Source organism: Antechinus flavipes, chromosome 4, assembly GCF_016432865.1.
Source record: "Antechinus flavipes isolate AdamAnt ecotype Samford, QLD, Australia chromosome 4, AdamAnt_v2, whole genome shotgun sequence".
NCBI classification, from domain to species: Eukaryota; Metazoa; Chordata; class Mammalia; order Dasyuromorphia; family Dasyuridae; genus Antechinus; species Antechinus flavipes.
In genome coordinates this window covers 248,390,078-248,462,166 of record NC_067401.1, presented here as the reverse complement: position 1 = coordinate 248,462,166, position 72,089 = coordinate 248,390,078, and the positions used below count along the sequence as shown (strand labels likewise).

The 72,089-nt window shown below is 34.2% G+C and overlaps 2 protein-coding genes across 3 annotated transcripts; one reads left to right on the top strand and one right to left on the bottom strand.

Moving 5' to 3' along the window:
- Positions 1-15,968: 15,968 nt before the first annotated feature.
- LOC127561934 (F-box only protein 21-like) lies at positions 15,969-32,571 on the top strand. The gene is made up of 7 exons (XM_051997300.1): positions 15,969-16,172; positions 19,814-19,976; positions 23,812-23,901; positions 27,231-27,277; positions 30,178-30,341; positions 31,591-31,701; positions 32,359-32,571. The coding sequence occupies exons 2-7, from the start codon at positions 19,852-19,854 to the stop codon at positions 32,452-32,454; spliced, it is 633 nt and encodes a 210-aa protein (XP_051853260.1). The 5' UTR covers positions 15,969-16,172; positions 19,814-19,851; the 3' UTR covers positions 32,455-32,571.
- Positions 32,572-37,361: 4,790 nt separating this feature from the next.
- On the bottom strand, positions 37,362-64,935 carry IRAK1BP1 (interleukin 1 receptor associated kinase 1 binding protein 1). Of its 2 annotated transcripts, XM_051997298.1 has the most exons (4): positions 64,034-64,934; positions 46,554-46,619; positions 38,198-38,328; positions 37,362-38,114 (listed from the first exon to the last, which is right to left on the bottom strand). In XM_051997298.1, the coding sequence occupies exons 1-4, from the start codon at positions 64,550-64,552 to the stop codon at positions 37,850-37,852; spliced, it is 981 nt and encodes a 326-aa protein (XP_051853258.1). In that variant the 5' UTR covers positions 64,553-64,934; the 3' UTR covers positions 37,362-37,849. The 2 variants fall into 2 exon arrangements, with proteins under 2 accessions (XP_051853258.1, XP_051853259.1); XM_051997299.1 differs by lacking the exon at positions 46,554-46,619 and having other exon boundaries at positions 64,034-64,935.
- Positions 64,936-72,089: the final 7,154 nt, after the last annotated feature.

Sequence of the window (72,089 nt, the reverse complement as noted above, 5' to 3'; positions counted from 1 at the left end):
AAGAGAGCCTTGAATAAATTGAAAATACACTAATTGAGAAATTAAGGGACAGATAATTAAAGATCACAAAAAATGGAATATTAGACATTTTCACCAATTCTTACAAATGTTCAAAATTTCTCAGCATAAGAAGACTTTCTTCACAGGCCAAAATACCAAGAAATCTAATGTGGTAATTGATATGAGTTCAAATGTTGGAGTTCTTGTTCTTCTCAAGGCAAAGCCGGTTTAGAGGCTTGGAGCCCTTCGGATGTCTCCAAATCCAAAGGTTCTGTCCTTCAGCCTCTGCCTCTGCTTTCTTCTGCCTCCAACCAAGACAGAGATGGAAGGTCTCTCTTATCTCCTTCTGGGGAGCCCAGCCACCAACTTGCCGCGGAGAGAGGGCTTCTGGCGTAGCTCCACTGAAATCCGTCAAAGTGTTCTCTGCACCAGAGTCGCTCCTCTCGAGTCCAGTGCGATCAGCCAGCCAAGAGGAAAAAATGTATTCTGTCATAGATCCCTCATCGCTGGCCTTTTATCTGCCTCTTCTGAGAGAATGGGATTATGGGTTTTCTCCCATAGTGCTCTCTGGCCCAATGAGCTTTAAGGGAGGTGTGGACTCCCTTGAAGTTAGAAAGTATACTTTGTGAAGCTAGCATACTTGTGGACTCCAATGAGTAAAGGTGTGAACACAAGCCTTGTATTGATTAGTTCTACTTAGTACCTTGTTTCAGGTTCTGGCCAAAACATCTTCTTGTAAGATTAGATCAACTCTAATTAGTTAGCAGTTAGTAAGGATTCCAACATCTCCCCCTTTCTTTTGTTTTAAAACATAGGGGATTTCTGAGGGGGTACACATAAATCCATCAATATGGGCCAGAACTTTGTAACAGATATACATGGTATACATAAATCCATCAATATGGGAGGCATTATACATAATTTACAAAAGCACATAGCAATATAACACAGGCTAGTAGTAATGTAACAACATGAATCAACCTGAAAATTTACACATGTCCATAAGTTCTAGAAATAGTCCATAAGGAATCCATTGTCCATTAGTTCATGTGCCAGGAATCCAATAGTTTCTGTAAGCCCTGAAGTACTGCAAAAGTCTCATCAACAATTTTTCATCTTAAGGAATCCAATGATTCTCGCTGGTTTTTCAAGAACTAAAACAGTTTCATCTTGTGTTAGGAAATCCAATGATTCCTGAAGATTTTAAAAGTCTTTTTAACAGTCTCCTTGTCAGCTATGCTCTTTCAATGGTGAGCACAATCAGCAACAGAACCACCCGATATTTCTTGGGTCTTCTCCTTTGTTTCAAGGGTCTGCTCCATCTTTCTGCGATGGACAAGGCGAATGCGGCTCGTAGGCACCCATCTGATTCCTTCTCCACCTGTAGAGATACAAGCAAATCCTCTCCCCCAAGCAGTTAGCCTATCTGGTCCCTTCCATTCACCACTTTCTGGGTCTCTCCACATCACCTGGCGATTATCTAAAGATAGTAGAGCTGCTCGCACTGGACACTGCTCTTCTGGTGGGTTATAAAACCTGTCTGCTGGAGCCAGTGCATCTTTATCAAAGATTAAAAAATTAATGGTATACAGAACTAAATTTAGAAGTTCTCTAGGGTTACCCGTGGCTCCCCCTTTCTTTTGTTTTTGGAGGAGTGTCTTAATGTCTCTGTTTCTTCTTTCTACTATTGCTTGACCTTGAGGATTGAAGGGTATGCCAGTAGTGTGTAAAATCTTATACTGTGCACAAAAGTGTTCAAAATGTTTGGAGGTATATGCCGGTCCATTATCTGTTTTTATTTCTTGTGGCACACCCATAATTGCGAATGCTTGAATGAGGAATTCAGTGACCACTCGGGCTGTCTCTTTTGCTGCTGGTATGGCAAAAGTGAATCCTGAAAAGGTGTCTACCACAACGTGGATAAAAGACAGACGACCAAAAAATTTATAATGGGTCATATCCATTTGCCAGATTTCATTGGATCTCAAACCACGAGGGTTCTTCCCTGGAGGCAGTGTAGGAGCGTGGAAGGGAAGGCAAGCTGTACAGCTTTTCACTATGCTCCTAGCTTCTTCTTTTGTAATCCCAAACTGTAAGCGCAAAGCTCGAGCAGCCTGATGGTATTTAGAATGGGATTCCTGGGCCTCCTGAAATAGAGGCGTACTGGCCAACATAGTTAAAAGGCTATCTGCCTTTGAATTTCCATCAAAAATAGGACCTGGAAGTCCACTATGTGAGTGGACATGCAGGATATAAATCTTTCCTGGATGCTTTCTCACTTGCTCTTGAAGTTCCTTAAAGAGCTGATATATATTAGAAGCTGCAAATTTTATTTGGGCTGTGGCAATTCTTTGTACCACACCTACTGAATAGGCTGAATCAGATATTATATTTATGTTGCCTGGGTAATAAGTGAGAGCTAGCATGATCGCATATAATTCATTCTGCTGAGTGAACTGAAAAGGAGTTCTGACTACTCTTTTTACGGTTAGATCATGAGAGTATACAGCACAAATATTTTGTTTGGCTGCGTCTGTAAAAATGGTTGGTCCTTCAAGAGGAACCTTAGAAACCTTCTCCTCAAAAATCCATTGCCAATTATGCAGTAGTCTGGTTATCTTTAATGGAGATCCATGTGCAAAATTTGGAGCCATGGCTAATAAAATTTGCCACTCTGGGATGGTTTCACAGCATACATTAATTTGTGCATTTATATAGAAGGTGTATATCTTGTCAGGTCTTGTCCCAGATAATTGTACTGCTCGCTTAATGGCCTTTAAGAGAATCCTAGCCACAAGCACTGGGTAAGGCGTAAGGCTTTGTTCTGGTTGTGCTGGGAGGTTCACCCACTCTATCACACTGTCTCCTTTATGAAGGACTGCTGTGGGTGCTTCTTTTGTAGCAAAAACTGATATTTCCAAGGGTTTTTGAATTACTCTCTCAACTACATTAGATAAAGCCAGTTCAACTTCTCTCAAGGTCTCTTGAGCTTCTTTTGTAAGCCGGCGTGGTGAATTTAAAGCAGTGTCTCCCCTTAAAATGTCATATAGGGGTTGCAATAGATTGGTAGTTAAACCTAATACTGGACGCATCCATTGGATATCTCCTATTAATTTTTGGAAATCATTTAAGGTGTTCAACCTCTCTGTTCTTAAAGACAGTTTTTGTAGTGTAAGTGCCTTAGGATATATTTCATATCCTAAATATTGAAAAGGAGCATGCCTTTGAATTTTTTCTGTAGTGATATGAAGTTTGTAGTATCTTAGTGTTTCTATGGTTTTTTGTAGACATGCTTCTAGAATTTGTTCCTCAGGTGCACATCCCAATATATCATCCATATAATGTAATAGCATAACTTTTGGATATGGTTTTCTTATTGGAGCAAGAGCAGCAGCAACATACATTTGACACATAGTGGGGCTGTTCTTCATTCCCTGTGGCAAAACTGTCCATTCATATCTTTTATAAGGCTCAGCTAAGTTAACACTGGGCACTGAAAAGGCAAATCTCTTCATATCCTCCTTATCCAGAGGAATGGAATAGAAACAATCCTTGATGTCTATAACCCAAAGAGGCCATTCTCTAGGAAGCTGAATAGGAGATGGAAGTCCAGGCTGAAGAGTTCCCATAGTTTCCATCTGTTTGTTCACTTTTCTTAAATCAGTGAGCATCCTCCATTTTCCCGATTTCTTTTGTACAACGAACACTGGTGAATTCCAAGAACTTAGAGAAGGTTGTAAATGCCCTTGTTCAAGCTGCTCCTGTACTATATCTAATAAGGCCTGAATTTTATCGCTACTTAAGGGCCACTGTTCTATCCACACTGGTGTATCAGTTTTCCATTGGATAGGAACAGGTGAAAGTGTTGGCAGGCCTTCAACAGCAGCCCTGCTTAAAAAACCGAAGTACTCATTTTTAAACCCAATTGTTGTAAAACATCTCTTCCCCACAGATTGATGGGGATTTTTTCAACTATAAAAGGAGTAAAAACTCCTGTTTTGCCTTCAAAAGTCCATCTCATAGGGGCAGCACTAACTTCAGCTGCTATTGATCCTCCTACTCCAGACATATAGGTATCTGCTTTAATCTTTGGCCAGTGACTGGGCCAACTGGCACCTCTAATAACTGTACGATCCGCACCTGTGTCTACCAATCCTTCCAATGGTAGGCCATTTATATAGATAGTGAGCATAGGTCGGTCGGCCGTTATTGCTGCTGTCCAGTATATTCCTGGATTTTGTGGTCTGGAGTCAGAACCTGGGTGACTAACACGAGGCTGCTTATTAGGATTCTGTATGAGTAAACCTGATGCTACTATGTCTCCTGGGTGATAAGTCACACATTGTCTACCTGTATTAGTGACTGGGATATTATCTACACATTCCCCAGTTTCTCACATCAGTGTGTGGATGGACACTGTTTTGTACATACAAGGAGGTGAAATGGTCAAGCCTACTGTGCCTGGAGGTAAGGGATCCATAGGCTGGAGAGGAACAGATTTCACCTCTCCAGGGGGTATCTCAGTTGTCCCAGCTGCATACAGCTCTATTCTCCCCAATTGTAATTCCCTTCTGCCATCAGGTTGCTTCCTGGCTGGTTGACTGTGTAATCCCCTTCTCCCATCATATGGCTTTCTGGCTGATTGGTCATGTCTGGGTACTGGACTTCTAGGCACTCTCTGGGTGCACCATTGGCTGCCATCATGCCCCAAGTGTTTTTTGCCTTGGGCCCTGGGGCTGGGCCCCTCATCCCGTTTCCCTGAATCTGTCTGCATTCTGAGGCCCAATGGAAGCCTCTGTTGCATTTTGGACATGGGGTTTGGGGTCTTGTTCTCCCACCTTGTTTTCCCATTCTATCTCTATACCAACATTGAGCTTTCAGATGTCCTACTTTTCCACACTGAAAGCATCTACGAGTCTCTCTGGAAGTCCCTTGCCAAGAGGGACTCTGTCTTCTCATGTTTGGATTTTGGGAAGTCTGCATCATAGCCTGGCTATAAAAGGCACCTGTGCCCACTGTGGCACAGCGTCTTATGAGCTCCTCTAAAGGAGCATCCTTGTGCAGTCCTAGTATAATTCTTCTGCAAACCTCATTAGCATTTTCCTTAGCAAGTTGCCTTATCAAAATGTGTTATTGCATTTTCTCCATTTGTTCTTGTGATAGCTGTCTGCAAGCGTCCCACAAAGTCAGCAAAGGGTTCATTTGGCCCTTGTGTTATTTTTGTGAAGGCCCCCCCCCTTGTCGTCTTAATTGTGAAGAGAAGCCCACGCTTTGATAGCATTAGCAGCAATTTGCTGATATGCTGCTACAGAATAACTAATTTGTGCTGCGACATCTGCATAAGGACCTGTACCTGTTAGTAGGTCACAGGTGATTGCAGTATGAACTCCACTTTGAATATTTTGTTGGGCTTGTATCCTACAGAGCTCACTATATTCAGAAAGCCACAAGTAGTTCTGTCCAGGTTCTAGGCATATTCTTGCTATAGATTTCCAGTCATTAGGGGTCAAGATTTCAAGACAAATTTTGTAATAGCATCTTAACATAAACTGATGTAGCCCCATAAAGAGTGCAAGCTTTTTTCAGGTCTTTGAGGATTTCTATATCAAAAGGTGAGTATCTTCTACTTTCTTGACCTGAAGAATTAAATCAGTTCCTGGTCACTGGAGACTTCTTCAGTGAAAGTAGGGTCCTTGGTTCCCACGCTTGGGCGCCAAATGATATGAGTTCAAATGTTGGAGTTCTTGTTCTTCTCAAGGCAAAGCCGGTTTAGAGGCTTGGAGCCCTTCGGATGTTTCCAAATCCAAAGGTTCTGTCCTTCAGCCTCTGCCTCTGCTTTCTTCTGCCTCCAACCAAGACAGAGATGGAAGGTCTCTCTTATCTCCTTCTGGGGAGCCCAGCCACCAACTTGCCGCGGAGAGAGGGCTTCTGGCGTAGCTCCACTGAAATCCGTCAAAGTGTTCTCTGCACCAGAGTCGCTCCTCTCGAGTCCAGTGCGATCAGCCAGCCAAGAGGAAAAAATGTATTCTGCCATAGATCCCTCATTGCTGGCCTTTTATCTGCCTCTTCTGAGAGAATGGGATTATGGGTTTTCTCCCATAGTGCTCTCTGGCCCAATGAGCTTTAAGGGAGGTGTGGACTCCCTTGAAGTTAGAAAGTGTACTTTGTGAAGCTAGCATACTTGTGAACTCCAATGAGTAAAGGTGTGAACACAAGCCTTGTATTGATTAGTTCTACTTAGTACCTTGTTTCAGGTTCTGGCCAAAACATCTTCTTGTAAGATTAGATCAACTCTAATTAGTTAGCAGTTAGTAAGGATTCCAACAGGTAATAATCTGATGAATTAATAACAAAAAGGTCTAGGCCCTAAATTGCTTACTCAATACTCCTTCCTCTACCAGATTACATGATCTGGTAGGATGGTAAAATGACTACTAAGCAATATTCTTGTTGCTCCTACAGTCTTATCCAGGACTCTCGACTGCCCTCACCTCACCTCACCTCATCAATGTGTGGCCACAAGCAGCAGACCTCAAACTACTCTCATCAACAAACTACTTCTCTCTTGTAGAGAAGGTATTAGTATAGGAAAGCAGAGGTATGCTAGCGGTGACAGCTGCTACCCTGTAACATCATTCTGATAAGAACTAAAGAGCAAAGAAAAAGGGGGCAGGGTACCAGCATGTGTTGGGGTGGAAGGAGGTACATTGGATCTATAGAATCCTTCCCCATAAGAAGTTACTTGATACAGTGATTAAAGTTAGTGGGAGTAAATTCTTTAGGAGGATGGAGGCTGAGAGGAATTCATCTTCCATTGAAGGAAGAAGAGTTGGGAAGTGAATAACAAAGAAATGTAAGGGAAAAAAGCCTAAAATTACTAAAACTCTCAAGGTAAAAAGAACTTAGTTAAAAACCTTGAGCATAAACAAATAAATCAATAGAAAGACACTGAAACAGAAGGGGAAATAATCTCCAGATTATCTAAATTAAAGCAAATATCTCTGAATAAATATTGCAAATGAAAAAAAAAAACAATCTGACAGCACTTGGTGAGGCAAAAGAGTTGTTAGAATCCACGATAACATAAAAAGATACTAGTTAGGGATGATTATTAACTTCAAAGTTGCAGCCTACACAATAAATCCATATTTTCTCCTTTTCTTTAAGTATTTTTGTTTATATACCCAAAGGGCTATAAAACTGTGAATACTTTTTGATATAGTGGGTCTGTATCCCCAAGAAATTATAAGAAAGGGGTAAGGACTCACATGTACAAAAATGTTTGTAGCAACTTTTTTTTGTGTGGTGGTAAAACATCGGAAATTGAGAGGATACCTATCAACTGGGGAACAGCTGAATATGCTGAGACATATGAATGTAATGAAATACTATTGTCCTATAAGAAATGATGAGCATGCAGGATTCAGAAAAACTTGGAAGGACTTATATGAACTGATGCTGAGTGAAGTGACCAGAACATCGCATACAATATCAACAACATTGTGTGATGATCAACTATGATATACTTAGTTCTTCTTAGCAATACAACGATCCAAGACAATTCCAATGGATATGTGATGAAAAATGCCAGAGAAAGAACTATGGAGACTGAATGCAGATCAAAGTACTATTTTTACTCCTGGTTTTTCTTTTTGTTCTGATTTTTCTTTCAAAATATGACTTATATGGAATTAGGTTTAAAACGATTATACATGTATAAGCTATATCAGATTGCTTGCTCTTTTGGGAGGCTGGAATGAAGGGAGGGAAGGAGAAAAATTTGGATCTCAAAATCTTACAAAAATGAACGTTAAAAACTATCTTTACCTGTAATTGTAAAAAATAAAATCCTAATAGGATAGGGGGGGAAAAAAAGGAAGAGAAGAGATATTACAAAGTCCAACAAATCTGTTAAAGGATGTGAAAACTTAAAATAAGTTTATAAATAACTGAAAAAGAATAAGAAAATTTAATGTTTTATCCCCTCTAAAGTAAAAGATACAAATATAGACATATCAGAGAAAATTGTGGGTTCAGTTTTAGACCACTGCAATATAGCAAATATCACAACAAAAATTAAAAATAATTTTTTTGTTTTAAGGGATGACTCTCTGGGAAAGGGAGGGATACAAAGGGAAATCTATATGATATATAAAATAAATGATATCAACAAAAATCTATTTTCTAAAAGTTGCAATTTTACAAAGGCAATTCAGCCTGTTGTCTTCCTTCCCATTCTATTCTGGCTCTAGTTCATTATATACTTATAATGTTTCTACAAATATATGGAGAGTTAATAGTTTTGTCATATACAGACCTAATTTTTAATAGCTTAAAATTAGACTAAGACTTTTAGAATACCTCTTTTACTAATGGATGAGTTTTACAACTTGTCCATTTAACTTCATATCAGAGTCTAGACAGTAGACATCTTTGATGTGTGTGTGTGTGTGTGTGTGTGTGTGTGTGTGGACAGGCTAAATGCTTTTGTCAGACTATAGATTTCATTTAGTTTTGAAACTTAATGCAACAAGTACAATGTCACCAAGAGATAGGAACATTTAGGGATCTTACCCTTTAGAAGAGATCATTAATATTCTTGAATGGTTCTGCTTGCTGTCTTCCTTGCCAAGTTTTATTTTTTTCCTGCACTGCTTTTTGCTATATTGTGATATAATGCTGCAAGGAAAGAAATTTCTGTCTTTGCAGCCAGAGGTTCTGGGTTTATATCCCACTTGTCACTTGCTACTTATATGATCTTGGGCAAATCATTTAAATTCATTAGCCTTAATTTTGTGATCTGTAAAATAAAGGATTTGGATAAGATGAAATCTAAAGCTCTCCAGAACCAGAAAGAACATTGTAAACAGTAGCAACAAGATTATATGATAGTCAACTGTGATGGTCTTTACTCTTCTTAGCAATGCCATGATTCAAGGCAATTCTAATACACAAGGGATAGAAAATGCCAGTCACATTCAGAGAGAGAACTATGGAAACTGAATGTGGATCAAAGTAGTATTTTCACCTTTTTTTTTCTTCTTTGTGGTTTTTTTTTTCTTTTGGTTTGATTATTCTTATATAACATGATTATTCTTATATAAGATATTCTTATGAAAATATGTTTTTAAAAGGATCGCACATATTTAACCTATACTAGATTGCTTGCTATCTTGGGGAAAAGGACATTGAGGGAGGGAAGGAAAAAAATCTGGAACAAAAAATTTAATAAAACTGGATGTTGAAAATTATCTTTACATATATTTAGGAAAATAAAATACCATTGAGAAAAAATATGAAACAAAAAAATTAAATTAAAAAAAGAAATCTAAGTCTTAAAATCTATGATCTGATGCTCCTAAATTGGTGTTTCTGACTTATCTCTTTGCTTAGCAAAGAAACTATGCATTTGTCTCTAAAATAATTAAGCACTAAACTCTTCAGGTCTCTGTTATGACACTTGATTTACATCATGTAAACTCCTATATGAAATCATTATAATTGACATTCATGACCTTTCTTCCATCCAGTTCCAATTTTTCAGCATTCATCACGTTTAAATAAGTCAATCTGTAGTTCCTTTAATTCTCTTCCATCTATATTTTCAATATATTCTTTTAATAGCTTTGTATTAATGTTGATCATTGCTTGAACAAGTTTGATTGTAGATGGTTCAGGAATGACCTCCAAATCATTAATGTCAAGTCATTATTTTCTGTATTTTAAAATAAGAGCAGAGAACCAAGTGAGCAGAAAGAATACAGATAAAAGAGAAATTGTAGAGATAGAAATGACAAGATTTGACAACTAATTCAATAGGAAGATGATGAGAATGAGTCAAGATGATGCTGTGGGTCAAACATGGAGGACTGAAAGAATGGGTAGATCTTCAAGATACTAGGGACGTTTTAAAATGGTATGATTTAGAGGCAAATATAATGAGTTATGTTTTATGTATATTGACTCAAGATTCATAGAGGATATCCCTTTAGAAAAATATCTAATCATTATTTGGTGATTTTTTAACAGGAGCTCAGGAGATTTATTCAAATGAGATGTATGGATTTCAGTATCATCTATTGATGATACTGAATCCTATGGAGCTGATGAGCTTACCTTTGGAAAGAATGCCTGGAAAAAGGAGAAAATAGAGACTCAGAACTTTGGGGAGCCTTCACACTTAGTGAACTAGAAAAAGATACATCTAAGGAAATTGAGGCATTAGTAGACAAGTAGGAAGAAAAGTGTCATAAAAGCCAAAAGAGAAGAATATCCAGCAGGGGGTTCAGCATGTTAAAGCTTCCTAGAATTAGGATTGAGAAAATAATGACCACATTTAATGAGCTCTCTCCTCTTCCCTATTCCATACCTCAGTGGTCCCCTATATCATTTCCCTTTCTGCTTTTGTTCCAATTTGAATGGGAGAACCCTTTATTTGTGACTTGTCTCCTCCAAGATTACATTCTTTTGACCAATATTTTCAAAATTTCCTGATTGAGTCAATCCCTGCCTAAAAATATGGCCAATTCTTTCCTATCCATAAGAACCTTCCTCCTTGAAGCATACCCTCAAATCATTATATAATATCTCTTCCACATGTCAAAGCTGAACTTCTAGAAAAAATCATCTATCCCCAATCTTGTCTCTATTTCTTCCCATTCTATTAATTTTCCAACTCCTTGGAAACTGATTTCTGACTTCACCATTCTTCTGAGTCTACTCTAAGATTGTCATTGATCTTCAAATTGCTAAATTCCATGGCCTTTTGAAAATCTTCACTAGCTTTCTACTGTCTCTAATATAAAATGCCAACTTCTGAGCTAGGTATTTAATATTCTCTACATTCTGGCTCCAATATGTCTTTCCATATTTATTTCATATTATTTCTCTTTGTGAATTGTTTCCTAGGAAAAGCTGGCCTGCAACCTGTTCTCCAAGCAGTATTCATCTTCTATCTCCATGCCCTTCCTCACAGAGCCCATCATTCCTCCTCTCTTTTTCTTGCACACTAGCTCAAAAGTGTCCCCTTGGAATCCTCATTTTCATTCAAAAAAAAAAAAAAACAAAAACTCAGGTTATACCTTCAAATTCTAAGCCTCCACTGACATAACTTCTTTTACCAGACCTAAGCAAGTTACATATGAATTCATGACTAAGGGCATTTAATTAAAACAGATTTGCAAGGTAAATAACCAGGAAATGAACCAAGCATTAAACACACAAAGCACGAACTTTCAAACAAATGCCATCCTTCCTATTTCCCATCTCATTAGGTACTGCTGCCTTTAGGTACCAACTAATTCTCTGGTGAGAGCAGGAAGGTGGTACAGTAGGTAGATTGCCAGGTCTGGAATCAGGAAGGCTCATCTTCCTGAGTTCAGATCTGGCTTCAGACACTTACTAGCTATATGGCCCTGAGCAAGCCACTTAACCCTTTTTGCCTCAGTTTCCTCATCTGTGAAATGAGCTGGAAAAGGAAATAGTAAATCATTCCAGTCCCTTTGCCAAGAAAACCCCAAATAGGGTTCACTGAGAGTCATATATAACTAAAAAAATGACTGAACAATAACCCTTTGGTCTCTTTACCACAATGGGAGCAACATACATTGTTTTACTCAAGAAAAGGTAATAATAATGAGTGTGCATTAGCTCGAATGCTAATAAGTTCGTTCCCTTTTCATCTTGCCGTTGCAGTGGCATTTGGATTTTTGGTACAGTATCTGGGACCCTGGGCTATGATAGGTGAGTTTTTATTTTACCTTGTTTGGATCTAAGTTACCATATCACTTCTAAACCATGGTACCTGCATTCTGGTTTCTACCTCCTTCCATTATTGGAACTTGAACTGGGCCCCAATAACTGAAATCCCATTTCATTTTGCTCAGAACCAGGTCTCCATACTATTTCCTAGCCATTTCTAAATCATGCTGAAGTGTATATTTTTGTCCCTTTCCAATTCTAGGTTTCCAATTAGGTGTTGTCTCTTCTTATTTTGATATAATTTCTTTGAGGGTAGAAATTGTCTTGTTTGTTTTTCTATCTCCAATGGCAGGCACGTAGTAAACACTTAATTTTTTTATTCATTCAATATTAACACAAACCCAGAAACTTTGGACTATCTTGGGAATACTGGCTTCTTAGCATGGCAACTGGATGAGCACTGACAGCTACTGGTGCCATCTTTCTGCCAGATTTCAGCTTCCCACTTGACATAATCCTTCCATCCAGAAGCAAGGGAATTTCATGTCCTGGAGCATTCTCCAAAGATATAGAAACTCACCTTCCTGTCTCACTGCAGGGGTTGTTCTGCAACAACGTGTCTTCTCAGAGTAAGATATGATTGATGATATTTTGAATTTGACCTATGCATTTCTGACTGATCAGAAGAAATGGATCTTGGGTACACATCTGAGGTGGAAGTAAAATGCCTTTTTGGCAGTTCCACAAAATCCTCTGGTAGCCTTTATCTTCTAGGAGAATATCATTCAAGTAAAGAGATAAAGTTGGTACTTTATTCCTTTTTCTCTTCTCTCTGTCTTGTGAGTTGTTTCCCCAAACCAAGCAATTATAGTATCAAACTGGATCTTCTCAGAGTAAGCTATAACACCTACTCTCAAGATTCTACTGGTAAGTGTAGATACTTTCTTAGTACTATAGCTTTGCGCTTCCACCAGTGTACCTCATTAACATCAACCAGCTATTTATCAATTAACGCTTAATAAAGTAATTAATTAGAAAGGAAAAACAAGAACAGTAAATACATAATAACATTTTCCCATAAATCTAGAGTTCACTTTCCCACCAATGCAGATAATATCTTTAGGGTCAGTGGGTTCAAAATAAAAATACCAAGATAGTAAGGGTACACAAGCGGCAAAGGTAATTCACAACTCTGGAACTACTTGCCTTAATGCTAATCTGGGCTAGGCTGTTCCTCTGCTACTCTGCTTCTGAGCTGGAATGAACTTCCCTCTTGGTAGTGCTGTGCTCCTTCAGAAAGGGCAAGAAACTCTAAGCCTGGGATTTGCAGAACTTGATTATGCTTTTAAAGGTTTTCACATCTCAGGCAACAAATTGCAAGGTACCAAATCATTCTTTTAGGTGGGAGTTACTAGATTCTGTGGTTCCTTCTCTTCACTCTGATTTATTAGAATCCATAATTTGTCAGATCTTCATCACTACTGACTAAGCAATTACAGGAAATATGTGTGTGTGTGTGTGTGTGTGTGTGTGTGTGTGTCCAATAATCACAAGACTGTTTGGGGGTTTATGTTTTCCCAGTCATTAATTCTAAATTTTTCTTGAAATTTAGTCACTTGTTGCCTGGAATAAATGTCGGATTTTTGCAGACTGCTTTCTTGGTGTTTTTTTTTCCTATAAAAGTCATAATTTGCATAAGGGGCTTTTGCCTCTTTCAATCAGCAAAACTATCCAAATTTGAAAGAGGAACAAGTCAAGTCAGCATTCGTTAAATATGATAAACACTTATTAAGCATATATTATGTGCCAGTCACATAGTGTGATAAGTATTAGAGATATAAAGGTAAAAAGCAAGCCCTGCTATCAAGGAATTCACAATATTAGGGAGAGAACAGTCACAAAGGTATACAAACAAATTATATGCAGGATAAATTGGAAATAAGCTCAGAGGAGAAGCACTGTCACTGAGAAGGGATAAGGAAAAACTTCTAGCAGAAAGAGAGATTTTTAACTGAAACTTGATGGAAGCCAAGGATGCCAAGAGGTTGGGACTAAGAAAAATAACATTCTGAGTGTGATAGGACAGTAATTTTAAATGCCTGGCATTGGAAGATATAATGTAATATGGGAGGAAGAAGGCCAATGTCACTGTCATACATGGAGGTAATAAGGTATTAAGAAGAGTGGAAAAGTAGGATGGGGCAAGTTTAAGAAGGAACTTAAAATCCAAACAGAATATTTTATATCCTGAATCAGGGAAGCATTGAAGTTGTGTGTTTACATGTATAAGAGAGAAAAAGAGAAGGGAAGGATGAGGAGGGAAAGGGAGTGCAAGAAGAGGGAGAAGAGGGAGAGAGAGGGAGATGGTTAGACCTCTTATTTTGAAAGATTACTTGAAAATTGAGTGAAAGATGGACTTGAGGGTGAATACCTGTTTGTCATTGCACACATGAATCTTTCATGTTTCAAGCATTTCTTAAACAATAAATAGCTGTCTAGGGGCATCTAGATAATGCAATAGATAGAGCATCTGAATAAAATACTGGTCCTGGAGTCAAAAGAGCCTGGGTTCAAATTTGGCTTTAGACATTTAACCCTGATTGCCCCCTCCCCCCAAAAAACAATAAACAGCTGTCTTAATTGATATTTGCTACTTTGTACATTGATTACTTTTTCTACAAGAAATTCTAATCATTTGTTTTAGAGAGAACATTGACAGGAGCCATACCTAAACTTTATCTTAGATATTTTCTCTTGAGTTCTACTCTGGGGTGTGTGTTTAATGAGATATAAAATACAAATAAAACTTGGTTTTCTCCTTAATGATCAGGCTGTCCTGGAACTAAATTCACTCAATGTAAAATAGAGCTTTTGTAGGAAAAGGTCCCTTGTACTCTGAGTGGCAACTGATTAAATGATAATGAGGGCTAAGGTATGACTACTCTTGTGCGTTGAATGAGATAGAATTAAGATGGAATTCATGGGAACCTTGGAGACTGGGATATTTAGAGGGGAAGGGAAGCAGAGAGAAAGAACACCCTGCATTCTATATGACAGCAAGCAATATTGATATCATCAGGAGAAAGTTGGATATTGGGGAAAACTAGAATATCAAAGAACTGTGATAGAGAGCTCTAGGATGAAGAAATCAGTTAAGAAAGCAGGCATAGGCAGAGGAAGATAGGAATTTGGAAGGGATAAGGTAAATGTTGATAATATAAGAATTAGCAAGGAAGAGGAGTTTTATTAAGGTGGGCATTGAATCTAAATCCTAGGGAATCAGGGGAGTGGGAGATAAGAATTTACTAGTTATACTGCTGAGGATAGGAATTAGGTTAAAGTTTGATTAGAACTTCCATAATTTAGCCTGCAATCAATTAATAATAATTTATTAAGCACCTACTATATGTTAGGCATTGCAGATACAAATACCAAAGAGAAATGATCTAATTAGAATGCTGATATCCAAAACACAACTCATCATCTCTCTTACTTTTCCCCCTCCCCAATCCTCTTCTCTCCTCAACTTCACTGTTACAATTAAGGGCACCCTTATGCTTCCAGTCACATAGGCCAGAAACTTTGATGTCATCCTTGACTTCTAAATATCAATAACCCTACATATCCAATCTGTTGCCAAATTTTGTCATTTTTATCTTTACATCTCTTACATATATTTCTTTCTCATATATTATTTCTTGTCTCTCTTCAAGCCATTTTCCACCAATCTGCCACAGTAATTTAAAAAAAATTATAAGTCTGTCCATGTTAACTCCTTGTTCAATAATCTTTAGTGGGCTTCTACTTCCTTCAATATATAAATATAAACTCTTCTATGACCCAGCCACACTGGCTTGCTTGTTATAAGAGTGCTCTGGGGGTCAGGAGGCCAGTGTATGTTAGGGCAGCACTTGAATCCAGAGCTTTGCGGAAGACTTTGGGGGTTTAATTTTCAGGTTCAGTGAGAAAAGTAAATAGTTCCTGTCTTTCAAGCAGTCGGGTTTTAAATACCAGCTGCAGAAAAAGAAGAAGTCAGTATAATTTGTATATTTCTACCACAACTCTGCAACTAAAAACAAACACATTAAAAAAAAAACCTAAAAACTACACTTTTTTCTGTCGCTACAGGTGCAGCTAGGTCCCCAACTGGAGGAACTGTTACCAAGACAATAATCTAAAGATTCTAATTACAGTAGCTTTCGGACCCCTTCCCCTCCCCCCTCTCCACTTGCTTACCCTCTAGATATATTTGCTCTTCGCTTTTAAAGACTCGTACGAAACTCCGGGGCTTTTTCATTTGCAAATCCAACCCCGGGAAGTCCCAGGGAACTTCACCCTGATTTTCTATGAGCACAAAACCAGGCTGAGGCATTTCAGGGTTCACGTCCCAGAGCCCCAGGAGAAAAGAATCCGTCATAAGTGGAAGCGCCCGAGGTTCTAAGGAAAGAGTGAGGCATTTGGACCCGAAAGACGTAAGTTCAAATTCTGTCAGCCGTGTAATCTTGGGCAAATACTTTCCCTAGGAATCAGTTTCCTTATCACTAAAATGAGGAGTTTGTTGTTGTTTGGAGGATGGGGGTGGGGGTGGAGACGGACGGCATTGTGTATCTTTTTCTGATTTTGTAATTAGTAAAAATAATTACAGCTAGCATCTACATAGGGCCGTCAGGTTTGTAAAGTGCTTTACATGTTAATTTACTTGTAACAGAGGAGATTAGGTTCCCCTGCGTGTTGGAAACTCGAAGTTTGAATACCGCTCTGTGGTTACCATTCTCTTCTACTTCGGGGCAGACATAAGGGAGTCGGGAGTGCGCTTGGAGATGGAGAGGGAGCACAGAATTATCATCTTCCCTGCACTAGACCTCACCCGCAGCTCTCTCTCACATCAGACTGCCCGCAGCGGAGGTTTACATGGAACCCCTAGATCAACCCCTGGGTGACAGCCAATTTACCCCTCCCTCTTTTCTTCCTAAAAGGAGAGTGGCATCTATGTAGGGCTGTAAGGGAGCTGTCTAAGAGATCTTCGTAGGTGTCAGGAGCAGGAGGGAGGTGCGTGGGGAGTCTAGCATCTGGGAGGCGGCAACTAAGTACCGTTTGCTCCTTTCATCTCACCTGCGCTGGGAGACCTCGGCTTCTTTCTAATGGGCGTTGCAAAGAGCGCCTACTGTTAGGAAGGATGAGGTGGTCGGGAGGGGAACTGGGGATTGGTGGGACGGAAACAGGGCTGTCAGTATGTCTAGGGTGTTGGGGCCGGGAGGATGGAGTTGGAATGAACCGTTATAAGCTCTTTGATGTAGCACTGGAAAACAACCTACAAAAACATCCCCCAAAAACCAAGTCATCTAGTTTAACTTTCTCGTTTTACAGATGTAAAAACTGAGGCCCAGGGAAGGAAAGCGATTTGCCTCTTATCTCATAAGTAGCATGGGAGGCTTTTTTAGAACTTAAGTCCACTGGCTCAAAAACATCGAATTCCATCTGTTGCACCAAGCTTTCGGGGGCCAAGCGGCGGAGTCCTCAGGGATTTCTTGCAACTAATGAGTCCCACCTGATTTCTCCCCTAGGCCTCCAGAAGGTTTTCTTCAGACAGTTTCCTCAGGAGCTTCCGACGCTCCGAGAGGACCAATTTAATTTTAAAAAAGAAAAGGGGAAAACAAACAAACAAAAAAAACAACCGCGTGCCGGCCTTATACATTCTTTGCACCTTAGTTTGGAATTCATAATGGGTAGTGGAAAACTACGGACAGCTATTTGGGTGTTTTTTGGATTCCTTCTTTCCCTGCCCCCTCTCCCCTTCGCGCCCCTCCCCCCTCGTCCTCCGGGCAGTTATTTTTCCCTGTTGTGACTAATTAGGGATGGTTGGATTTTCTGAGCTATTCGTGCCTTCCCAAAATGAAAATGGATTATCCTATATTAATTTTTTAGAAAAATGCCGTGGAAACATTTTTCTAAAAATTAGCATTTGTTTCATATTGAGATAAGTAATTTAGATGATAACTAGAGATAGGGTAGTATCACCGGAGAGTAAATCATTTGAGAAGAGGAGGAAGAAGAGAAGAAAGAAGGAGAAAGAGAAAGAGACAATGAGAACTGGATTGCTGATTTTATGGCCAATCCGTTAACAAGCATTTATCAATCTTCTATTATGTGCCAGGCATTGTACTAACTTCTGGGAAAAGAAATCAGGAAGACAGTTCCTAAAAAGAAGTTGGAGAGAGACAGAAAGAAAAGGAGAGGGAGATGAAGAGAGAAAGTGAAGGGAGAGAGATTGAAGTCCTCTAAGACTGGAATGTTTTCCTTCCTTATCTGTACCAACTAGTTTCTGGTTTTTCTATAGGCACAAATCCCACCTTCCCCAAGAAGCCTTTCTCAGTCCCTTTCACCACCTCAGCTACTAATGTTAGTCCTTTCAGAGTACCTTCCATCTATTCTATATAAATCTTACATATGCCGTTATTTATATGTTATCTTCTCCATTACGATGTACATTTTTAGAGAATGAAATGGTTGAAAGTTGCAAAGAGAAAATTAAGTTTGATATAAGGAAAAAAATTTTTTCCAATGATTGGAGTTATCTGAAATTGACCATTTTGGGAAGTAGTCAATTGTTCCTCATCTGATATTTTTGAGTAGATACTAGGGGAGCACATGTTGAAGGTATTGTAAAGGATTCTTGTTCAGGCATAACAGGAATAGAAGTCCTTTTCAACTCTGAAATTTTAGGATTCCATTATATATTCAAGGTTATATTCAATATCATTAGATTTAGGGAATATAGGGCCTGGAAAAGATTGTCCTTTAAGAAATTACTTTTTTTTCCTTGTCCTAGTTTTTATTACACTTGTAAAGTATACATTTTTATTAGTATCATAGGAATTAGAATTGAATGCGACCTTAGAGTTCATTTATCTTCTTTTTACATTGGATGAAATCTTAGTGATCAGGTCCTGAGGAACTAGGTGGGTTTGGCAGAAAAAACCTGAAATACTAATAAAATTACTCCTTGAGGCATCAAAGAAGGGTACTGATAGGGATCATTTAACTTTATAATCCCACCCTCTGCAGAGGTGGGTAGCCCCACCTGACTATGTCCAGTCAGAAATCCAAGTCATGTTAACCACCTCTCCTCCAGATTAAATTTTCTCTATAAATCTGTCCATGGCCCATGCCATCACTGCTGAATTTTTTTGGTTAAGCTTGACACTGCTTCTGCATTGTGGTGTCTTTCTTTTCCTCCCACCTCCATGGTGTCTTTCTCCTTAAAATTCTTTTACGGTGCTACATTACTTTTAGGATTTAGCCTGCCAGTCAGAGAAATACTTCCGCTTTATGGAATATTTCCTTTCTCCTGGTTAATTATGAGTTCTATTATGGAACTTGTCTTTTTCATTGTTAATTGTTAAAACCATGTTGGAGTTTTAACTATATGCTCTCCGAGCTCTGTTACATATTTACCACTTCTGATATCTATTGTATCTCATTTTGTCGGTAACCTTTTCTCATAAATAAACCTTCCTTTTGTCAAAGAGAATGGTCATTGCGAATTCTTAATGTGACCAAATCCCAACATTTGGTACTCAAACCTCAGACATATTTAGAACAAGGAATACTATTCTCAACACATTAGGCTCAGAGAGGTCAAATAGAAAGTGAGTCATAGAGACTGGATTTGAGTCCCAGTCTTCTGACCATGAATCCAGAACTTTTCTCAGTATACCATGTAGCTGTCATGAATATTTCAGGATGCATTCATATAATTCATATATCATGTATATACATTTGAAGTATGTAATTTTATTTGAGCTAAGTTAGATGTTCATGGCCATAAATTGTATGAAAGTTTTTAAAAGGAGAAATTGTGGATGGGATGGAGAATGGATAAGACTCTCTCAGTTTCACTAATGGTCAGGGGGTGCTCTTTTATAATTATTTTTCAGATGCTAACATAGAGAAAACAATTATATGCCTTGAACTCAGTTTTGGTTCAAGGAATACTACTAGGTGTTTAGGTATAGCTAGTGATTAAGAAAACGTTGAATATTTCAACTGTTAATACTGTTGGTAGTTGGACAGTAAAAACTGCTTAACAACTTTTCATCTTTTTCTTTGACAGACTGGCAACAACAACTTGGAGGAAGTATCCCTGTAGAAATGCCTACCATTAATGCTCTTATGATTATACAACTCTGTGTCCTTATGGCTGCATTTCCAGCTCAATATTTACTTGCTCAATGGTGTAGAACTGATTCTACTCAAGGCCTTCAAGTAATCAAAAGGTGGTATCTTTTTATTACTAAGCTTTAGTTTCCTTAAAACTTAGAAAAATGTCCACCAATTTTCTAAGGAGAGCTGTATATATTATTTGTGGTCAATTCTCAAATCAACTTTGAAAAATGTTGTCTTATAATTTACTTGGCAAGAAATACATAAGGGGTATCTTATCACACTGACATTTATATCCACAGTAAAATATCATTTTGAAAATAAATACGTATATTTCACAATGTATTCAGCACAGTATAGTACAGAGGTGAAGATATCCCAAAAGAAAATGTAACTATCTTATCAAAGGAGAATAATATCATTCTGAAAGAGAAAATAACACACAGTTTGTATGTTCCAGGAGTGTAACTTTTAGTGCTATATTTACTTTGGAGTATTATATTTAACAATCAAACATCTGACCTAAAATAGTATTCAGATGGTCATAAGAACTTTCTGTAATAAAAAATTTTATATAGTTTGTCTTTTGAATCATCTAGAAATAACTCTCAACAAGTCATGGTATAAAAGTTTTATTGTATATTGTTCTATACTGTTGTATACTATATTGTATATTGTTCTAAGAACAAATGGACTTGAGTAATTTAGATTCAATATTGGAACAAAATGAAACATTCATATATTAAAGTTATTTAAAAGAGATTTCCTTGTCCATAACAGGATATTCAATAAGGATAGGAACTGAAGACACCTCAGATTCATTCAGCTTAGAAAAGCTCCCTTGCTTATAAATTACCCATTGTGTCACCCTCCTCCTCCCCACCAGCCAAACATTGGAGCATTCCTGGAGTTTTTCATGACTGTTTAATATGCGTATGCTAAGGAAGTGATAGCAACAATTTGAAGCTTTAGTCTTTTAAGCTAATCAAATTTTGCAGAATTATAGCCCATTATGTTCTTCTACTTAGGCAGTATTAAATATATTTTGTCTAGACTGCTAGAGATGGTTGGTCTGGATATAGAGATAGTTTGTTTATCTAAGAGCTATAGGATCAGACTGATGTTCTCCCCCTCTCCCCCCCCAGCTCATCATTAGAATAAGCCCACCTTTCATTATAATATTCATTCTCTCATTAATTGTTAACCAGTTTATTTCTGCCTGTCAGAAATACCACTCTCCAAGGGTATATAAGTATTAAGGGAGGGAGGAAGGGCATGATTTGTTCTTTTTTGTTCCCAAAAGTGCCACTGACAACATTTCATTAATTACTAGTAATAATTAAAAATGATTGTTAATTACCCAGAAATTCTTTTTGGACTTTTCATAGGTCACACTGAACTAAATTATAGAATATGAATTTAATAGAATACTATTGTCCTATGAGAAATTATGTGAAAGAAATTATTTCAGAGAAAATTGGCAAGACAGATGAACTGATTCAGATTGAAGTGAGCAGAATCAGGAAAACAATTTATAATATAGTCAACATTGTAAAATGAACAGTTTTGAAAGACAAAGAAATCTGCTTAACACAAAGGTCAATCAAGATTCCAAATAACTCATGATAAAGACTACTACTCCTTGTTAAACATTATTCTCTTTTTATAAAAGTCACTAAAGGAAACCTTGCTATTTTCTAGGCTTGTTTTTCAGTGTATGAATTCTGTTTTTTTTTTAACATTATGATCATATTCCAGAATATCACAGTTGCATTGCAATTACATTGCAACTATAAAGATGCATTTCAAAGCTAAATACACAAGACTTTTAAGTTCTTCCATACTGCTGGAAGACAGGAATGGTATACATGGAATTATGTAATTGTGATCTACATAGAAAGTAGGATACTCCACATAGAAATTAGGAAAGCAGTGAATACTAAATTTCAGAAGTATATTATTGGCCCAATAGATATATGTTTTACTTAGAAATGATTTGGGAAATCATGCAGAATAGTCATCTTTTATGTCACAATTCTTTCATAAGGACTTCTCTTTTCCCATTAATGTAATAATAAAGTTAGATATGTCATTTTCAGGAAAAAAAATTGTCTCCAAGATATAACTCAGAGAAACAGAGGAAATCTTAAAAAAAAAAAAGACAAAAATGACAATTCCCTAATGAAACTAATATCCATAGGCATCTAAGATCTTACTTGGATAGGATAGGGCAAAATTTGTTGAGTAGGATGCCTGCATAAGGTATATTCCCTTATATATGTGAATATATTAGAGTTGTGCCATAATTCAAATTGTTCAAATGTCCCATGCCTTTTTTCTTTGGAGAAAAATGTTATATGCATATAATTTAGATTATTTTCCCCTAAAATCATCTTTTATTAAGAGTAATATTGCATTTAAATACTTATGGCAAAATGATGCAGCAGCATTAAATTTTTCAGATACCACTGTTTTTGTCCTAAATCCTATTTTGCATATATCATTTTTGTATGTGATTAAAAAACCCCCCAGCACCCTTGCAAACATAGCACATACCTAACACTTGCTTCATGTAACTTATTTCCAAGAAACCAGTAATCTACCACATTTTTCAAAATGTAGCAATAAGTTATAATTTTAAGTTTGTCTGAAAGTACCAGCTTCATAGTGTTTCTTGAAGAAAACAAATATCCAATTGTACAGGTTTTATATTTATATACCTGTCTATGATGACCATATTATACTTATGCTCTGATTAACTTTTAAGAAGACAAATTTTATTAATTTAAAATTATGAATTATTAATTTTATTCATTATGAATGACGTGAATGATATAAATATATGTTCAAAACTATGGTAAAACATACTTCACTCACAATTATTCTTTGTGTTGTTTTTGTCTTATGCTATTACTAGATATATCTTAACTAAAATTTGTTTTTCTCCTTTTCACAAATTTTTTGTTTAATTTGAATTGAATGTCTCCTTTCGATGTTAATCTGCTCACATGGTTATACTTTTTAGTGTAAATGTTCTTTTAGTTCTATTTCTCATTTGTATAATGTATTTTTTGTTATATAGATTTATTTAGACATTGCTCAGTTATTGGAATCATGCTTCTAGTTTTCTCCATGGATAACATAGTTGAAAATATTTTATATATTTCCTGGTAATAGACAAGTAGAACACAAGGTAAAATTGATATTTCATAGACTAATTTTCATTCTGTACTGCCAATTTGCTATTCCAAAAAAAAACAAAACACCCTATACCAAGTTTCAGTTCTTATGACAGTATGACATACTTGTTTCCCCATAGTTCCTTTAGGTTTGTTTTTATCAATTTTACTTTTGCCAATGTAGTAGCTAGGCCGTGATATTGCCAGTTTTTTCAATTTACATTTTTCTGATTATTTGTGACTGAATATTTATTATATTATTTACAGCTAGTATCTCCTCTTCCATAAATTGCTTATAATAGATAGGATGTTTCTTTTATAAAGGTATAGCAATTCCTCATATATTTTGAATGTTAGAGTTTAATTTCTAGAAAAACTCTCTTTTAAACAAATATATTTATTGAATTTCTTTTCATGTTGGCTATATATTTTGTTTTATAGATTTTAAAAAAGTTTTATATACTTATTTAAACATTTATGAAGAAATTATTGTGTGTAGGAAATAAAGTTAAGGCTGTCCCTCTCTTTGTGGATTTATATTTGTCCTGAATAATTTCTTCCTTCTATTCAATAAATAAAATTAGAGAAAATTTTGTGTCAAAAAACATTTTATTCAAACTCATGGGCTGTTCCCTTCAATCCCCCTCCATGTCTAATTTCATTAAACCAAGAATTCACTAACTCTATAAAACTTGGAAAAAGTGTTCTTTCTCTTTACTATGCCTACTTTAAAACTATAGGTTAACTTAAAACAATATTTTTGTTTCAGGTTAATTAGCTCCTGGAACAATTTTAGATGGTCATACCTGAGTCTGAAACCGTGGACCAGATATTTAAAAAATCAGATGGTAAAAATGAGGTAAGGCATAATTATGCTAATAGCTTATTCTGAGATAAAAATTAAAATCATTACTAGCAATAGTTCAATCTGATGACTATATTCTTTAAACATACTTTCTTGAACATTATGATCAAAAAATATTTTTGCCTGAGAAATGATATAAAATTGAGGAATGTTGGGAAAATTCTTTCCTTGTTTCTTCTCCATAAAGTATATATGATATATTAAAAGGAGAGATATTTTTAAAATTTTTGTTTTGAGAGCTACTTATTCTTGATCAATAAAGATCTATCTTCACAGCATTTTGTAACTATTAATGCATTTTCATATTCTACTTTATAATATGGTGATTATAAGTCTTCTCTCCTAGGTTGTAAGCTCCATAAAGGTAGGAATCATCTTTTCCCCATCTTTGTAATACCAAAGCTCGTCCAGCACAGTGCTTTGCATGTAGAAAATTCTCAAATTCTTTAAAAAAATTGAATTCTCATCATTTAGTATAAGGACAGCTATCTTAGTAATAGTGATAAAAGATATGGCAAAAATCATAAACTCCTCTTTTCATAATTGGAGCTAAGCAGATATTATACAGAATTTCCCTTCCACCATACCATAGATCTTGAATTTGAATTATACAGTTGATACTGTTGAATAATAGCACACATTTTATAAGCTTAATAAGTGTTATGCCAGATCTAGACATTGTTTTGTATAAGTAATAAGTCAGTCTATTCAAACCCCAAAGGGGCCTAAATTTGAAATCCTCAATTAGTAGCTAGAAGTCTCCCAATAAAAGCAGATTCTGCCCCATTTTACAGTTAAGCCAAAAAGGAGTTGACTAGTTAACAATAAAGAAAAGAGAAGAATTGTGTTCAAAGTCTGAATAAAGCCTCAGTTCAGACACCACCTCTCCCTGGTACGTTTTCCCTTATCTCTCTTCCTCTTATCTCTCTGCTGAAAGTGTTCTTTGCTTTCTTAGCTGCTTCTAGAGTATCTTATCTAGATCTTTTCTTTGCTCCAAGACAGTCTGCGATTTATGTGTGAGCCCATTGTGATTTCCATGTAGATTGTAAGTTTCTTGAGGGCACATGGCATTTTTGTATCTTGGGTGCTTAAGCCTTGCATGTAATAGGTACTTAGTAACTGTCTGTTGAATTGAATATGTATTAAAGAAATGCTATATATAGAAATGCTATATATGCTATATAAAACCAAAATGTATATATTAATACATACATACATCTCTTGATATCTACTTTCTTAGGAAGGAGATGCTTAAATGTTTCTTGGGATATGGATGCTGTGTCAAAATAAAATATTTGTCTATATGCACTCACTCATGCATGTACGTGTATTTGATACATGCATGTGCATATATATGTTTATATAATGTGTGTATATATATATTCCTTTGGATAAAATCAGGACTATGTCTGCTGTGTCAAAGTGTATCTCTGTATACACACACACATATATAAATGTGTACATATCAGATATATTCCTTCTTGGTTTTGTCAAAACAAAATATGTCTCTATACATATATGTGAATATGTGTATGTGTGTGTATACAAACACATCCTAACAGACATCTAAATACCTCCTTTCTGGGAAAGCACATGTCCCCCCAAATATATAAACAAAATTACTTAATTGCAGTCACTTTTTCCTTTTATAGTTTAGTGTGCTAAAAGAAAGGATATACATTAAAAAAAAAAAACCCAACAATTTGATACTGTCATCCATTCTGTTTGACTACAGTTTTCTTGCCTTTTCTTTTTTATTTACTACACTGTTTAGTCAATATTAATACTGTTCATATTCATATAATACTCATTTAAGTCTTTGTGTACCTCTGAATTCTCCACATTTATTTGCTCTTTATAGAGCTATACTATTCTATTACATTAACATTATTTCTGTTTGTTTTGGGCAATCCTCATCTGTGGGGCACCATTTAGTGGTGAATTCTTTTTCAGGTGTCTATTTTTAATAGTAAAAGTTCCATTAGTTAAAATGTGTATAAATTTGTATAAATATTGACTATTTTCCAGAGAGTAGCATTTAATTTTTATAAAACAGTCAGGGAAACAGCTGCTCATGTGTGTCAAGGAGCTGAATGAGGTGGAGAGGGAATATTTTCTAAACACAGAAAGTACCCTGTAGTTCAAACTAAAAATGAAAATTTGTTTCTACCTTCCTTTAGATATCTTAGTTAACAGTATTTTTCTATGGGTTAGAAATGTTGTGGATGTGGTATTCTAGGTGGGACAATACCAATGAAAAATTATAATTTTTAAACTTCTTCAGTCTTCAGAATCTTAAAGCCCTCTGTAGCATTTTCCTTTATTCATATTATTGGCTGTTATTTCATTTGTATCCAACTCTTCATGCCTCCTTGTCAAGGTTTTCTTGGCAAGATACTAGAATGGTTTTGCCATTTTTTCCAGGTCATTTTATAGATGACTGAGGTAAGTAGGATTAAGTTCCTTGCCCAGGACCACACAGCTGGTATGTGAAGCTAGAATTGAATTCAGGAAAATGAATCTTCCTGACTCAGGACTAGCACTCTTATCCATCCATTGTGCCACCTGGCTGCCCTTATATTCATGTGCCCTTCCCTTAAGTGGTTTCTAAAGAAGCGGTACCATTTCCACAGGAGTTATAATGGGACCTACAGTATATACACTGGCAATTTCTACAGTGGAAATTGAGGATACTTTTGTCCTCCAAGAGGAAGCATCTTGTGGGTTCACATATCATTCAATCAACTACTATAATTTCACTGCAGCTCTGCCCATTTCTGTGTGTCTGGCTATTATTGTTTCTGCCGCCTTTGCCAGTACAGGTATAAGAAATTCTTTAAGTCTGTAAACCTGTCATTCATTATCCTCATTGATGGTAAATATATAAATATACTAATAGTTTCTGAAATCTCAGTTTCTGAAATCTTTGGAATTTAATTCAGAAATTGAATAATATGAATCACCATCAAGAAATGGTTCATGAATTAGCTTTCCCTTTTATAGACATAAGATTTCCAAGCACTGCAAACTCTTATTAAAATGACCAGGGAGATGATTGAATTCCAGTATTTTCTTTATATAATTTCATCCTAAAATTCTGCATTCAGCAATTGAATGTCTGAATTTAATCTTGAAGCCTGACAAGTGAGGACTGGGAATGATAAAAGTCTACACTGACAAAAGAATAGGGTCTTGAGTATCCATTTTTTTTTTTTTTATGTTTCTTTTCATGGTCTCTTAAAAAAGTTAACTTTTAAATCAACTGTATGTTCATATTGGTGTTATTTATTGTTATAATGCATCTGTATCTTTTTTCATTCTAGGAACTGGTACAATGAAGAAGAAGAATTTAGCCATGCTTACTTTGCAGGTATTGGGCCAGTCTTCTCTTCATGATCAATAGAAAATTAAATGTATTTCAATCCTTATTGTAATACAAAATGTTTTGAATGTTGATGTCAAATCGAGCCTTAACTGAAAAAACATTTTCATTTGGTCATATTTATTTGGGCTTGGGCAATTTGGATTGTTGGCTCAGTTTTTTTCACTGGGATATAAGTTATGATTCTTTCATCAAAGCAAAAAAAAATTTAAAAGCTAAATTTTTAAAACTCATTACTGTGTACATTTTAAAAGTCGGTTTTAAAAAGGAATATATGTAATAAAAATACTATTTTTAAACAGCAGCCAAGTAAATTAGTTGAATTTATTGAGATACAGATACATATAATGACCATAACAAAAATTAAAGAATAATCTTTGAGGGCAAAGTATAGAATGATTTGTGATCAGGAATCTATGGAACAGAGAATAATCAAAATTCCTAGGATTTTATAGTCAAATTCCAGAATTCTCAGGTTAAGGAGAAAATATTGCAAACAGCCAGGAAGGAATAATTCAAACCACAAAGCCAGAATAATACAAAATTATTAGCAGTTTCTATATCAAAGGATTATAAGGCTTGGAATATGATATTCTGAAAGGCAAAGAAACTGGGATTACAACCTACCCAATAAACCTGAGTATAATCCTTCAGGAGAAAACATGGAAATTCAATAAAATAAAAAACTTGCAAGTATTCCTCATGAAAAAGCCACAGTTAAATAAAAATTTTGACTTTCAAATACAAAACTCAAGAGAAGCATAAAAGGGTAAAGAGGAAAAAGAAATCATAAGGGTTTCAATGAGATTAAATTGTTTATATTCCTACATAAGAAAATAATAGTAACTCTTAAAAGCTTTCTTGTTATTAGGACTGTGAGGATGAGTATACATGAATTGAATATGATGGGGGAATTATCTTAAAACAATTAAGAAGAGGAATACACTCGAAGGAGGTAGAAAGGGATAAACATCTCACAAAAAAGAGGCATAAAAGAGCTTTTAGAGTGGAGGGGAAGAAGTGGAGAAGTTAGGTGGGAGCAAGAATTGGCTCACAACATATACAGTCAGTTGTATTTTACTCTATAGGAAAGCAGGAAGGCATTAAGAGAAGGGGAAAGTGATAGATGGGAAGACAAATCGGAAGATAAAAGACGGAAGCAAAACACTTTTGAGGATGGACATGGTGAAAGGAGAGAGCAGGATAAACAAGGATGAAGGTAAAATATGATGGAGTACACAGTAATCATAACAAAAAAAATTAAAATTTCTCAACTATATAAAAAACTAAGCCAAATTTATAAAAATAAGAACCATTCCATTCCTCAAATGATACATAGTCAAGGGATATGAACAAGTAATTTTCAGATAAGTAATCAAAGCTATAATTATATGAAAAAATGCTCTAAATCACTATTGATTAAATACAAATTAAAATAGCTTTGAGCTACCACTCTATCTTATCAAATTGGTTAATAGAAAAGGAAAATAACTAATGTTGAGGGGTTATAGAAAAATTGAGATACTAATACATTGTTGGTGACTGATTCAACTATTCTATAGGGCAATTTGGCACTGTACCCAAAGGACTATAAAACCATGCAAACCCTTTGACCAAGTAATACTACCACTAGATCTGTATTCCAAAGAGATTTTTTAAAAAATTAAAAGAACTTATATAAAAATACTTAAAGCAGCTCCTTTAATGGGGGCAAAGAATTAGAAACAGAGACTACGTCCATTAATTGGGGAATGACTGGATAAGATGTATTTCTGATACTATTGGGCTATCCGAAATGACAAGCAGGATGGTCTCAGAAAAAATTCTGAACTGATGCCAAATGAAATGAGCAAAACCAAGAGACATTGTACACAGTAACAATATTGTACAGTGATCAATTGTAAATGACCTATTCTCAGCAATTTAATGATCCAAGACAATGCCAAAGGACTTAAGAAAAATGCTAGCCATCCAGGAAGAAAACAACACAAAACTGATGGAAGCTAGATCAAACCATGTTTTTTTATTTTCTGTCTCTTTTACAACACAACTAATATGAAAAGTTTTACAAGATTGACTATACATGTGTAATCTATGTCAAACTGCTTGCCTTCTCAATGAAGAGGGAGAGCAGGGAAAAGAAGAAATTTTGAATTCAAAATTTTTAAAATGAATGTTAAAATTGTTTTTACATATAACATATTGGGAACAAAATATTAAATGCATTTTCTAAAATAAAAAAAAAGGAATAGGGAGATCTGGTGAGGAATATAATAAGCTATTATCTGGAATGTTTTCTTATTCCCTTGAGTCATTTCTGTGTCTTGACTCTTCATGACTCCAACATTGAGGTTTCTTGGCAAAGATACTAGAATGTTTTGCTATTTTCTACTTCAATTCATTTTACAGATGAAAAAAACAAAACAAATAGGGTTAAGTGACTTGCCAAGTAGTCCATATATTTTTCTGTTGCCTTAATTCTGTATGTAAATTTCTTACACTATTGTAACCTTATCTTTTCACCTACCTTAAAAAAAAAACAAAACTCAGGGATTATTTTGTTTGTGGATTTCTTAGACTAGCACCTTCTGTTATCAGGATTACATGTTAGTACCACTAGAAAGGGATAAAAAGACATTTCAAAGGACCCAAATATTAATCCTATAAAGGCTTAATGGGGTAGGTAGCTGAAGCTAGTCTATAAAGATAGTCTATTATCATACTTTACTTTCTCTTTCAGCATGGGTAGCTTGTCTTTCTTAGTTTGGAGACCATTAATAAGACTGCTTTTTGGTGATGGTAACTATTTGATACATAGATAAATCATGAAAATAATGTATTCAATAAAATATTTTCTTTGCTTAATATTTTTGTCATTGCTATTGTAGAACCAACTCGAATTCGAAGTCCCAGGCCAGAATTTGTTCAGTTTAACGTGGGAATGGTGGTAATACACAAGCAACTTGGCTTTTCAGGAGTAATTATTGGTTGGGATGTAGAAGCCAGAGGTCCAGAAGAGTGGCTAAAACAAAAATATCCTCCTGAGAAACAGGTTAGAAAATTTTTGAAGCAAGATAAGTACAGATAATTCACTTGAATTCATAGGCATTTTAATTTATCCATGTATGTAGAAATTAGTAATAAATGAGGTTAGTTTTAAAGAAGATCTAAATATGTAATAGAAGAAAGAACATATTAGAGACTCATGGATTATTAGATTGAGAAGAGACTTTAAAAAATAATCTTTTCTAAGCTCTACATTTTACAAAGAAGATGATAAAAGTTAAGAGGAGGTTAATAAGTGAACTAGAAGAGCTGGGCTTTGAATCCAGGTTTTCTGACTCCAGGTCCATGTTTTTACAACTTAATTATTATTTTCAATTTCTTTTGAGTTAAAATTACTCATGAAAATATGAAGCAGAGAGGCTATGTCGTATATTGTAAATATCACTTGGAAACATCACAAATATACCTTAGTACAAATTGAAAAAGGTTACTCCTAAATCACAGATAGTTACAAATTCAGTTTCTCTTGTCAATGAAAGGACACAAAGCAACAGAAAACCAGATAATTGCTTTTATTACTTTTATATCTTAGAAAAACTACTCAAAGAATAAAAGTTGAACATGTTTTTTTTTCTTTTAGACTAAATTACAATAAATAGTTGTTATGATCAATTGTCTAATTCTTTGAGACCCCATTGGGGGTTTTCTTGGCAAAGATACTGGAGTGATTTGTCATTTTTCTTCAGCTCATTTTATATATGAGGTAACTCAGGAAAACAGGGTTAAGTAACTTGTCCAGGGTCACATAGTTAATAAAATTGTGTTTGAGACTAGAACTCTAGAGAATGAGTCTTCATGGTTCTAGGCCTGGCACTTTTATCTTCACTGCCCCATGATAAATCGTCTTGATAATTAGGCCTTGAATTAATTCAGAGCACTAACATGGTCATAGCTTTTACTCCTCAGGGCCTCACCATGGTCTCACTTTCCTTACTTTTAGCACCTTTACCTGAGTGAAGCTATGCTTCAATAAAGAAATATACACTTTTTGTTATATATTTTTGAAACCTTAAAAGTCATTTACTTTTGCTGTAATGGTATAGCTGATATTTTGACACTACAAACTAGGCCATACTAAATAAGAAGAAACCTGCTACAGCAAGTTTATATAATTTTCATAATAACAAATATTAATGTGTTATTTTAATTTAAAAATTATTTTAGACATTACTTTTATAAAATTGGCAACATGTTAATTTTTATGTGCATCCTTATTATTTTTCCATTTTTCACAGTATTTAAGAAAATCTCCTCACTATCGAATTCTAGTCAACAAGTACAACAGAATTGGTTTATCTACAGCCTACATTCCTGAGGAAAACCTTAAAGTTATTACTGGACATGAGGTAAAGTATTTTTATTTACAAGCTATTTCTTTTTCCAGAGTTTATTTTTGTGAATTAAAATAGTAAAGCCAAATGTTATAAATCACACAAATTTCAGCATGTAGCATTGTTTCAATAATAATGCTACAGTCTTATGTGACAGATTATTATACCATGGCTTCCTGATATATTTTAGGTATATATTAAATTATTAATATATTATTATGTATATAATCATATATTCTTATAATTAATAATTAAAATATATTAAATCTCTTAGTTTAAAAACTTTGAGAGGAATGACAATGGCATGATGCTTTCTGAAAGGTGATGACTATAAAACCTTGCAAGGTTCATTCCTCCAGGGCTTCATCCATTTTGATAAATGACAGATTGAGGCTCACCTTGAGACACAATCTATCTGGCTCAGCTGTAACTCTCCTTAGTGCCAAGAAATCTTTTAGCAATTTCTTTGCACCTTTCTCTAATGAGGTTCCATCAATGGCACAGATCATGAATTCATAGTTATTATATCACACCTAGTACCCTTAAATGAGGATTATGAGGAATGTTCTATTTTTTTAATTATTTTTTTTTACTTTAATCATCTTACCTCTTGTGAAAAAAAAATATTCTCTAATGTTTTGCTTATGAACTAATATGAAAAATGATTTTTAGGTATTCCATCCTGATTTGAAAGTTTACTTCAGCACGTATGATGGAGCCAGATACATTATGCAGCCATGGCTAAAACAAATCTATCCTGATGATTAAATCTATTTTGTTGTATAATTCCCTATCTAAATTTTTTCTTTATTGTGACAAATGGAAACCAGGGTACAATTGATATAGTTTATTTTTTCTGAAATAAATGAATATTTAAAAAAAAAACATGACTTCATCCTAAGTGTTATCTTCTTTAAAAAGTCAATTCTTACGTTCATGAAAGAAACCAGTTTCCTGCATAACTAAACACAACTCTTTTCCTGAGCTACGAGATAAGAATAAAGAGCTAACATTTATATCGTGTTTTAAGGTTTGCAAAGCACTTTACATGCACAATCTCTATTGATCTTCACAATAACCATGTTGGATAGGTGCTATTATTTCCATTTCACAGCTCAGGAACTTGAAATTGAAAGAAGTTAGTAATTTGCTTGGGGGCCACAGAGCCAATGAGTGTCAGGAAAGAGAATTTGAATTCCAGTCTTCATGATTCCCAATTCCAGTATCCTATCCACTATATTACATAGTTGCCCTAAGATAAAAGTTATTTCTGTTTTGAGGAATGGTAGATAGTAGTAGCCCTGGATCAGGATGTAGTCTAGCAGAGTAGTTTGGGTCATACATGAGAAGCAAGGAATAATTTTTTTAAAAAAGTAACTAGGCAAATATATTTCCCCTTCATGTCTTCAGATAACCAGTAATGTAGTAGAGAGGACATTATGTAGTTCTGCCAAATTAAATCTAAAACAAACTCATGGATGAATGAACTTGAAAAAGGATGTTCTTATTAAGTACTAACAATATTGTCACATACTGTCCTAAAGCAAAGACAGTCCCTGACCTCAAGGAATTAACCTTCAAATATGGTAGGGGAGGAAATAATACACACAAAGGACTGGTGACCAAGAAAGGACACTGGGCCAGAATGTTAAGGCTGGTGAGTGAAAGCAACTGAGTCATAGAAGAAATGTGTCATTTGCAGGCACAGAGGCAGAGTTGACTGAATTAGTTTCATCAACTGGGAGAGGTGGAAAAATATCTCCTTATGTAGTCTTTTTAAAAAAAATTCCTGTCACTTTGTAATTTCTCACGTATATATGTATTTAAATGTCGGTGCAAGGCTGCTGGTAAGACTGTCAAGATAAACTGGTTAAGGACAAGAATGTAAAGTGAAGAGTATTTGAGTTTTTCCTGAAATAATGGATCAAAACGATAGAGTAGCCAAAGTAAATGGCTTTTAGAACAGTGATTTTCAAAGTATCTTGCTAAGGATATTTTTCATATCAAATGGTATTCATGTTTATAGTATCAATGTTTTTATTTCTGATAAAAGTTATACTGTGTTTTTCCTACCATTCTTTACTATCATCTCTTTTAAGGCAACATTTTCATTAATTATATTCTGTTGAGGAACTTTTATGTATATATGTTGTGGAACCTGGGTGGAGAAAATTATCTGATAGCTCTTTGATACATCTTTTTTCCTCTTCAACTTTCCAGCAATCAAACTTATTCTTATGAAGAGTTTTATTATTCTGCCTTTAGGTTTCCCTAGTTAGTTAGTAAATGCAGCCATTTGTATCTTTATTCTGATGGGCAAGTCTCTGATCCCATATATATTTATTTCTTATGATAATTACTTTCTACATTTAACAAATGTCCATAGTATTATAGAAAGAACACAGGAATAAGAATCAGGGTACCTGACTTCTAATCTGGATCTGGAGGCTTAAGCAAATCATAATATTTGGGAGCCTTAGTTTCCTCAAAAGAAAAGTGACAAAGTTAGCCTAGATGTTCTTCGATGGAGAAATCAAAGATCATAAAACTAGATATAAAGATCAATGTTGTCCTGATTTTGTTGTTCAGTCACTTTAGTCATGTTCTGACTGTAATGCCATTTGGGGTCTTCTTAGCATAGATAATGGATGGGTTGTGATTTCTTTCTCCAGACTTAAATTCCTAGGAAAACATTTTATTAAATTTTATTTTATTAAACATTTTATTAAAGAACTGGTTAAAAATAAAGAACAGAGAAAATGCTGCAGACACAGTGTACCTAGATCTAAGCAAAACTCTTAAGTATGTCATATAAAGATTTCCCTACACCTCTGGAGGCAATTGGATTTAAGTGACTTGTCCAGGATCATACAGCTAGGACTAGTGTCTGAGTTTAGATTTGAATTCAGGCCCTCCTGACTTCAGAGCTGGTGCTCTATCCACTGTACCACCTAGCTGCCCCTTGTCATACAGTTGTTGAGAAGATGGAGAGATGTAGACTAAACAATAGTATCAGCAGATGGATTTGGAACTGGTTGGATGACCAATATAAGCCTGGCAAGAAGTCTTCATTGGAATACCTTAAGGATCTATGTCTGAACTTATGCTATTTAATAAGTTCAAATTTGCAGATGACACAAAGCCAGGAGAGAATTTAGGTGATAAAGACTCCAAATCCGAAAAGATAATGTTAGCTTAAAGTATAGAACTGAATCTAAGATGAAACTCAGTAGAAAAAATGTAGTCTTGTATTTGTTTTTAAAAAATCTTAACTTCACAATTAGAGGATGGAAATATCTGAAAAAGGTCTGAGGCATGTAAATGGACTATAAGTTTAACATAAATAAGCAATGTGATGAGGCAGTTAAAATGCTAATTCAGTCAGTCTCTGGCTGCATTAAGAGAGATGTAGTTTTCAAGAATAAAAGTGACATTCCTGTACAACTGTTATTAAGAACACCATTAATAAGTTGGAGAGTCAAGTCAATAAGCTTGTAAGTGTTTAATATATGCAAGATACTGTGTTAAGATCTGGGGATACAAGACCAGGCAAAAAATTGCCCTCAGTCTTATAAATACTAATGGGTTAGACAATATCTAAGTAATAGTACATTCAAAAAAAAATACAGAGATGTCATAAGTAATTTGAAAGGAAAGAAATTAGGAACTGAGGAGACCAAGAAAGGCCTCTTGAAAGAGGGAGGTCTTGGGATAAATCCTGAAGAAAGTCAAGAGAAACGAAGATGCTGAAGTGAAAAAGGCAAAACACTCAATGAATAAGAAAGTCAAGAGAAAATAAGAAGCTGAGGTGGAAAAGGCAGAACATTCAACGAATAGGGGTAGCTGGTAAAAGATGAGATAAAATTCAGATCATTTATCAGAAAAGGATTATCAGAATTCAAGAACCAGTACATGGAATACTTGTGGGTGGTAGCAACTTCAAGGGTATGAGCATCTTAGTGTAAGGACAGGATTTGAATAAAAGAAATTATGAGCTAGGTAGTAAACTTATTAAGAAAGAAGAATATTTTGGTCTTCCATAAATGACAGCCATTGGCTTCTGAACTGGATGATCAATTTGGATAGTATGAACTTTAAAGGAGAGTAAAGTAGATATGGAGTGGATGGAAGTTGCAGAGTTACAAATTTAGACTTGATGTTGGGAAAAATTTCCTAACAATTAGGGCTGTTCAAAAAAACGAAGAGATTACTTCAAAAGGTGTTGGGTTATCCATATTCTGAAGGATTACTTCAAGTAGTGACTGGTGATTGCTTATCATCTAGTGGTAATCTTTTTGTGTATGAATTGGATTCAGTGGATTTTCCAACCATGGATATGCTGATAAATGTTTAGCAACTGATTATATGAAAAAAAAATATGAATGAAAGTAAACTTTTAAGCTTAATATGCATTATTAACATTTTCTCCATAATTTTTTGAGTCTAAACAATAAACAAAAGATCAAGTCCTGATTTGTAGCATTTAATGATTTCCAAGGTGGAAATGTTCACTTTGAAAATTTCACAATTGATTCTAATGAGCCAGTTTCTAGCTGACTCCAGGGGCATGAGGATTCCTTTGCTTTTAACATACATTCTGTGATTTTTGTGATCTCTAAATTGCTTTCTAGTCTAGATTCTATGTTTTCCAAAGAAGGAATAACAATGATGAATTGTGCATACTTATTAAGTATTTACTGTGTGCAAACCACCATGACTAGGCACATTTTTCAGCAAGGGCAAAAGGCAGAAAAGATGTTTTCAGTCTGGAATAGAAAGTGGAGAGGAAGAGACAAGACCCTGAAACTCTGGTGGGAAGGAAGGATAGAAAGAGCTGACACTTGTAGTTCAATTGATAACTTCTAATTCAGCAAGCATTTAATTAATGATAATTGTATATTCAAGGCACTATATACTAAGTGATGGGTATACAAAGACAAAACAAAAAACCAATCTCTGGTCTTATTAGTAAGAGGGGGAACAAGATATAACATGTAAAGAAATAAGTGTATTCATAATACTTTTGATAGTGAGGGGGAAAAAGGGAAACAGGAAAGGCTTCATAGAAGGTAGTACATGAACTGAAAATTAAAAGAAATTAAGGGAGGCTAGAACAGCCAGAAAGAGGGAGTAGTCAGTAATATCAATAATTGCAAGGTTTAAGAATGAAGGCTGAGAAAAGGCTTTTGCATTTAGCAAGAGATCCTAAATAACCACAGAGCGTTTTAGTCATCAGTGATGTCTTAAATAAGATTCAGAGTATGGAATTTTTTTGGTAGGTATGTGTCTCTTTTGGGTAAATGCTCACTTATTCCAGTCTTCAAGCTTGACTTCAGTCTTACCTTCCATTCACTTTTATAGCTGCTGTTATATCCAACTTTGGTTGACATTAAAAAAAAAATTATAAGCACCTTGAAGCAATATTATGTATCCTTTTAACATGAAACTTAAGCCCAATAGTGCAGGTTGATGTTCCACATTTTCAGTTATACAAAATTTCATCATTTAATTATTTTTTTAAAAATGAAGTTACTTAGTTTTTTAACTGAGATCTGGTTATTTTTAAGTTTATTTAATATTTCATAAAATATTTAGTTTTGGCCATTTTGTACTGTAACAGAAGCTGAAATAACATTTAAATGTAAAACTGCAGTCAAATGACGAAACAAAGCAGATTATGATAATATTGCATTAATGTTTAATGCATCCACTGAACATGGTGTAAAACTAAAAAAATCCAAAACAATCCAAACACAATAAAAATGGATAGAAAGCACTCTACAGACATGTATTCATGAAAATCAATGTAATGCCTAGCCATTCCTTTTTTTAAAAATTCAGTTAGAAAAAATTTACCTAATAATGCAAGTACTCTAACCCCAAATTCTGTTCTCATGATCACAAAAATAGAAAAATATAAAAAGAATGACAATGCAAGAAGAATGTGGGGAAAATGGGAATTGAAAGCAAAAACTGAAAATGATTAAGATAAGAGTTTATATTGTGGGGGTCCTTTTTTTTACTGAGATAAAATATGGAATTCTACATAAATATTAATCTTAATATTAAAAACTGTAAAAATTATACAAATTTAATCATAGTTTTGGGCAATTAGATATAAAGATACAAAAACAAAAAATGCTTGGTTATAAAGAATTTTAAATCATTTTTTTTTCTTTTCCTTTTTCTTAACCTCAAAGTTTAAAAATACCCTGGAAGAAGCAAATATAGTTGCAGTTTGGATTTTCTGTTGTATACTTAGCGAACCCGCTAGGTCAGATAACTGCTGATTGTCTATTTGACCTTCCCATTCTTTCGTTTCCTCTTCTTTGATTAATAAAGGTTTTCCAAGTGATTGACCAACAAGCTGACATACTTCTTGAGCTTTTCGCCATGCATTCCCAACAGCACAGAGACACACTTGACGTCTTGGGAATAAAAAACACAATAACATTATTGACAATTTAATAATAAAACAGAAAACTTTATTTAACAATTTTGTTTAACTTACCTAAGATTCTCAATAGCTCCTGATGTATGGTAAAATTGAGGAGGACTGATGATAACAGAATTATCTAGTTTTTCAACAAGAAGGTTACAAACATCCTGCATTTTTCCGAATTCGGTAAATGTAATGCAGACCTGTAAAGGAAAATAAGTTAAAATTATTTTTTCATGAATTGTATTGTTTCAGATTCCTCTGAGTATACAGAGGAACAATAAAACAGTAAGACATCAATTTGAAATAGGAAATAGTACAAAAGAAAAGCATAATCTGACAAATTATAATTTAGTAGTCAACTTGCATTTATTAAACATCTATATAGTAGGCATTGTGCTAAATGCTAGGGGCACAAAGAAAGGCAAAAAATCAGTTCCTGTTCTTAATAAGTTCAATCTAATCAGGAAGATTATATTCAAATAAACAATGATGTACAAATATATATCTATTTACAATAAATTGGGAACAATGTCAGTGGAAAGTATAGTCTACCTTTTTGATATGAACTTGGAAAGGCTCATAAGAGGTGTGCTAGAGAAGCTAGGAGGTGAAGACTAGAAAGGGGATCACTCCAAGTATGGGGGAATCCAGAGAAAACAGTGAGTGAGGAGAAGGAGCATCTCATTCTAGAAAAGAGGAAGGAGGCACTTATGTTATACGTCTGAGTGACTAGGATAGTGGTGGTGCTCCTGACAATAATAGGACATATGTAAAGCAGGGAAGGTTTTGGGAGGAATGAGTAGTTAACATTTGAACTTGATATGTGTTTAATTTGTCCATGGGTCATCCAGTTTGAAATTTCTAATGGGTATTTGAAGACTGGAGACAGGGAGGTTAGGGCTGGACAAATACATTTAAGAATCATCTGCGTAACATGATAACTGAAACCAGAGGAATTGATGAAATCACTAAATGAAGTGATAAAGGAGGAAAAGAGATGGGGCCCAAGAAAAATCCATGGGGGAAACTCACATGGATTCACTTCTATCTGTGTAGTTTCTCTTTTGAAAATGTCAACCAAATTTTGAATCATTACTTCTAGGCATATGTTTCTCAAATTTACATCACTACCTCTCTTCTGAGCTTCAAGTCCATATTTCCAACTTACTGTAAATTTCTGCCTATGTTTCTCATATTTTTAACTGCTATTTGCCCCCTTTGAATGTCATATCAGCACCTAAAACTCAACATGTACAAAGTTAGATTAATTCCATTTCCCTCAAGATTTTCTCCTCCTCTTAACACTTCTATATCTATTAACAGTAACAACATCTTTTCATCACCTTAGATTTATCTTTCAGTATTCTCTCTCATTCATCCTTTCTAGACAATCATTGCCAAGTCCTGTTGACTTACTTTGGAAATCTTCCATATCTTTCTCTTCTTCTTTACTTCAACTACCCTAGGTACTTAGGCAATATAATTAAAGAATTTACCCCCAATAAAATCTGTGTGTTGCACAATGGGCTTCTCCATTTTAGGTCAAATTCCTTGTAAGTTTGGGTGGTGTCTGATCAAATTTGAGGAGAAAATTAATTCAATCTTATCAGTAATGTCCTTCAGAAACAATTTTGAAATGAGGACTTTAGAAAAAGAGGAACTCTTAGATATACTCAAATCAATGGTTATTAATAATCATTTCTCTCAGAGTGTAAGAAGCAGTTTCCTCCTGAGATAGTAGAGTTCCCTCTTCTAAAAGGAGAGTCTTTTAACTATTAGCTCCAAATGTTCTGCAGTCTTCTTTCTTCTGATTGGAGTTCTTCTCTTTCTTTATCTACCCTTAGACACTATCTGTAAATTAGAATTCTTCTATTCCTCATCAGGTGCTTTAAAAAAATACCTCTTTCATTCTTTTTTTAGTCTTCATTTCATTTTATTCACACATTAATGTCATGTTTATTCCACAATTGCTTTTGGGATATCTTTTTCTTTTTAGCATTCTCCTCTTCTGGTTTAGGATAATTTCCCCCTCCCACTAAGTAGTGTCTCAATATAGCAAGGAAAATTATATATGGGTTGATTCAATCATAAGCTCTGTAAGTATGACCATGAATTTTAGGAGACTTATTGATCAGGATATATTCAATTACAAGACATCTAAATTACATCTACAATTACATCTAAAACTTTGGGATTATTTGCTGAAGTTTTTGAGTCAGTACAGCAAGAATGAAACTGTTTTTCTTGGCTAATGTCTCTGTGTTTTCAGTTCCACTGTTTAGCCTGAGCATACTTGAAAAATCTATCATTTTATTTATAGAAAAGAACATAATGTTCTTTTATGTGACCTCTTTCATGTACATGGTATCTTTTTGGATATCCATACCTTTGATGATATGGAAAGTTTAGGGAAAGGGTATTGCTGAAGCAGACTTTGAGGTTTTAATCCCTTGATTTTCATGATTTTATGGAATCATGAGGAACAAGAGAATACATAAAAATAGATTTTTTTCTATTCTAAGAAACACTTAATTTTCTCTGACAATTCGAAATATTCCCTTCACCTCTTCTTTTAATTCAGAAACCAATTTGTACTTTGAACAACACAGCTATTAACTATATTGGGAAAAACATCATGTATCCTCCTCAAGGAGCAAAATTCCTCATGCATTCTAAAATTGTTATAAGAATGATGCTTTCAATAACACTTTGTATTCTCACAGTGACATCAAGGTCTGTTTTGCTGCAGTAACAAAACTCTATGTCTTTAAATTTCAAGCTGAGGATGATTTCCCAAATTTAATCACTTGTACTTTTTTTTTTTTTTTTTTTTTGCCAAGTCAATCATGGTTAAGTGTCTTGCCCAGGGACACACAACTAGTAAATGTCAAATATTTGGGGCCGAATGTGAATTCAGATTCTCGTGACTTTAGGGTTGGTGTATCCAATGCACCATCTAGCTATCCCTTGCTCTTTAATAGACCAGTCATTCCAGATAAATACTATACTATTTATTATTATTTATTATTTTTAAGGGCTAATTTAAAAATGTGGCTTACTTTGGCTGCCTCCATTTCCTTATTATAACCTTTTCTCCTCCCGTTTCCCCATCTCTTAATTTCCCTTCTCCCTTAATTTAACATTTGGATTTTATCTTTAACTTTTCACTGAAACTTTTTTTGGCCACTAGTAATCTACTGAAACCCAAAAGAATTTTCTCAGTTTTTATATTTCTTACCCTCCAAGAATTATTTGACACTGGCAAAACTTTTCTTAAAATTTTTTCCCTTTAGTAGAATTTAAATTGTTCAGTACAGTAACTATAACCCATCTTAGTACAGCATCTGGAACAAACTAGGTATTAAATAGATGTTTATTGCATTAAGTTGAATTCTGTGGAACTGCATTCAAAGGTTTCCTCCTATTTAACCACTCCTTATTTTTCCCTTCATCTATAGATATAGTTTAAGCTCCAATTCTTGGTACCCTATATTAATTTCCTTGGAGTAAGCTTATCTTTAATAACTTTAATGACTACATGCTGAACATATGACTCTTAAACACATATGAGATTATGACTCTGCTTAACCAAATTGTTCAAATTTTCTGACATCGAAAGACACATGGGATTATGAATCATTTTTATAACCCAAAAGAATGTATGAGAAAAATAATAACAACAATAAAAATATTATTTCTCTGCCACTGATGTATTTTTGTCTGTAAGAAGCCTTACTAGAATCCTAATCATTGTTTAAGAGTTATTTTTTTACTCTCTGTACCTGTGCGTAAGCATAATAAAACCTAGATTTTTACCTCTATAAAATTTCTGTGTTGTGGTAGCTATATTATAGCTGTAGTTAGCTACCATATGAATTTTAAAAAAAGATATTTTTCTCATAACACAATCATCTTCTTCCTTTTACTATTCCTGATCCCAAAAATATACCTGTAAGACTTCTAATTAGGGGAATGTCTTTGATTACCTAAATTTTAATAATTATTAAAATATTTGCTATAATTATAATCTATGGCCAGTTATCTCATTTGGCTAGGATTTCATGGTGCCAATAGAAGTCAAAACCTCAAATTTAATTTTGAATGATTAAGTTATCACATATTGCAGGAGACAAGTTGGCATAGAACATAAGATCAAATTAAATTCTTCTGCAAAGAAATTAAAGTATTTAGAGGAAGGAAATAACTACTAAGCTATTTAGAGATCTGTTATGTCTCAACAGTTATAAATGCAAGTTTAACTGGTTTCATAAAATAACTTTTAAAATTATTTCCCAAGTCTGTCCTATATAGAAAGATCTCCTTACTTTGGCCTTTTCTGTAGTTGTAGGCAGTAGGTAGTAGTTAGGCAATCTCCCTCAAATACACTAGTGGCTTTTTCTTTAAGGGACATAGCTGACTGCACAAATGGCATATAAATTGAATTTAACTTGGGATCATTTAAAAAGCCTAAATGGTCAATTTATATGCTATTATACCTGGTAATTGCTCTCTATTTTTTAGTCATCACCTAATTCTAGCTGTGGGTCAGCTGTCTGGCAACTGTGTGCTACCCAATGGACCACCAAAAAATACTTCAAAAAAACATTCTGTCTTAATGGTGAATCAGCTATTGTCAACTAAGAAAATGAAAGGCATATGCCACAAAACTCTAAATTTCTTTAAAAATTTTTTTTAACAATCTCTTATGCCTGGAACAGATTTAAAGGAGTCATGTGGTTCCCTTTGATACTATAAAGATGAATGATTAAACCATCTAAGTCCATCCATTTGAGAATATATCCTATCTTAAATCTCTCTACTTATGTAGATATCCCTAGGATGCATATGCAATTATTATTTTTAAAATGTAATCTTAATAAATGAAGGAGACTGACCTAGCTAACGAAGATAAAAACTTTCAAAATAATTTGATTTCAACACATATTCCCACTAAAAGTCAAAACAAAAATCACACCTATACCCCTTTTCCCAAATTCACTGAAGTTGCTTTAAACATTCATGATGTTCTGGGTTTCTATGTGAGAAGGCTAAAGGCATTGTGAAATCTCCAAAGCAGTTTGCAATAAAGAAAATAATTTTGCCACTTTATCATCAGGAGCCCAAAAGAGTTAGCCTACTTCTAAAAGATAATTCATTCCCTTAAAACTAGTAGGATCAGGCCCAATGTGAGAAATTGCTTTCTATTCACACAAAAAATGAACCTTTTTCATTATTGACTTTAGCTAAAAGTTTGCAATGATCTGACAATGAATCTGGTAATTAAGGAAAAAACAAAGTAAAAAAAAAAAATCACTCAGAAGTCCCAGTATTGATCTTTATATACATCCCAAATATTTTTAATTTGACACTTGTACCTACCAAAGTCCTAATCAGTTTTTAAAAAACTGTCAATTTTTAAAGATATCATTATATTTCCTGTCACTATCACTGTGGTCAAAGATGCCACATATTGTAAAAGAAAAGCTGAATTTTAATATTGATTCAGTAGCAACTGGGGAAAGGTTTCTTGTTTTTTATGTTATCCTTATCAGGCAAAAAAAGTGGTTATTTTGATATTGGCAGCAGGACGACCAATATACTCAGGGTGGATGTTGCTGTTTCTGCTGTTTTTCCTTCAAGCACCCTTCTAAAACCAAAAGAAGTGTTTAGTTTAGTAATATATGTGCTATATCTAACAAACATTTATATTTCAAAAAGATTGAATGCATTCTTTTTGAACTTTCTATGTCAGGGATTCTTAGCTTAACCAATTTTGGTACTATGGACTCCTTTAGAAGTCTGGTGAAACTTATAGACATTTTCTTGGAATAATGTGAAATGCATAAAATAAAATACAAAGATTATAAAGAAAAAGTATTATCCAACACTAAAACAGCTATTAAAATATTTTTAAAAATCAAGAACAAAAACAAACAGCAAAACCAAGTTCACAGACCCAGACTGAAAACCCTTGGTTCTATCCCTTATAGAAAACTTTATAAGGCAGAAAGTAATTTAATTATAAGCAGATAGGAAAAAAACCCCACCAATTTTTAAAGATAGGCACATTGGTCAATATAAGCTTCTTCATCTTCTCTTCCCTATACCTCAAAACAATATCCACATCTTCATTAATTATTTCTTTTTTTGTTTAAATTTTTTACTTAAATTGTGGAGGATAAGCTAGTCCATCTCCTTGCCAAAGCTACCCCTCAACTATTGCTCCCCTCCCCCCCCCTTTCCATATCTTTTGAAAGCTTGCCCAATAATTTACTGCCTCTTGATCCTATTGATACTCTTTCCTTATTTCCTACAACATGCTCAGATCTCTCCTAGCTCTAAAACAAAAACAAATTTTCCTTGACCCTGTTTTTTCAAGCTACTCTTTTATATTTTTCCCATGCATTGCTAAACCTCTAAATAAAAATTTCACAATTATTTTTAATATGCTTTTATAAAGATCTTTCATCTTTTTTAACCTTTAAGCAGAATGGGACCACTTTAGGCAGAACTCTAAGAAGTCTTAAAAGATGGCTTAAGGTTTTGGGAAATTTTGTAGAGAAAATTTATGCTTTCAGTAGGGAATGAATAAAAGAAAGACATGAATGAAATGTTGGAGAACAGAAAAAGCATGAGGGGATAGTGAAGTGACTGACCTAGTTAGGCCAGAATATTCATGCAGGAAAACACTAAGAAAAACTAGAAACTGAAATTTTAATTACACTGTGGAGGGCCTTGTATAACAGACTAAAGAATTCAATATCACATGATTCTCCACTACCTAGTGACATAATTTGGAGAAAAAAGATAAGGTGTCATATGAAGAATGAATTGGAGAGAGAAAGATTAGGCAGGAAAACTGATTAGATCATCATTGGTAATTTTAATGGCATGAAATGGGAACAGAAAGAAATGATCAAGGATCTAGAATTGGAAAGATCTTTTGATGTTGTCTAATCTAATTTCCTAATTTTGCAAATGAGGAAATAGAAGTCCAGTGGACTCATGCAACTTTCTGAAGGTCGCAAAGATATTAAATCTAGGAGTCTATAGACTCTAAAATACAATGCTCTTTTGGTATAATGGAAAAAGCAATGCTTCTTGCAGCCAGAGGATCCGAGATCAAATTCTTCCTCTAAAGTTGACTATCATCTTATCACTTAGGTTCCAGTTTCCTTATTTAAAAAAATGAAATGACTGGATTAGATGGCCTCTGAGTCTATAATCTTGTGACCTTGCTTCTTCAAGGCACTCATATAATCATTCATATTCATAAATACTATGAAAAATCTTTGTAGTTTTAAAAAAAGATCAAGTGTAAACACAACACAGTATTTGAAATAAATCTCTTAAAATGTGTCCTGATTAAGGAAAGAATACTTCAATGCAGGGAAAGGGACAGTTCTCATATAAGAATCATCATATCAATTCTCAGTGATTCAAAACAGTTTCATGTCTTGCAACTTTTTAAACCATCCATCTTTATTCTAAAAGCTTTATTTCCTATCTACCACTTATTTATTGTCTAATCTTGGATTAATTCACTTAACTCTTTCAGGGTTCAATAACTTCCCATGTAAAATAGCAATACTTGCACCTTATATGCCTGTAGGAGAAGCACATCATTTTTCTTCTAGGTCTAAAATCTTTGATTTCCTGCCTATAGAGTCAAGGCAGCATGTTTCCTATAACCAGAGGGAGAAGCACAGACAATATACTAATTTGTATATTAAGTGAATTTCATCATCAATGTATTAGAAGCTGTCACTAGAGGAAGAGGAGGGAAAGGAGGAAGAGGAGGAGGGGGAAAGGTACTGCATTTTAACTATGATTAGAAAACAGTTTCTGTTCCTATGGCCTTAGACATATAAATGTTTTAATGTGTCGAAAAAAATGGAAAAAGTTCTGAGAACTAAAGTCTAACATTAATTGAAAGTAGTGAAAAAATTTTCATTCTATTCTGCTTTTTACTAAGGTTCTTTCTCTTGAGGGATTTCTAACTTATCATGGGACAATGAAATTATACTATGAAATAAAAGATTATTGAAGAGTGCTCTAATCTTTCACAAACAACATTAGTTTTACTATCTTTTTGGATAAAATAAATTTCTTTTGTGTTGTTTTCACTCCCTAGGAAAAAATACTGCTACATAAAGTGTTGGATGGAAATCAACTGCTTCCCTCCAATCCTCTCTAACATTTTTGATTTCACTTCAAAAAACTTTTTCCTCCAATAAATCTCATTACATTTCCTTTAAATTTTTAAATATACTAAATCACAAATGATTTAGAGAAAAATGATCTTTTCTCAACATCATACATAACTTTTCTCCTGTATAAATTAGGTTTGAGGATAAGAATAAATGACAAAACTGTCCCCACAAAGTCATGCTGTTTTCAATTATTTGATGTGATAAATACATACCTCTGCTTCCATGTGATAAGCATTTTCTATTCTACTAAAATCCTTTGTCACAGTTATATTTTCTGCCTGAAACAGAAAGCAGAACAGTAAAATTCTTAAAGCCAATAAAACAAAGTAAAAGTTTAACTATTGTATGCTATTCCTCTGAAATAAAACAGAAACCTGAACTTTAGATAACTTATTTAAAAAGCAGGAATGTAGAATATCAAAGACCTAAGATAAGGAGGATATTCTACTTAGCTTTAAAAAAAAATACTTTAAAAAAGTAATAGTCAAATACAGTCATATAACTACCTATCTGACATAGGTGTTTCACACTACATAGAAACATTTACAAATATAATGTATGCCCAAGAAATTTTATCTAGTGAAAAAGTTTTTAAATGCAGTGAAATCTAGTTTTTAAGAAAAGTAAACCTCCAGTGAACCTTTTTTCTAGAACAACAAAAATCACCCTTTGTTTTTTGCTAAATTTTTCATATCTTATATTGTTTGAAGTATATATGGCATAGCAGATGGGCATAGCAGTTTAATGATATCCTCCAAAAGTATTCTGGATCCCTGTTCTTTGGGAAACTATACAGCTGTGGAAAGGGGAGAGAAATAACTAAGATCTTTTCTTTTCTTCCTCTTTGCTTCTCCCTAAGAATATCTGCTGCCCTTTTTTGACATTGTCCTCCACTGCTTCTCCTAAATGAGCACTATCATTTCTTATGTTTGCACTCAATTTGGTTTATACAGTTTTTAAGTTGGAAGGGGCTCTAATTCAAACTTCTTATTCATTAAGGCTGCCAAAACTATTCATTCTAACCAGATTTCATTTATTTAAAAATGTTAAGTAGAGGGAAAGAACTCTACACAGTGTGATCTGCCCAAGACACTCCAACCCTCCTTAAAGAGACTTACCTTCAATTACACTTTTAATCTTTTTAAATGGTACTTACAGTCTCTGACAAAATGGTAGTTATTATATTTAATATTTTTAGAAGCACTTGAAATATAGCTATCTCCACTCTTCTTCAGCATGCCCAACCAACTGTATTTTCTGAAACCAGGACCAAATATAGCTATTTTATTTTCTATTACTTCTTAATATACACAACTTATATTTAGGGCAGGCTCTTTTTTTGGAGGAGGGAGGGGATATATTGTCCTCTCTTGAGTTCCTTCCTTTTTGTTCATGCTATTAAATTCCTCTTAGTGAATTTTCTTCTTATGCCTACTCTATTCTTATTAACTCTTCAATGTCTGCTCAAATCTAACCATGAAGGCTTTTTTCTCTTACAGAACATTTATTTTTTCTTTCTGTAAAAACTCTCTAATAGTTATGTTTTGCACTACACACAATAACTTAATTTTTTACTGTTTTATACCATTCTCTAACTGGAGTCTTCTCCAAAGATATTCTTAAGTTTCTTTAGGAAAGTGACTATTTTGGTATCCCTCATATCATACAGAAAGCAGTATTTCATTTTAAAGTATCAGACTAGTAAACAGAAATTCAAGTGGTTTCTATCTTGTCTTCAGAAATACGGAGAAAAGGGTTTGAGCTTCTGCAAGAAAATGTGAATACCTGTGCTATAACTATATCTCTGCCAATGATATTTACTACCATTCTTTGTGAGATTCTCCAAATGAAATCAACATCTACATAGTACTTTTCATGCAAAGGTAGGTATATAGGAAGATGTAAAACAACAAAACAACCCACATTTGAAAATGATTTAGGAGCAAGAAATAAGAGCTCAAAGATCTACAAACTACACAAAAGTATTGTGCTTATAAACCATGAATATTTTCTTTTAGAAAAGAACATTAAATCATTAGATAAGAAGTATAATAGATACAACTATAGAATCACTAGAAGTAGTTATAGCTATAGATCACTAGATGACAAAGTATCAAATAACATTATAAAAATGAAATTGTTAAAATATAATCAATGGCATTATTGATATGGAAAACAGACTATAGTCAGATTTCTGACTTATTAGAATATTAAAATAAATTCAAAAAATAAAAATGAGAAAAAGATGTGATGGGCAATTAAAACAATTCTAATCTGTCCCATTTAAACAAATTGTTGATGCCAAAAATACGAAATGGATGAAGAAACAGACTTCAGCACCTATCATAACCACTTTCTAAATAAGTGTGAATGAAGTAATTAACTGCTATAATAAGGAGACCAAAAGCATCCAACCATCTTGGCCAACAAGCATTTGACCTGTTTGCCAAGTATAGAAATATAGCAGCTAAGGGCAGCATTCATCTGTAAAATCTTATGAAGAAAGGCAATTGGAAGATTATGAGAAATATCATTTTATGAAACAGCAAGAGTAGAAAGAAAAGCAAAATTAAAGAAAGCTGAATTAAAGACTCTCTTCCAATATTGGCTCCAATCCAAATGTCAGAATCATACAATGTAGATCTGGAAAAATGCAACAGAACTTGTTTAATAACTCTCTGATTATTAACATCAACAATTCATATCAAATGAAGCATAATAGAGAGAGATATATGTTTGCCAAAAGTGTTGTTATGGAAGATATTTTCTAGTGCAAAATACAACTTGAATATTCCCTCTTGATGATGTGGCCTACCAATTGTGAATTACATTGTGCTGATTGCATTAAGTTCTGGAACACTTCAAAGCCTCTTAAATTAAAACACATAATTTCTCAAGACAGCTTAACAGAAAAAAAATAAGTGAATGAAGAATACCTCTCGTCCAGGCTATGCTATGCAATTGGATGGGCAACTCATATAGCTTGTGCAAAAATACATACATATTGCACGGGCACTACAAATATTCAGTAAACTGAACCCTGAATCAACACTATGAGGAACATGGTCTGGACCATTTCTAGAGGAACTGTACAATTCTTTTAATGTCCCTAAGTTTCTCTCTGAAATAAAAGATATATACTAATGCTCTTTCAATGGCACAATAAAAATTGAGGAATAGAATAACCTCTAAGTAACTATGTTAAAGATTGAGGAGATATGCTTGGTGGATGCGAACAACTTGCAACATATTACAAACAAGTATATAAAAGAAACAGTGTAAGGGATATCATCTGAAAAAGATTTGAACAGAAAACATATGAGCTAGCCATGTAGAAAGGGAAAGCTGATGACTGCTCAATGTCAGGAAAATGAGAGAAAAACCCACTAAAACTTAGGTGAACGAAGTCTTTGTGTGAATCTATATAAAGACATAATAAAAAATGTTACAAGACAGGAAGGTTTGAATGGATTGTGATCAACATTGTTAGTGGGAATACCCATATTAATTAAGTCACAGATTCAATGAATTATACTTGCAAACTACTTGAAAAAGGCTAAAATTCCTAGTGTAATTCTTAATCAGTATCATCCATCATTGACTTGCTATTAGTGAAGTGAGAGTATATGAAAACTGGAAAAGGAGGAAATACTTTGGACGCAGCCTTCTCTTGCTCTGGGGGTGGGGAAAAATGCTCTCAGACACAATAGAGTTGTGTTCAAAATCAAGAAAGTTAATGAAGTTTTAAAAAGGCATCCTTTTTCAATGAAAAATGTTAAATGGTGCCAAGCACAAAAAAATTCTTGGAAGAATTTAAAAAGAACTTTAAAAATCAAGTTAAGAGAGATAAAGGGAATATTAGAAAAAAATAGCAATTCAAGAAAATTATGAAAAATCAATGAACTAGAAATAGAGAATTCAAAAACCTAAGGAAGAAAACAATTCATTGAAAACCAGAATTGGGCAAGGGGAAGCTAATGCATTCTAAGACATCAAGAAATAGTCAAACAAAATCAAAAGGATGAAAAAAATAGAACAGAAAGTGAAACATCTCATCAGAAAAACAACCTATCTAGAGAATAAATGGAAGAGAAGTAATGTAAAAATAGTTGGACTACCTTAAAATTATGTTTTAAAAAAATCTTAATAAGAAATTATCATCAAAGATTTCTCTAAAATTCTAGAAGATGACAAAATAGAAATAGAAAAAATCCACTGATTACCATACCTCAAAGAAATTCCAGAAGGAAAACTTTTAAGAGGAATACTATAGTCAAGTTTTAAAGCTTCTGGGCTAAGGGAAAAATATTAGAAGCAACAAGAAAAAAACACCACCACAACTTAAACATCATGTAACTACAATAAGGATTACATAAGATCTCGTAACTAGTAGGTTGAATTGTAGGCCTTGCAATACCACATTCAACAGAAGGAAAGAACAAGAGTTATAAACAAGGGTCACTTACCCGACAAAATTAATTATAATCCTAAATTTTGAAAATTGGACAACTTTCAAGTTTTTGTAACAAAACCCCAAAACTTAAGGGAAAATTTGACACCAAAGAGAAATATAAGATAAACATTATTAATCAATTATAAAGGAATCAATAAGAAAAGATGTGGGTTGAGCAAAGTATGATGGGATAATTCTTAAAAAAATTATGTAGAGTTAAAAAGAAGTAATTATCTCATACAAAATATGTATAAAGGGAAAATATGATACAGAAGAGTTTAGTGGGGTGGAAGATGAATAACACTGGAATCTTACTCTTATTGGGAATGGGTTAAAGAAGGAACAACACACACACATGCAGATTTTAAAATCTTCCAAATTCAGAAAGAAATAAAAGGACAAGAGGATAAAGTAGAGGAAAAGGATAAAAGATCTTTTAGAAGAGTGGATAGGTTATGGGACAGAATGGCAAGAGTAGAAGTATGCCAATGGAATAAGGAGAAATATAATAAATAGGATAGTGAAAAAAAAGGAAGAGAAAATACTAGTAACTAACAATAGCTTAGAATGGTATGAATTTATCCATAAAACAGAAATGGAAAGCAGATTAAAAATCTGATTCAACAATATGCTGTTTTAAGAAAACATTATAAAAATGAGAGCTGCACACAAAGATAAAAATAAAAAACGAGTAGAATTAGTATATGAAAAAAGCTAAGATAGTAACCATTTTCTCAGCCAAAGTTAAAATTAAAATAGATTTAGTCAAAACTGAAAAAAATAGAAAAATACAGTATGTGTAAGTGTTATTATTCAGTATTATTTTAGATCATTTAAATGCCTAAACAGTATAAAGTATTTGAGTATATACCTGCCAAAACAGATACAGGAACTATATGAACATAAATATAAAACATTTTTATATAAACACATCTATATAATTTAAATAATATTTATTGTTCATGGATAAAGCCAACATAATTTAAAAAATAACAATTTTATCTAACTAATCTATTCAATGTCATCCTAATTAAATTACTAAAAATTATTTTACTATAAGAAAAATAATTTTAAAAATTATTTGGAAGAACAAAGAGTCAGGAACTTAAAAAAAAAAATCACAGTAAAAAAGATGTAAAGGAAGCAGATTCACCTGAATCAATCCTTAAATTATATCATGATGTGAAAGCATGGCTGAAGTCTAAAAAGAATAATTTTGATTATTTTAAATTAATGTAGGCAAGAATAGAAGGCAGAAAATTGAGGAAAAACTTTCATAGACAATCTCTCAGATAGGATGTAATTGGGTTGGAATATTGCTGGGGTACAGGAAATGAATTGGTTGATTTAAAAAAAAAAAACATGGAAAGACTCAGAGTTATGAAGAAAGATGCTATCCACCTTCAGAAAAAACAGATGCCAGAAGAAAAACATAGTATGGTCTCTCTTTTTCTTCCATTTCTCATTTTGTATTTAAGTTAAAAATAAAAACAAAAACAACTACCCCTCTCACGGCTACCCCCTTTCCCCAAAAAAGGAAATGTCAATCATTTTAATATCTTTGCCAAGAAAACCAAAAATGGGTCACAAAGAGCTGGACATGACTGAATAACCGCAAAATTCCCAGAGCATAGCACAGTTCCTGCTACATAATAAGTACTCAATTAAATATTTACAGCCTGGCAGTCTTGACTTCAAGTCAGTAATCAATCTATTACAATAAACAATATGTGTCAGTATAGTACAGAGTAAAAGATTTAGAATCAAAAGCACTTGGGTTTCAACTCCAGCTCTCTTCTGCATCTTATGATGTGACTTTGGGCAATCTAACTTCTTTGAATCTATTTCTTCATCAATCAAATGAGTTTATGCTAACTATCATCTAAGATCCCTTCTAGTTCTAAGGCTGTGATCTGACTTCCCAACTATATGACTTTATCCAAGTCAATTACACTCGAGTCTGTTTGTTCATCTGTAAAATGAAGACACTATCAGCCTTATTTAATTCCCAGAGCTATTATAAGAATCAAAGGTACTTTATAAACTAGAAAGCATTATATAAATTCAAGTTATATTTATCTCACAAGGTTTTTTTGTGAGGAAAGCATTTTGTGAACCTTTAAGCACTGTGTAAATAAGATATTAAATGAGACAAAATTAATGGCCAACCAAATTTTGAATTCAACACTCTTAACATAGGAGAGACGGTGGAATCTTCACAGGGCCTTAAAAATAACCATTTTCTGACAGATGGAAAATGGCAAGTGTAGCCATTCAGAGGGTTGAAAGAATCCACAGGAACATACAATAGTGAGAATCACCCTCCAGAATGGATTATATTGGGTTTTAGTTAGAATGTGGTAGGAAAATGCCTGTACTGCCGGTATTGTTTTGAAAAAAAACAGTGGCTAGGAAAAAAAAAAAAAGAAATAAGTGGCTGGGGCAATCAGTTTTTTCTTCCTTGTATAAAAAGAAGTCAACATAGTTCTTCAGGCACCAACTATAATTAAACTACTGAACTGAATTGAAGATTAACTAAAATTAAATGAACAAATTAGGTCATCTCAGCTTTTTTTCTGTGATTAAATTGCTAATTTGCTTAGGTAACAACTATCTCATGGAACCAATGACATCTCTTATATTTATAAATGAATGAAAAAGTTCTCAATAAACACTATGGCCAAGCACTGTTCAAAGTGAAGAGAATACAAACAGGAAAAACTGAGGCAGTCTTTACTCTCAAGGAGCTCCCATTTTAATGCATGGGGATTTCATATTAAAGACATTTTAGCAGTAGAGCAACTGGGAAGGTTTGAATCTGATGGTAGTTTAGAACTACCATTGGTATAAACTTCCCTTTGCCTTATTTTGTCCAGATCCTAAGCCACCTTACACGTTTACTATATTTCATACACATACATAAGAAATAAAAATGAAAAAAAATATTGCCAACTAAAGGCACCAAAAGAGTCAAAAGATCTATATTATATTTTACGTGAATATCAAGTTAGCAATGTCTTCAAAAAGATAACATTTAGTTGCTTTTTGTATTTGTAAAATACAGTTGTAACCTCTTGTTTAATTTTTTTCATATTAGCATTCCTTTATAGAAAAAACATTTACTATACATTGGTGGAAAAGTTGTAAATGAGAAACTAACTACATAGGACAAAATTAAAAAATATGTCAAGAGCTTACCATATAATTTTGGATGTGATATTTTTTGGAATACAGATAAATAACAAAAACTACTAGGAGGATATCAAAGGGTGTGAGGACCAAAAGTTTATCTGATAAAAGAAATCCTTGGGAATAGCAGATTGTTTTACTTTTTTTTTCATTGTACACTTCACAAAACAATTTTCTTAATTTTTTAAACATTTAGTATTGTACAATATTTTAATACTATGTTAAAATATAGCCATTTTTAGAACTGTCATTTTAATTTGTTTCTTCTTATTTTCAAATGCCTTCCCTTCTTTAGTTGCCTGCCCTAAAACCTATTATATGTCCAAAAAAAAAAAAAAAAAAAAGGAAAAGCCACAGGTACACTTTTCTTTAGAAAGTAAAAAGCACAGGCCTACATAGTTTAAGTTTACTTTTTCTACCGTAGCAACCATTGTGCCTCTGTCACTTACTTTTTAATGTTACTTAACTGATGTGAAAGTTATTTTTTATATGACTACTTAAAGTTAAATATTTGGAAATTTTCAGCTTCCTTATATTGTTGTCTAAAATTTTTTTTGGGCAGTATAGCTATGGAGAAGTGATAGAGATTTCTTTATCTTTAGCAGATTTTGAAAATTAATTACATCTTAATTAATTTTTGTTGAATGAACAAAAATTTTAGCATAATATAATCGTGATATATTAATTGAAATACTGAATAAAGATCAGTCTTATTTGAAACACTCCCAATTCTTAATAGCTTTATGTATTTAAAAACACTGCCATCTTGTGGCTTTGGAATTGCAAAATAACATCTAGATTTTCTCCTATTTGATTAAACTGTATGCCTCAAATATATTGATAGGCTGAAAATCTAATAGTTAAAAAATAATTTATAGGCAGAGTACTGGAAATAATATTAATACCCATGACCCATTTACTAAATGCTTTGACTCAAATGTCCTAGTTAAAAGCAATTTTTTCCTCTTTTTATAGTTTTAAGTTTTCAAGAGGAGTTATCCATTTAATTTTAATCAGAATAAGTTTAAGATCAAAGAAGTTTTTTTTAATTTCAGTTCTTGAGCCTGCTGTTCATATAATTTTTTTTTCCTGCAAAGCAATCATTTTAATCATAAGAGCCCCAGAAACAAAATTTTTTTGTAATACCTTAAGATGTCCTTTACTTTTGATGTCTACTCACATGTTTTAAACCTCCCCCCCCCCCGCCCCAATCTCTCTTCTAGTTTTTTAGGTAGACAATAATAATAGTAAATAATTTGGAATTGTAATCCTACATTAAAACCAAATAGCTACATCATCAACAAATATCCATTGAGATGCTACTAAGTGTAGGCATTGTGAAAAACAATTGGAAATATAAGAGCATGTAACATTAGTGCTTTTGACTTATAAAGACTTATCTAGAAGCAGACAGAAAAATACACACACATATGTAATATTGTATATATAAATATAAATACATATAATGTATAGTTTGTGTGTGTATATATATATATATATATATATATATATGAATACACACACACATACATACAGATAAAACTGCAAGATACTATGTTCTAAATGGCAAATGTGTGATTTAGACAATAGATGCTTCAAAAGTTCACTGGTAGTGTACATTATATCTTGTTTTGACATTACAGAATCACTGCTAATAAGTAAAAAAAAAAATTAAGCAAAAGTAAATTCTGAAGCTGGTCCTTTCTTAGGGAATGGGTAACATTCCCTAGTCTAATATCCATCCATCCTAAGGAAATGATATCACAAACAGAGGCAACAGAAATATCTAAGACTGAAAGTGATTTCCTTAATAGGGTAAGCAGTCAAAGAATGTGAACAAATAGTTCTCAAAAGAATTGAAAACTTTAAAACCACCATATGAAAGAATGTTCCACATCATTAATAATGAGATATGCAAAACAACTCTAAGAGATTTTACGTAATAACCAGAAAAGAAGAAATAAAAAAATGAAAATAGTCAATACTGGGGGAGAGGGTAAAGGGAAATAAGCCTTTATATGGCACTTACTACAATACATGCCAGTTACTGTATAGCATGCTTTACAAATACTATTATTATTATTTGATACAACAACCCTGAGAAGTGGGCGCTTGTTATTGTCCTCATTTTACAGTTAAAGAAACTGAGACAAACAGAGGTAAAGTGACTTGCCCAGGGTTACAAAGTTAGTGTCTAAAGCCAGAGGTGAATCCAGGTCTTCCTAACTCCAGGCCCAATCCTCTAGCCATTGTGCCACTTAGTTATCCTTTATACTGGAAGAGTTCCAGAAAGACAGGTATATCAATAGTCTGTGAATTGATGCGACCCTTCTGGAAAGCAATTTGGAACCATCTGAAGAAAGTGACTAAGCTGTTCATATCTTTGATCCAGAGATCCCACAGTTGGCATATACCTGCCTTGCCTTCTCCTACTCTACCCAAAAGAAGGTCAATAGTAAAAGAGGAAGGCTTCCCAAACACCAAAATATTTATAACAACAAATTGCAATAAAGAACTAGTAACAAAGTAGACATCCATCAAATGGAAAAGGCTAACCAAGTTGTAGTATATGAATGTAAGGGAATATTACTGGGCTGTAAGAAATAGTAGGATGAATATAGAGAAGTGTGGGATGACTTATATGAACTGATGCAAAGTGAGTAAAGTCAATATACAATTAAATGATGATTATGCAGGTGGGCAGCAAGATCATACAACGGATACTGTGGAGTCTGAGATATTCATCTTAGTTCAAATCAGGTCTTAGACATTTCCTAGCTGTGTGAGCCTGAGCAAGTCACTAAAGCCCTATTTGCCCTAGTTTCAGCATCTGTAACTCCAGTATCTTTGCCAAGAAAACTCTAAATGGGGTCATGAAGAGTTAAGACTTATAGAAAAATTACTAAATAAAAAAAAATGTTCTAGCTACTATGTTGAATGCTGAGGATTCAAGTAAGGCAAGACACTGTATATACAAAGAACCAAAACTACAAACCACATAAAGTTAAAAGCTGTGAAATTAGGAGCTTGGCTCCAAAGGAGAGATATGAAAAGGAACCCTCTTTGATTCTTTGAAGAGCTGATGTATTATGAAGTTATAAGGGATGACTCTCCCTAAGAGGGAAGAAGAAGGGATATCTACTTCTCTGAAAAATAAATCAGGGAATGATTGTTATTGAAAGCAATTCCTAATTAAGAAGATCCTAAGTGAAAATGGCCATTTATGCCCTTTTATTGCTATAAGAACTGATGTTGCTCTTAGTGTCCCTATCACTATACCACAGAAACTACAAATCATCAGTCCTCTTCCCTACCCCTTCCATGTTATCCCCATCACCTAAGTCCCACTACTTACCAAATAAACTTAATTTTTCCACTCTCAAAACAAATTTATAACTGCTACTGCTACTGGTGTTGCCTTCCAAGATTCATTATTAAGGCTGCTATTAAAATTGCTTCTCTAAGTACTGAAAGAAATGTGTTTTGCTTATTATTTGCTTAATAAAATATGTTTTTAATCAGAACTGGTATCTCAACTTCTAGTCTCTATCCTTTATAATCCATATTTTATATAACTGCCAAATATATCTTCCTAAAGCATCAGGCTATTCAAGTCACTATGCTCCCTAAGAATTTTCAGCGATTTTAGCCTATAGCCTTTAGGATAAAATACAAATTTACAAATCATCATTTAAAGCCCTTCAAAATATGCTTCTTCTTAAGATGTCCTTCACAATGCTTCTCTTTATATACTCTTAAGATCCTCGCCAAACTGTCCTATTAGCTTTTCTCCAAACTTCACACCTTCCTCTAATTTCATGCCTTAGCAAAGGCATGCCTGTCCCTCCTTATATCCATCTTTCAGGATCCTTAGCTTTTTCTCCCTAGTTTTTAGTGTTTGTCCTCTACTTAAAATTGTCTTTTATTTACTTCTGGTTCTATCACCCAGAAGAATGAAAAGCTTCTTGGGGCATGTGCATGTATGTGCACACAGACACACACACACACACACACATATATGTTTGTTATTCAGTTATGCCCTACTTTTCATAACCCCATTTTGTTTTTTTCTTTAATATTTTATTCTCCCCCCCAATTACTTGTAAAAACAATCTTTTACATTTGTTCTTCTAAGAATTTGAACTCCAAAGTCTCTCTTTCCCCCTCATTGAGAAAGAAAGTAATTTTTAAGCAGCTACACCCAAAGAAAGAACACTGGGAAACGAATGTGAACTATCTGCATTTTTGTTTTTCTTCCCGGTTTATTTATACCTTCTGAATCCAATTCTCCCTATGCAACAAGAGAACTGTTCGGTTCTGCAAACATATATTGTATCTAGGATATACTGCAACATATCCAACATATAAAGGACTGCTTGCCATCTAGGGGAGGGGGTGGAGGGAGGGAGGGAAAAAAATTGGAACAGAAACGAGTGTCAATATAAAGTAATTATTAAATAAAAATTAAAAAAAAAGAAAGTAATTTTTAAATACATTATACATATGTAAAACATAGCTCCAGGTTATTCATCTAGGGAAAGAAAATACAGACCCCCCCCCAAAAAAAAAGAAAAATAAAGAAAATGTATGCTTTGATATGCACTTACATTCTATTAGTTCTTTCTGTGGAGATGGACAGTATTATTCATCTTAAGTCCTTCAGAATTATCTAGGGTCATTTCATTTCAACAATAACTAAGTAATTTACAATTATAATTGTACAATACTGCTGTGTACAATATTCTGGTTCTGCTTATTTCACTTTACATCAATTCGTGTCTTTCCGAGTTTTTCTGAGAGTATACTGCTCATTATTTATTTTTCTCTCCCTCACTTAAATATTTCATTTTCTTTCTCAATTGCATAAGAAGGCAACTTTTAGCATTCATTTTTATAAGATTCTGAGTTCCAAAATTTTCTCCTTCCCTCCCCCTTCTTAAAATGGTAAGCAATTTTATATAAGTTATATATGTGCCATCATGTAAAGTATTTCCATATTAGTTACAGTTGTGAAAGAAGAAATTGTGAGGGGAAAAACAAACAAACCATGAATAAGAATAAAGTAGGTAAAAAAAAAAAATGTATGCTTTGATCTGCATTCAGAGTCCAACAGTTCTTTATAGGGATGTGAATAGTGCTTTCCTTCCTGAATTCTTTGTACTTGTTTGGATCATCATGTTGCTGAAAAGAGCTATGTCATTTATAGCTGATCATCACACAATGTTGTTGAGACTGTATACAATTACATTTTCCTGGTTCTGCTCATTTTCCTTTGCACCAATTAGTTTTAAGTCTTTCCAGGTTTTTCTGAAATCTGCCTTTCATCACTTTTTAATGCATAATAGTATTTCATTACATTCATATACCACAGATCATATAACCTCCCCAATTGATGGACCCCTCCTTCACTTTCCAATATTTTGCCACCACAATGAGGGCTGCCATAAATATTTTTGTACACATAGGTCCTATATCTTTTTTAATGATCTCTTTGGAAAACTAGCCTAGTAATGGTATTGCTGGATAAAAGGCTATGCATGGTTTTATAATCCTTTGGGCCTACCTCCAAATTGCTTTCCAAAATAGTTAGATCAGTTCATAACTTCACCAAAAGTCCATTAGTGTCTCAATTTTCCCATATCCTCTCTAACATTTATCATTTTATCTTTTTTATCATATTAGCCAATCTGATAGGTATGAAATGATTCTTTTGATTTGCACTTCTCTAATCAAAAGTGATTTCAAGCACCTCCTTCATATGTCTATAGATAGATTTGATTTTTTCACCTGAAAATTGCCTATTCATATCCTTTGATCATTTATCAATTGGGGAGTGCTTTGTAGTCTTATAAACTTGCCTTAGTTCTCTATATATTTGAGAAATGAAACCTTTATCAGGGATACTTAACGTAAAGATTATTTCCCCGCTCCTGTTTTCCTTGTAATTTTAACTGCATTGGGTTTGTTCAAAAGCTTTTTAATTTAATATAATCAAAATTATCTATTTTATATTTTGTAATGCTATGTATTTCTTTTTTGGTCATAAACCTGTAATTCACTTAATTTCTTCTTTAAGAATTTGGATGCTATACTACTTGGTGGATATGTTTGATACTGATATTACTTCACTGTCTATGGTACCTTTTAGAAGACGTAGTTTCCTTTCTTATCTTTTTAAATTAGGCTTATTTTTGCTTTTGCTTTTTTGTCTGAGATCAGAATTGTTATCTCTGTCTTTTTTACTTCAGCTGAAGCATAATAGATTCTGCTCCAGCCCCTTACCTTTATTCTGTGTGTCTCTCTCTGCTTCACATGTTTCTTGCAAACAACATATTGTATAATTCTGGTTTTTCAGTCTGCTATCTGCTTCAGATTTATGACAGAGTTCATCCCATTAATATTCACAGTTGTGATTATTACCTGTGTATTTCCTTTCAAACTATTTTCCCTCCTATTTGTCCTCTATGAGACTACTTCCCATTTTTCTTTAGGTGTTTTGACTTTGTTGTCCTCTTGTGAGTTTTTGTCTTGATCTTTTTCACTGTAATAACTTTCTATGGTCAGATCCTTTTTGGGGGGACTCCTTTTTTTTGGTCCTTTGCCAATCTCTTAAATTTGAGCTGTGCTTCTAGGGTGGAAAGAGTATTGTTCTCAGGCTTTTTTGTGCTAATGGCTGTAGGCCCTGACTGTTTACCTAGGACTGCACTGATGGTGTCCTGAGGCCTACAGAGGAGCCTCATGTGCTGGTTGAGGGATCCAGATGGTTGTAGAAAGAATGAATGAGCTGAACTCTTACTATATTCAATTTACTAAGCTGGTGGGTTTGAGGAAATAGAAATTAAATAACAGAGTTCTCACTGTCCAGGATTTTGCAATCTACTAAGCAGAGATAAGTAATACAGATAATACACAAAGGAGGTACTATTGAGGCACATTACTTTAATTGGAAGGCTCAGTTAAACTAGGCGTGAATACTCAGGGAACCTTGCTTAACCAACTATCACAGGAGGGTATTAATTACTTCCTCTATTTGTAACTAAGCAAAATGATTTAGTAAGAGGTAGTACAGCTTGGGATAAAATCCCAGTTCTGATACTTATTATCTATGTAACCTTGAAAGAAGGCTGTTAGTTTCCTCATCTATAGAATGAATATCTATAAAATGGGCTAAAGAGCCCCTGGAGCTTCTTCTAGCTCTAGATGTCTGATTCTATGTGAACCTTTGTGGGACTCAATTTTTCAATAATAAAATGAGGGGCTTGGACTTGATACCTTTTTAAAGTATTTTCCAGCTTTTAAAACTATGAAACTAGTTAGTTTAAAAGTCCCATGTCCTCTATCAAGAAGCTGCGGACTTTAGCTATAAGTTGCCAGTTTCTTTTTGTTCTATGGGCTAGGTCTTTTTTTGTTTTGTTTTGTTTTTAAACACACAGGCCTTTATGTCCTTAGATTAATAGGTTATTAAGTTGTTTAGTAGAAAAATCCCTGAACTTGGAATCAGGAGACCTTGTCCTAGTTTCAGCCCTGCTACAAAGACTGAGCAACTTTTACTGCCACCAGTTCCCCCATCTGGTAATATGATAGGGTTAGACTAAATGGTTTTTTAAGTCCTGTTCAGTTCTAAATTTTATAATCTGGTTTAAAAATCTGTTAGGTTTGTCCTGAATGATGAATTCATATATGATTGCAGTAAGTCACACTTTTACATATTTATTATTATAAACTTTTCTACTAAATGTGCCCATTTAGGCAAAAATGCATTCTGGCTTTTAAGTTTTACTATATAGCTTCTGTGTTTTATTTAAATAATGTTTTTACTCAGTATCTATCATGATGTTATTTATTTTGCAGCCAAATGCCATTTATTTTGAATTGGGGGCAGGGGGAAAGGCAGGAAAGTGTTTCAAATACATCAAGTACCAATCTGTTTTGGACTTCTACCAATTGTAATAGTGATATTTTGCAACAACTCTCTCATATTTTCTGAATGTCATGATATAATCAGCCAGGATCCTCAGCTAAACAAGCTGTCTTTCTTTCTTTCTTTCTTTCTTTTTTTTTTTAAAGCATAGTGACAATAAATACTATAAGCAAACTTTAAAAGGCATATATAAAGGTTAACAGAATCCCCTCTCCCCCACTGATAAGAACTTCAGTTTTGTTAAATGTACTCTAACAGTTTTCTGTCACATAACATGAAGTTAGAATATATTGTATACAGCTGTGCTTGCAATATAGTTGCCCTATATGTTAGGCACATTTTCTTTTAAATGTCATTTGCAAAAACAGTCACAATTGAAATGATTAAAGTTTAAAAGTGCCCCATGACTTTGAAAACTTTGTATAATTCATTCCAAAGTATAAGTAACTTTTTGGATTATCTACTGCTTTGAATTATCCACATGACTGCTTTCTTTCATTAGCACAGATAATTGGGAGATTATGATTTCATTTTACTTGCCCTGAATACTGAATTTCAGTACAATTAAAGCAGGTTACAAACTAAGTGAATTCTTTCATATGCTAAAAGAGGATAACTCCTCATGTTCTCAATATATTTATTTATGCAAACTCTATATATCAGTGGCTTTTTAAACATCTGAACCAGATTGTAAGAGAGTTTATAGTTGTTAACTTTTTTTTTCAATAAGTTATTTTCTTGGCTATTTTATAGACTATTTTAACTTAACCTGTACTTAACACATATATAACATTGTAAAACCTTTTAAAAATGTATTATTAATTTACTTTCTACAATTATCTTTTGAACAAATGTCAAAAGACTTTTAAATTACAAATGTATTGGACTTCAAAATTCAAATCTTTGCTCATCATTGGTTTAAGTAAAGCGTTCCTAATTCTGTGACAAATACCCATCATTGAACAGAACATATGAATAAGAATTGATGGCAAAAAAGAAATTTTGAACTAGAAAGCTATCTACTGATCAGGAATTCTTAATCTTTCTTTGGCAATCTGGTGAAGTCTATAAGGATATCTCAAAATAATGTGAAATTAATAAAATAAATACAGAAATCTATCTGTCAATTCATCAGGTTCCTAGATCCCAGGTTAAGGACACCTGCAATATTGGATCGAAGATTTGTAATGGGAAGGTCCTTCTGGAGTCATCTAATAAATCTCACTACACAGGAGGAAACTGAGGACCAAGTTAAAGTGATTTATCTAATGGTAAAGGAAAACTGATTGTATCAATGCCCATTACTCTTTCCAAAACACTACACGGCTTGGCCTGACTTCAAAATCTGTGGCTAAAAATTCATTACTGGATTTAGTACTGGGAAAAAAATAAGTGGTGGTGGACTATTTGGATAGTCTTAATCTTAATACAGGATTAATTAATTAATCTTAAAGCAATATAGAAGCAAATTTTAACTTGATTAGACTATGTTTAAGGAGCATTGGGAATACCCAAGAGAAACATGAAAACGGATACTCTCAATGTGGTCAATCCTTGGTTCCTAGCAAACACACTACTTCCTAGAAAGTACATTATTTTTATTTTTTATTTCCTGAGGAAGGGTATCGGGATCCATAGTCCTATGGAGAACTCCACTGTTCCACCGCATTGTTCTCCTGCCGATGTAGACAGGAGCTGAACTAAAAGGCTGAAAGGTTTTCGCAACAGCCAGCAACTTTTCGAAATTTAAAAGCTTACTTAGGCTTCACTGTGTGTTTAACATTGAGAAGTACAAAGCAAAAATTTTAAATAAGCAAAAACAGCGTCCCACTCCTTTCATTTATATTTAGAATATAGATTTCTTAATCATATGAACTCTAAAAGACCCATTTCGTTGTAACTGGTTTCCTTTGTAAAGATATAGATTTTATTTTATACACTTTTAGCGATATAATTTATAGAGAGGACTCAGACGTCACCAGACCGGCAAAGAGTTAAGAGCCTTCTCCTTACTCCCTCTAGGTGTTTGCGGACTCACTCCGCTTCCCGCCATCTCTTCCACAAGGGGTCCGCCCAACCCCAGGAAGGGGGCCCCGAGAGCCCCTCGCCATCTGAACGGTCGCTCTCACCTGGATGTCCGGCTTTTGCAGATTCTGCGTGATGTAGTCTAGGCGGCGGCCCACACTGTTCTTGGCCTCAGCCGCCGAGTTTTTGGTGCTGCTAACTTTCATTGTAACCAGGGCCCGGTCGGGGCCGCACGACATCTCCGCCGAGCCGCTTACATGCACCTCGCGGGTCGGATTCTGGGGTGTTGCCGGTGCCGAGGACGTGCATAGAGGCAAGTGGTTGCTGAGGTTCGGCAGCGACTCTCCAGCGGCGCCCGAGAAGCCATCCCGGCCTCTCTCATTTAGCGGAGCCAGTTCAGCAAATACCCGAGACAGGGTAGCCGGCGGCCAAGGCATGGGAGCTGACTTTAGGTCCCCATGGCAACCGCGACCTACGGTGTCCTGGGAGGAAAAAGTGGACGCGATCGACTGACGACGCGTGTCCTTAGAGCCTTCGCTATCGCGCAGGGAATGACGGGAAGACCTTTCTCTCTTTTGCAGGCCCTGCGCGGGCGAGCGCTTCCCGTGCCGCTTTCGCTGCATCTTGAGCAGCTACAGCCCGGGCAAGAACGTGTACGGGACTGAGGAGAACCGGACTGACACGTTTCTTGTCATCCTTCGACCCCAATGGGCCTCTCCCCTGGAGCCTCTTCTGTTGCGTGCTAGCGTGCATCACATTGTGATGGCTGTTATTATAGCACAGTGGATGGGAGGAGGGACGTTTGAAGTCGGAGGTCCCGGACCGTTTTACAAACCTTAGCACCGTCTTGGGCCCTTGCTTCCTTAACAAATTTCATCTTAGAAAAGGAGTTGGATTATATGACTTCTGAGGTCCCTTTGAGCCAGGAGTATGTTAGTAAAAAAAAATCTGCATTCTTTTAACACTTGTTAAGTCTAAACAATCTATTAAATAACTAGCTCAAGCCTGGGACTTGAAAGCCTGGTTAGAACTGTTTCTTGCCCAGCCCTCCTTTCAGCTCTCAATCTGTGATCCTATGAATCCTCTTGCTTAAACTATTGCAATAACTTCCTCACTGGTCTCCATGTATCCTACCAATCTTTTTCTTCTCCAATCCGTTCTCCACAAACTTGCCAAAATGATAAGGGACTAGGCCCAATGAGTCACTCCCTTACACAAGGAGCTTCAGTGTGGCTGCCTAGTACCTCCATCCTTTGACATATAAATGCCCTTCACATGCTGGATCTAATTTATTTTTCCAGACTGATTTTTTATATCTTTTCCATATTCCGACCAAACTAATCTACTTGCTGCTCCTCTTTACATACATTCTGCTCTGGCTTACTTCTCCTTTGCCAGTAATGTTTTCTCTCTTGACTTTTGGAATCCATACAAGAGGGTTTAAAACAAAATACAAGCAAATTTTGACTAGGCTAGATTATGTTATGAGGAGGAGAAACCAGAAAAGGGATACTGTCAATGTGATCAAGTTTAATCCTAACTTAAGTTCCAGTTCTTACAAGAGATTTTTCCATACTCAGTTGCAGGTGTCCTCCCCCAAATTTATTCTTTGTTTATTTTATACACATACATTAAGTCATTTAAACCATACAACAGACTTTCATACCTTTTCAGGTAGATACTAGAGGAATTTACATTTTACAGATAAGGTCACTTAGGCTTTGAGAAATTAAGTGACATATAAGATATCTGATGATTAAGATAGGATTTGAATAAGATTTCCCTGTGGCCAAGTTTGGTACTCTAGGCACTATTCTGTGCTGACCCATATAACATAAGCTCTTTAAATATATGGACTTTATGTCTGTACTACTGGGGGCCTACTAAAGTGCCTAACACTTAATAGGTACTTCCTATGTGTTTGATACCGTAAATTATATTGAGTTGGTAGTGGAACTTGGAACCCAGATAAGGGGTTAGTAGTTCACTTAAACAATATTTAAAGTGGTTAAATAATGCCTAAAAGTCCTATATTAATTACTCTCTAAGTTATACACATGTTAATCAATTAATAAGCATTTACTAAATGCTAGGTACTGGGTATATGAAGAAAAAAATGAGTACTCTTTCATTATCTCTGATTAATATCTAATCAACCCATAGCTTCAGACCCTTAATATTTTATGAATCCATAGTTTTCAATAAGTGTCAATCCTGGTCATAAATTCACAGAGGTTATGCAAATACAAAATATTCAACCACTGTAAAATATGCAACCGCTCTAAAAATACCACATTGTTTTACATAGGTTATCACAATCACAGTTAACCTGAAATAATAAAATAAAAACAAAGAGCTAATACTGATCATAAACAAAAAGCTTTCTTTATTCCATTGGATGCGAAAAATTAGATAAATGTTAGGACAGTCTGTTAGGGGACTTGCTTTATTGTGGACAAATCTCAATTCAGATCCTAGTGGTTACAGAAGAAATTGTAGCTCTGACAATGAGGTAAAAGCAACAATAAGATAAGTCTGATTCATAACAGAGCTTCATGACTAGAACATAAGTATTGCAGGTGCTTATCTGTGATGTGAAACAATTTTGAGATTTTGCTGTACCTGAATTTATCTAGAGAGTGAGCACAAAGCTCAGGGCACATCTTGGTCGCTTGGGCCTTACTCTGGAAAACAGGATATCCTCTAACAGATGAGTAAAAAGAGAGGGATGATCTTGGCATGAGGATCCTGTCATTAGTATAATCAAAATGCAAAAGAACCCAATATAAATTCCTTCTCTCATGACCACTTTCTTCCAGGTCAGTCTTTAATGACTTTAGTTTCTGAACCTACTTGTGACTAATAAAGAGAAATGGGGGAAGGATTTTCTTTATTTTCTTAATTTAGGTTTATGGATGAAAGGACTGGTTGGATGATTCTAGGGTTTTTTAATCCTCATCATTGGGATGTTCAAAAACAAAGGCATGAAATGAGCAATGGAGTGTTAAATAGGAAGAAGTGAGAAAAGTCTAGTTTGGGTGGGTTATAGAGCCTGGGAGGAAAGTAATTTCCACTGAAGCTGGAAATACAGTTTGGGGCCAAGTTTTGAAGTGCTTTTGTTCATAATCCAATAGGCTATGGACCTTTCTATATTCTCATTCTTCTTTCACACCACCACTAGATTATATTCATTTGGTTGCTTCTTGGGAAATCTCACATCTTGCTCTTGCAGTGAGAATATACCTTCCATCGGGGCAGCTGGGGGGGTGCAGTGGATAGAGTGCCAGCCCTGAAGTCAAGAGGACCCAACTTCAAATCTGGCCTCAGACACTTTACACTTATTAGCTGTGTGACTCCAGACAACACACTTAACCTCAATTGCCTCAGCAAAAAGAGAGAGAGAGAGAGAGAGAGAGAGAGAGAGAGAGAGAGAGAGAGAGAGAGAGAATGAATATACTTACATCATCCCCCTAGCCATGTGTTTCTATCCTTTAATTGATCTTTCTATTTTTCAGGAGCCTGAGAGTATTCAAAATGAAATTCCTCTAGTTCTACTTCTGAGCTGGAGAAACAATCCATTGCTGACATTTTCTGCCACTATTTGCTTCTGTTCTGTAAGCTTCTGAACAAGAATCATGGAATAATAAAGTTCTTCAGGTATCAAATCCTTGATTGTTGCTTGGAATATTCAGCTATTCCTCAAATAGGTTGAGGTTTACCTCAATAAATGCCAACAATCATCTCTTCTAGATATTCCAAAGGCATGGTACTTGATTGAATATATGTAATTCAGGGTGACTATTCTAGTCCACATTTGTAGATGATAACTTTCTTTTGGTTGTACTCTGTGGATGGTCTTCTTGCATCAGTAAACTGTGACCTCTGGCCTATCTTTTTAAATGGATTAATTTTGTCTATGCTTCCTTGTGTCTTGGTTATGTAATGGTAAATTTCTGCTTTCCTTCTATGACCATGGTCTTGACTTTTGTCTTGCCATTGGATTTCAGTGACTGGAGAACAAAAATAAAGTTGATAGCTTTGCACAGAATTTTTCCTTTTGGGGCTTGAAGAACTTAGCATACTTCTTTTGCATCTTAGCCAACCAAAATTTTGCTCTCTCACTTTTGCAAACACTCCTACTAATTTTTTTTTTCTTTTTCTTCAGGATTTGCAATCTTTAGATTCCTTTTAGATGTAGCATTTGTCGCTTTAATGCTGTCCAGCAGGTTACCCCTTTAAAAAGTTTCTTTTTCAAGTGCTTACCAGTGCTATAGTACTTTCCATGCTTTCATTGATTCTTCCCCAGGAGGACTGGGTGCTTTTCTGTTATGATTCGTAACTTAAACCTATAATTTCTCTTCATCTCAAGAGATCATCACCATACCAGATCATATATCTTTTCCAAACTTCATCAAACCCTTTATTTCATTCATTGGCAAACTTTTTCTCCCTTTTATTATTATTGACTAAAAATCCTCTCTTTAGTGGAAATCTTTGTGGTCAATTTCTAGAACTGCTTTTAGTTGTCATGTTAGGAATTTTCGAGTGATCAGCTATTTCTGGCACCTTAGGCAAAACATGACCTTTTTTATTGTAATTGTTAGTGATTGCTTCACATTTCCCTAAATCTTTTTTTAGTATGGAAAAATAGGCAAAGAAAGAATTCCGCCAAGTTCCCTTTATGACACAAATATAGTGCTGTTATATAAACCAGGAAAAGCAAAAACAGAGAAAGAAAACTATAGAACAATTTCCCTGATATATATTGATGCAAAAATTTAAAATAAAGTGCTAACAAGGAGATGATAGGAATATATCACAAAGATTACATACTATGATCAGGTGGGATTTATACCAAGAATGTTGAGTTGACTCAATATTTCCCAATATTGACTTAATTGGGAAACTTAATTGACCATATCAATAACAAAATCCAACAAAAATAGTAGTTATGTTAAGGAAAAAAGCTTTTGACAAAAGATAACACATTTCTATTAAAAACATTAGAAAGACTAGGAATCACTGGAGTTTTCCTTAAAATAATAAGTAGTATCTAAAATCATCTGCAACCATTATCTGTGATGAGGATAATCTAGAAGCCTTCCCATTGAATTCAGAGATGAAGCAAGGATGTTCATTGTTTCCATTATTATTCAATATTATACTAGAAATTCTAACTATAGCAGTAATAGAAGAAAAATAAATCGAAGGAATTAACAATAAAACTTCTCACTCTTCAGATGATAATATAGTATATTTAGAGAAATCTAGAGAATTAATAGAAAAAGTAGTCAACATAATTAGCAATTTCAGCAAAATTGCAGGATAGGAGATAAACCCACCAATGTCATCAGCATTTTTACATGTCACCAAGAAAGTCCAATAGGAAGAGATAGAAAGGGAAATTCCATTTAAAGTACTATAGAGAATATAAAATACTTGGAAGTCTACCTATCAAGATAAACCATATGAACACAATTACAAAATACTTCACAATTAGAGATTATATAGATCAAGCCAATGTATCAAAACAAGAATTCTGACCCTATTAATTTACTTATTTTGTATCATACTAAACTACCAAAAATTATTTTATAGAGCTAGAAAAAAAATGAAATTTGTTTGGACAAACAAAAGGTCAAAAATATCAAGAGAAAAAAAAGTAAAGGAAAGTAGCCTAGCAGTACCAGATCTTAAATTGCATTACAAAGTGGTAATTATGAAAACAGTCTAGTACTGGCTAAGAAATAAGAGTGGTTGATCTATGGAATAGATAAAGTACACAATACACAGTAGCAAGTAGCCGTAGTAACCTAGTGTTTGATAAAAGCATAAATCCCAACTTTTGAGACAAAGACTCAAAATTTGACAAAAATTGCTGAGAAAATTGGAAAGCAGTTTGGTAGAAACTAGGTATAAACCAACATCTCACCACATACCAAGAAAAAATCAAAATGGATACATGATTTAGAATAAAGAATAATATCATAAGCAAATTAAAGGAGCACGTAATATTTTACCTGTCAGATCTATGGATAAATGAAGAATTTATGACCAAACTAGATAGAAAGCATTGTGGGATATAAAATTGGTAATTTTGATCACATTACATGATTAGGAGGAAAGCAGAAAACTAGGGGAAAATTTTTATAGTAAGTTTCTTTGATATAGGCCTCATTTTTCAAATACATAGAGAACGGAGTTGTTATTCTCCAATTGATAAAAAGTTGAACTAACAGTTTTCTGAAGCTATCTATAATTATATGAAAAAAAATGCTCTAAATAACTATTGATTAGAAAAGTGTAAATTAAAATTGTACTAGAGGTACCCCACCCTACACTTCTTAAATTGGCTAATATACCAGAAAAAAAAATGACAAGTATTGGAAGGGATGTGGAAAAATTGGAACACTGAAGCACTATTGGTGATAACGGTGATAAGTGTAAACTAATCTAACCATTCTGAAGAGCATTTTAGAAATAAGGCCAAAGAGCTATAAAAACAGGTGTATCTTTTGAGCCAGCAATCCCACTACTAAGTCTATATATCAAAAAAAATTTTTTTAAATGAAAAAGACCTATATATCTAAAAATATAACAGTTCTTTTTGTGGTGGCAAAGAATTAGAGATTGAGGGAATGATCATCACTTGGGAAATGACTTAACATGTGGTACATGATTTTGGTGAAATACTATTGTGCTATAAGAAATAATAAACAGATGATTTCAGAAAAATCTAGGAAGACTTATATGAAATACAAAGTAAAATTAGTAGAACAAGAATAACATTGTCCTCCACTAACAGCAATATCATACGATGGTCAATAGTGAATGAAGTAGCCAATCTTAGCAACACAATGAACCAAGACAATTTAAAAGGACTTACGATGAAAAATACTATCCACCTCCAGAGAAAGAATTGATAGAGTCTAAATGCAGATCAAAGTATACTTAAAGAAAAAAAGCTACAATTTTATTTTTCTTTTTGGTCTATGTTTTCTTTTGCAACATGGATAATATGGAAATATGTTTTGTGTGACTGAACACGTGTAATCTGTCAAATTGCTTGCCTTCTTATTGAGGGGGGAGAACAGGGAAAAGGGAGGGAATTTCTTTTTTTTTAATATTTTATTTTATTTTATTTAATAATAATTTTACATTGACAGAATCCATGCCAGGGTAATTTTTTTATATTATCCCTTGCACTCGTTTCTGTTCCGATTTTTCCCTTCCAAAGGGAGGGAATTTCAAATCAAAAATTTAAAAAATGAATGTGAAAAGTTGTTTTTACTTGTAATTGATAAAAATATAAATAAAACATCTCTTTTCAATTAAAAAAATCTTTATTTCTATATTCTTAGCAGTTCTGAAGAGGTCTTCAATGTTGGATGTGGTTAACAGAGAGAAATTAAAGAACTGATAAAAATTAATCCCTGAGGCAGGCAGGGAGAAGGCACTGAGAGAGATCAGTTTAGCTTCCTGGTCCTATCCTCTGAGGAGGTTTTCCAGTCAGAAATCCAAGTTATTTCAAATCCCCTCAAAAATAGGCCCACCTTCTGCAGGGGTCTTGGGCAACCTCACCTTGCTATGCCCTGTCAGAAATCCCAATTAATGTCCTTAGATTAAATTTTCCCTATAAAATCTACTAATGGGCCATGGTTTCCCTGCTGCCCTTCTTTAGGTTAGTCTGCCAGGAGACTCTGACTCTTGGTATCTTTCTCCTTCCCCTTCCCCCATGTCATGATCTATAATACCTTATATATATATATATATATATATATATATGTATATGTATATTCTCTATAATACTATATATATATAATATTCTATAACCCCATTTCTCCTTCTTATAGCTAACTCTTTTGGGATGCAAAGTTCTTTTCAGGATAAATAAATAAAGCCCACCAACTAAGGGCATGCCCCAAACTCATGGAATGTTTCCTTTCTTCTGGTAAATGATAAGTTCCACTATTTCCATCATTAATTATTAAAACTCCTTTTCTATGCTCTCTTAACTCTATTTCATATTTGCCATTCCTGGTGTCTATTATATCCCTTCATTTTGTCTGTAATCTATTTAATTAAATAAACTTACCTTTTGCCAAAGAGAATGGCCATTGTGAATTCTTTACATGACCGAACTCCAGCTTTTGGTACTTA

What these genes read in the sequence shown, in the direction of transcription:
- LOC127561934 (XM_051997300.1), top strand. Translation starts at nt 19,852, where the DNA reads ATGCCTACCATTAATGCTCTTATGATTATACAACTCTGTGTCCTTATG. An exon ending in GGCCTTCAAGTAATCAAAAG is followed by an intron (nt 19,977 to 23,811) that starts GTGGTATCTTTT and finishes TTTTTGTTTCAG; the next exon opens with GTTAATTAGCTCCTGGAACA. An exon ending in AATCAGATGGTAAAAATGAG is followed by an intron (nt 23,902 to 27,230) that starts GTAAGGCATAAT and finishes TTTTCATTCTAG; the next exon opens with GAACTGGTACAATGAAGAAG.
- IRAK1BP1 (XM_051997298.1), bottom strand. Translation starts at nt 64,552, where the DNA reads ATGCAGCGAAAGCGGCACGGGAAGCGCTCGCCCGCGCAGGGCCTGCAA. An exon ending in CTTATCACATGGAAGCAGAG is followed by an intron (nt 38,329 to 46,553) that starts GTATGTATTTAT and finishes TTTCCTTTACAG; the next exon opens with GTCTGCATTACATTTACCGA. An exon ending in GGAGCTATTGAGAATCTTAG is followed by an intron (nt 38,115 to 38,197) that starts GTAAGTTAAACA and finishes TTTATTCCCAAG; the next exon opens with ACGTCAAGTGTGTCTCTGTG.